We start from the raw sequence: 70,590 nt of genomic DNA, 5'->3' as shown, positions 1-70,590 counted from the left end.
GGTAGGAAGATCTCTGGTGCCGTCCGGGTGCACCCTGGGTGTGAGCACTAACCAGCGAGCCCCCTGGCCTGCAGAGACGGCCTTTCCTCCACCCTCAGGTCACCTGTGAGGAATGTACCTGTGCCCTGAGAAGTCAAGATGGCCCAGAGCGCAGGGCTCTCTCGGGGCAGGTTGTGCTTTTTCACACCTCGGACGCTGCCCTGCTGTTCCCTCCCCTACCACATCCACCCAGGGCTGAACGCACCAGGCTCGTTGCCACCAGGCCCCACCTGGGACCACACAGAGAGTGTCTGCCTGTGCCCCCTCCCCTCACACACACAAATCAGCATGTGCCTATACACATATGCACATGCACATACACACACACACATAGACGCACACATACAGACACACATATACACACATATGCAAATGCTCACATTCACATACACAAATACATACACACAAATGCATACAGACACTAACAGGCATACACACTCATACATATCCATATCTACACACACCCAAATATACACATGCACAAACACATACACACGAATGCATACAGACACCGGCATACACGCGCATACATATCCATATGTACACACACAAAGGCACACATGCACATATGCACAAACATACACACAAATGCATACAGACACTAATATACACGCTCATACATATCCATATATACACACCCAAATATACACATGCACACATTCACACAAATGCATACAGACACTAACAGGCATACACGCTCATCCGTATCCATATCTACACACACAAATGCACACATGTACATATGCACAAATGCATACACAAACAACTGCACACACACTAGCATGCATATACACACACACGCAAACACATACACACCCAAATATACGCATGCAGAAACACGCTCATGTGCAAATACATAATACACTTACACAGACATAAATACACAAATATAAACACACACATTCACATGCATACACAAACAGGCAAACACACACAGACAGCCATACATATACAAACACACATCCACAAAGACACACACATATGTACAGACACAAACATAATCACAAGCAAAGATAACACACAAACACATACACACACAGACACACGCAGAAACACACACGCATACACACATTCCTGAAGCTCTCCACCTCTACCAGCCACACAACCATATGCACACACATACACATTTCTTAGTTAAGAAAAATAGACCGGGCGCGGTGGCTCACGCCTGTCATCCCAGCACTTTGGGAGGCCGAGGTGGGTGGATCACGAGGTCAGGAGATCGAGACCGTCCTGGCTAACACGGTGAAACCCCGTCTCTACTAAAAATACAAAAAATTAGCCAGGCGTAGTGGTGGGCGCCTGTAGTCCCAGCTACTCGGGAGGCTGAGGCAGGAGAATGGCGTGAACCTGGGAGGCGGAGCTTGCAGTGAGCCGAGATCGCGCCCCTGCACTCCAGCCTGGGTGACAGAGTGAGACTCCGTCTCAGAAAACAAAAAAAAAAGAAAGAAAGAAAAATAGAAAAACACATCTTTAGAAACTAAGTATCACCTGCAAACTGCAAAACAAACAAACAAACAAACAAAAAAGTGTGCTGGGGCTTGGATACCACAACTGACAACCTAAATTACTGAGGTAGCAAACTGCCTAGAAGAGGTAGACATTTCCGGCCCTGAAATCAGAACCCGGCCGTGAGAGACACCGCCTGCGTTGTTTTTACAGTTTTATTAGCCACATCCCTCGGGGACTCTCACCGCAGGTCTCAGGAGCTCTGTCTAATCTTGTTAACCTTCTGCGCCTCTCCTCCCGGAGTACAAACTAATCTTTCTTAATGCAAGAGGACAGGGCAGCTTTGGAAAGGCCGTCACCAGACAGCCAGCCTTCCCCATCCTCAGAACTGGACCTTGGAGAGCTTTGGTGTATGGAAACCGGCTCCCCTGAGGTGGGTGAAACATTGAAACCCTGACAGACGCTGTCACTGAGCTGAGAGCTCGTGTTTCTAGAAAAGGCAACAGATGCAGTGTCTGATGATGAAGCTTAATTTGGGATGTGCTGAGCAGGAATTATTTAAACCAATCCCTTGATGAATTTGTCTTTAAGGAATGCGTCCTTTCTCTCGTGACTCACTCAGGCTCCTGGACACCTGCCTGCCAGCCCTCACTGAATCTCCCCAGAGGCTCTTCATGTCTGCTGCCTGACAATTTTCTCCAGAGTGTACAAAAGCAAAGGAGAGAGCTCCCCTCCCAGACTGCTGGAGGGACGTGGGGACTTACCGCATGGCTGATGCTCTCAGGTTCCAGCCAGACTTAATGTCCTAAAATGCACCCAAGACAGGCAGGCCTGGGTCCAGACGGCCAGCGGGGAGGGCTGCCCGCGCTCGTCTGCAGAGCCCGGAAAAGGAGGAGGAGGTGAACAGAGGAAGGAGGAAGGGTGATGGGGCCTGCAGGGTGTGATATGACGTGAGTTATCACCTCCCTTTGTGCTGCTGCTGTTTCTTACTGTGGGAAAATACCCATCACACACAGTTTGCCATTTTAAAAACTGCACAATGAAGAGACGATTTAGTGCACTGAGCATTTTACACAACCACCAGCCCTAGCTAGTTCCAGAACACCTTCGTAACCCAAAAAAACACCCCATACCCATTAAACCGTCACTCCCCAGTCTCCCTGCTCTCAGCCTTAAGCAATCACCCATCTGCTGACTCTGCAAACAGTCTTATTCTAGACACTTCATGCAAATGATATTGTGCCATTTTGCACTTTTGTGCCTGGGTGTTTTTTGTTGTGGTGGTGGTGGTGGTTGTTTTGTTGTTTTTGTTTTCACTCCGTTACTTCTACACCAAACTAATAAATGATGTATTCAGTCAGAGGCTATCAAGGACTCAAAAGAATACAACCTTTTCTTTTTTTTTTTTTTCAGATGGAGTCTCACTCTGTCACCCAGGCTGGAGTGCAGTGGCGTGATCTTGGCTCACTGCAACCTCCGCCACCCGGGTTCAAGCGATTCTCCTGCCTCAGCCTCCCGAGTAGCTGGGATTACAGGTAACTGCCACCATGCCCGGCTAATTTTTTTTGTATTTTTAGTAGAGATGGGGTTTCACCATGTTGGCCAGGCTGGTCTCCAACTCCCGACCTCAGGCGATCCACCCACCTCGGCCTCCCAAACTGCTGGGATGACAGGCGTGAGCCACCACACCTGGCCCCCATTTTTATGGTTATTTCTTGATGACATGCTAAACTAGGAGTGGATTATTCATGTGTACTCTTTTTAGACCACATAGATTGTATTAGTCAGGGTTCCTTAGAGAAATAGAACAAATAGAAGATATATACACACACACGCACACACACACACATATATGTATTGTGTGTGTATATATATGTGTGTATATGTGTGTGTATATACGTGTGTGTGTATACACGTGTATACATGTGTGTATATACACATATCTGTGTATATATACCTATATGTGTATATATGTGTGTGTATACACGTGTATATGTGTGTGTATACACACGTGTATATATGTGTACATACACACGTGTATATGTGTATATGCACGTGTATATATGTGTGTATATATACACGTGTATATATGTGTGTATATGTGTATATATACACGTGTATATGTATATGTGTGTATATATACACGTGTATATGTATATATGTGTGTATATATACACGTGTATATGTATATATGTGTGTATATATACACGTGTATATGTATATATGTGTGTATATATACACGTGTATATGTATATATGTGTGTATATATACACGTGTATATGTATATATGTGTGTATATATACACGTGTATATGTATATATGTGTGTATATATACACGTGTATATGTATATATGTGTGTATATATACACACACATATACATACATATATGTGTGTGTGTGTGTGTGTGTATCTTCTATTTGTTCTATTCCTCTAAGGAACCCTGACTAATACAATCTATATGGTCTAGAAAGAGTACACATGAATTATATACATACGAAGGGGAGTTTATTAAGGAGAATTAACTGACACAGTCACAAGGTGAGGTCCCACCATAGGTCATCTACAAGCTGAGGAGGCAGGAAGCCAGTCTGAGTCCCAAGGCTTAAGAACTTGGAGTCCAGTGGTCCAGGGCAGGAAGCATCCAGCAAGGGAGGAAGATGGAGGCTGGGAGGCTAAGCCAGTCTAGCCTTTTCACACTCCTCTGCCTGCTTTTATTCTGGCCAAACTGGCAGCTGATGAGACGGTGCCCACCCAGATTGAGGGGGGTTCTGCCTCTCGGAGTCCACTGACTCTAGTATTATTCTCCTTTGGCAACACCCTCACAGACACACCCAGGAACAACGCTTTGATTGGATCTTTCAATCCAATCAAGCTGACATTCAGTATTAACCATTACGCCCAGGAAACTCACTCACGGGTCACGATATGTGAAGGTCACTCTAAAATCACTCTGGCTATAAGAGATATTACCCGGGCCTGGCGTGGTGGTTCACGCCTGTCATCCCAGCACTTTGGGAGGCCGAGGCGGGTGGATCACTTGAGGTCAGGAGTACAAGACCAGCCTAACCAACATGCTGAAACCCCATCTCTACTAAAAATACAAAAATTAGCCTGGCATGGTGGTGCGCGCCTGTAGTCCCAGCTACTCGGGAGGCTGAGGCAGGGGAATCACTTGAACCTGGGAGGCGGAGGTTGCAGTGAGGCGAGATCGCGCCATTGCACTCCAGCCTGGGTGACAGAGAAAGACTCTGTCAAAAACAAACAAACAAACAACCAACCATCAGCTGGTCTGCCTTATTCCAGGAGGTCCACAGAAAGTCTTGGGCAAAATGAAACAGCAGACTCTGGTCCCAGCTCTCTGGCTTTACACATCTACAGACCCTGGGTACCCCTAGCAGGCAGCACCCAGCAGGCCTGAATTATCCTGTCTCCCCCTCCTCCCCAGACGCGGTCTTGAGCCATGTCCTGTTTTGGAACTGCGGCTAAGGGGAGCTTGTGGGTATCAAATCTCCAGGTATCAGCCGCTCCTCTCATAAACCAAACATAGGCCGGGCGTGGTGGCTCATGCCTGTAATACCAGCACTTTGGGAGGCCGAGGCGGACGGATCATGAGGTCAGGAGTTCAAGACCAGTCTGACCAACATGGTGAAGCCCCATCTCTACTAAAAATTAGAAAATTAGCCAGGCATGGTGGCGGGCGCCTGTAGTCCCAGCTACTTGGGAGGCTAAGGCAGGGGAATCGCTTGAACCCAGCAGGCGGAGGTTGCAGTGAGCCGAGTTTGGGCCACTGCACTCCAGCCTGGGCAACAGAGCGAGACTCCTTCTCAAAAAAATAAAAAATAAATAAATAAAGCAAAAATAAAAATCTGAATGGACTCCCTCCTTGGCCAGGACACTCTAAAATTTAACATGAAATTATTTCAATTTCAATTTAAAGTTCATGCCGTGTTGGGAAGTGGAGGTTGGCCAGGCCTCGCCACACCCCTCTGTTACCAGAAAGGGGTCCTCATCCAGATCCCAAGAAAGGGTTCTAGGATCTCATGCAAGAAAGAATTGAGGGCAAGTCCATAGACCAAAGGGAAAGCGAGTTTATTGGGAAAGTAAAGGAATAAAAGAATGGCTACTCCGTAGACAGAGCAGTCCCCCAAGGTTGCTGGTTACCCATTTTTATGGTTCGTTCTTTCTTTTCTTTCTTTTCTTTTCTTTTTTTTTTTGGATTTTGAGATGGAGTCTTGCTCTGTCACCCAGGCTGGAGTGCAGTGGCACGATCTCGGCTTATCACAACCTCTGCCTCCCGGGTTCAAACGATTCTTCTGCCTCAACCTCCCAAGTAGCTGGGACTACAAGCATGCACCACCACGCTGGGCTGATTTTTGTATTTTTAGTACAGATGGGGTTTTGCCATGTTGGTCAGGCTGGTGTCAAACTCCTGACCTCGTGATGCGCCTGCCTTGGCCTCCCAAAGTACTGGGATGACAGGCGTGAGCCACTGCGCCCGTCCTGATTTTGTATTTTTAGTAGAGACAGGGTGTCACCATGTTGGCCAGGATGGTCTCGAACTCCTGACCTCAGGTGACCCACCCACCTCGGCCTCCCAAAGTGCTAGGACGACAGGTGTGAGCCACCGCGCCCGGCCCTGAATATGTTTAAGTGTAACCCCGCTTTGAGTCACCCCGCCCTTCGAGATAGAACCAACGTACATCTTACATGTATTGATTGATGCTTCCAGTCTTCCTAAAATGTATAAAAGCAAGCTACACCCCAACCACCTTGGGCCCACGTCATCAAGACCTACTGAGGTTATGTCATGGTGTCCTCAACCCTAGCAAAGTCAACTTCCTCAATTATGGACACCTGCCTCAGAGCCTTCTCGCGTTACAATTCGAAGAGAGAAAAGGATGCTTGCTCCTCCTAGTGGCCATCAGGACAATTGCTTCCATTCAAGGCAAAGTTCTTCCAGAGAAATCTCTTCTGGATGTGGCTTACCAGGATCCATACTAGAAAAAAAATGCAGAAACAGCGCCTCGGTAATTTCTGACATTAGAGTTCATGGTGACCGGGCGTGGTGGCTCACACCTGTCATCGCAGCACTTTGGGAGGCCGAGGCGGGCGGATCATGAGGTCAGGAGTTCGAGACCAGCCTGGGCAACATGGAGAAACCCTGTCTCTATTAAAAATACAAAAATTAGCTGGGTATGGTGGCACATGCCTGTAGTCCCAGCACTTTGGGAGGCCGAGGCAGGCGGATCATGAGGTCAGGAGTTCGAGACCAGCCTGGGCAACATGGTGAAACCATGTCTCTATTAAAAATACAAAAATTAGCCGGGTGTGGTGGCACATGCCTGTAGTCCCAGCACTTCGGGAGGCCGAGGCAGGCGGATCATGAGGTCAGGAGTTCGAGACCAGCCTGGGCAACATGGTGAAACCCTGTCTCTATTAAAAATACAAAAATTAGCCGGGCATGGTGGTGTGTGCCTGTAATCCCAGCTCTTCGGCAGGCTGAGGCAGGAGAATCGCTTGAAACCGGAAGGCAGAGGTTGCAGTGAGCTGAGATCACACCATTGCACTCCAGCCTGGGCAACAAGAGCAAAACTCTATCTCAAAAATAACAATAATAATAGAGTTCATGGTCCAACAGTGAAATGTGATAAAAAAGGAAATGGTACAGTCCCATCTTGAAGTCCACTTTTAAATAATAAGGTGCTCATTGGAAGGCAATCGAATCAAAACATAAGGCTGAGATGAGGAACAGCCCAAGCCATACATGTTCAAGGTGTTAAGGAAATAGAATTAAAAAGCAAAATCTCTACCAGGAGCGGTGGCTCATGCCTGTCACGCCAGCACTTTGGGAGGCCGAGGCGGGCGGACCACTTGAGGTCAGTAGTTCGAGACCAGCCTGAGCAACATGGTCAAACCCCATCTCTACTAAAAAATACAAAATTAGCCAGGCGTGGTGGCAGGCGCCTGTAATCTCAGCTACTCAGGAGGCTGAGGCAGGAGAATCGCTTGAATCCTGGAGGCAGAGGTTGCAGTGAGCCGAGATCAGCCACGACACCCCAGACTGAGTGACAGGGACTCTGTCTCAAAAAAAAAAAAAAAAAAAAAAAACCAAAGGCCAGGTGCAGTGGCTTACACCCCTCATCCCAGCACATTGGGAGGCCAAGGCGGGCAGATCACTTCAGGTCAGGAGTTTGAGACCAGCCTGACCAACATGGAGAAACCCTGTCTCTACCAAAAAAATACAAAAATTGGCCGGGTACGGTGGTTCACGCCTGTAATCGCAGCACTTTGGGAGGCTAAGGCAGGTGGATCACCTGAGGTCCGGAGTTCGAGACCAGCCTGGCCAACATGGTGAAACCCCATCTCTACTAAAAATACAAAAATTAGCTGGGCGTGGTGGCACATGCCTGTAATCCCAGCTATTAGGGAAGCTGAGGCAGGAGAATCGCTTGAACCTGAGAGGCGGAGGTTGTGGTGAGCTGAGATCACGCCATTGCACTCCAGTCTGGGCAACAAGAGAGAAATTCTATCTCAAAAAAAAAAAAAAAAACAAAAATTAGCCAGAGATGATGGTGCACAACTGTAATTCCAGCTACTCGAGAGGCTGAGGCAGGAGAATCGCTTGAACCGTGGAGGTGGAGGTTGCAGTGAGCCAAGATCTTCCAGGGCACTCCAGACTGAGTCACAGGGACTCTGTCTCAAAAAAAAAAAAAAAAAAAAAAAAGCAAAAAAATCTCCTCCCAATCCAGAAACTCCTTCCTTAACCCCTCTCCTCAAGGGTAGAAGAAAAAGAAAGCCATTTTTCTACAGAACAAGCATTAAATTCAAATGTGATATACATCCCAGGCCATCCGTGAAAGGGATCAGAAACACAGAAAGAAATCTCACCCTTTTATGGGCCGGGTGTGGTGGCTCACGCCTGTCATCCCAGCACTTTGGGAGGCCGAGGCAGGTGGATCACCTGAGGTCGGGAGTTCGAAACCAGCCTGACCAACATGGAGAAACTTTGTGTCCACTAAAAATACAAAAAATTAGCCGGGTATGGTGGTGCGTGCCTGCAATCCCAGCTACTCGGGAGGCTGAGGCAGGAGAATCGCTTGAACCCGGGAGGCAGAGGTATCGGTGAGCCAAGATCGCACCACTGCACTCCAGCCTGGGTAACAAGAGCAGAACTCCATCTCAAAAAAAAAAAAGAAAAGGAAAAAAAGAAAGAAATCTCATCCTTTTACACAGCAAAGTTGAGACAGCCCTTTCCTTTCACTTTCTGAAACTAAACAAGGACTCATTTTGACTGGAGGTGTAGGCTTTGCAATTTGGAGTCAGGTGACAGCTTAAATTAAGCTCTTCTCCTCTGTGGACCCTGGGGGATGAGGCTTTTTTTCCCTCCCCCTTGGGGATCACATTTCAAAGAGACTCCTCCCAGACACTGCAGGAAACATTCTTGAGCTGTGGTGCGGCTTTCTTTAAAAGATTTACACACATTTGAAAAAGGCAGACAAAGAACTTGCAGCTACCAGTTTGCTGGGGAGGGGGGCGGGGCGGAAAGTGGGAAAATATCCCTCTCCTCATTTTTCAACAAGAGAAAATGTAAGCCTCTGATTTTTTTTTTTTTTTTGAGACCGAGTTTTGCTCCTGTTGCCCAGGCTGGAGGGCAGTGGCACGATCTCGGCTCACTGCAACCTCCACCTCCCGGGTTCAAACGATTCTCCTGCCTCAGTCTCCCGAGTAGCTGGAATTACAGGCGCCCACCACCACGCCCAGCTAATTTTGTGCTTTTTAGTAGAGATAGGGTTTCACCATGTTGCCCAGGGTGGTCTCGAACTCCTGACCTCAACTGATACACCCCCTTCGGCCTCCCAAAGTGCTGGGATTACAGGCATGAGCCACTGCGCCAGGCCAGCCTCTGAAGTTTTAGTGTATCTGCCCTTGATGGGGGAAAATAATGAAAAAATCCTTTTGGATGTGGGATTGTTTTTAGTGAAACCTAACATTTAAAACAGCAAAGCAGACTGGGCACGGTGGCTCACGCCTGTAATCCCAACACTTTGGGAGGCTGAGGCGGGCAGGTCACGAGGTCAGGAGTTCGAGACCAGCCTGGCCAACATGGTGAAACCCTGTCTCTACTAAAAATACAAAAAAAAATTACCCAGGTGTGGTGGCAGGTGCCTATAACCCTAGCTACTCGGGAGGCTGAGGAAGGAGAATCACTTGAACCCAGGAGGTGGAGGTTGCAGTGAGCCGAGATCTTGCCTTTGCACTCCAGCCCAGGCGACAGTGCGAGACTCCATCTCAAAAAAAAAAAAAAAGCGGCAAAGCAATAAATTTGGGGCGGGGGGTTGCTTTTTCCCCATTCACGGTCACCCCAGCCCTGACTGCCTCTGACAGGTGCAATCTTGGAGCGAAGGAAGCCGGGTTACATCAGCTGCCCCATGCTGCCACCTGCTGGCAGGCACCGGTTCTCGCTCTTCCGGAATGGTCCACATGTTGCCATGGCCACAAGAGGGTTTCCCTGAAGAACTGGGCTGTCCAGACCTAACGTATGTTTGCAAAGAGCATTCAAGCCCAGGCGGGCTGCATGCATGAGCCTGAGCCACTTTAGGGGTGGTCACAGTGCTAATAATTTTTTTTAGGGGGTGGAGAATCTATCTACAAACAGAGGGATGCCCCTTGACTTACAGTGGGGTTACCTCCCCACAAGTCTATCATGGATCCACATACCTTAACTTAAAAATGCATTTAGTATCTTGATACACTGATCGTAACGCTGAAAAGTTGTAAATCCAACCACTGTAAGCTGGAAACCGTCTGTATATATGAACGTATACACACGCTTTTATTTTATTTATTTATTTATTTATTTTGAGACGGACTCTCGCTCTGTCGCCCAGGCTGGAGTGCAGTGGCGCGATCTTGGCTCACTGCAACCTCTGCCTCCCGGGTTCACGCCATTCTCCTGCCTCAGCCTCCCTAGTAGCTGGGACTACAGGTGCCTGCCACCACGCCCAGCCAATTTTTTATATTTTTAGTAGAGATGGGGTTTCACCATGTTAGCAAGGATGGTCTCGATCTCCTGACCTTGTGATCCACCCGCCTCGGCCTCCCAAAGTGCTGGGATTACAGGTGTGAGCCACTGCGCCCGGCCAGATGTCCACATTCTAATCCCTGTGTGGTAGAGAGAATAATGGCCTCAAAAATGTCCACATCTTAATCTCAAGTGGGAGACAGAATAATGGCCCCAAAGATGTCCACATCCTAATGCCATACGGGAGACAGAATAATGGCCCCAAAGATGTCCACGTCCCAATCACATGTGGGAGACAGAATAATGGCCCCAAAGATGTCCACATCCTAATCCCATGTGGTAGACAGAATAATGGCCCCAAAGATGTCCACGTCCCAATCCCATGTGGGAGACAGAATAATGGCCCCAAAGATGTCCACATCCTAATCCCATGTGGGAGACAGAATAATGGCCCCAAAGATGTCCACGTCCCAATCCCATGTGGGAGACAGAATAATGGCCCCAAAGATGTCCACATCCTAATCCCATGTGGTAGACAGAATAATGGCCCCAAACATGTCCACATCCTAATCCCATGTGGGAGACAATATAATGGCCCCAAAGATGTCCACGTCCTAATCCCATGTGGGAGACAGAATAATGGCCCCAAACATGTCCACATCCCAATCCCATGTGGGAGACAGAATAATGGCCCCAAAGATGTCCACGTCCCAATCCCATGTGGGAGACAGAATAATGGCCCCAAAGATGTCCACGTCCCAATCCCATGTGGTAGACAGAATAATGGCCCCAAAGATGTCCACGTCCCAATCCCATGTGGGAGACAGAATAATGGCCCCAAAGATGTCCACATCCCAATCCCATGTGGTAGACAGAATAATGGCCCCAAAGATGTCCACATCCTAATCCCATGTGGGAGACAGAATAATGGCCCCAAGATGTCTACATTGCAATCCCATGTGGTAGAAGGAGTAATGGCCCCCAAAGATGTCCACATCCTAATCCCCACATGGTGGACAGAACAATGACCCTAAAAACGTTATCAACACCCAAATCCCCACGTGATAGACAGAATAATGGCCCCAAAGATTTATACATCCCACTGCCCCTATGGTAGAGGAATAATATCCCCCAAAGCTGTCCACATCCCAGTCTCTAGAACCTGTGAGTATGTGACCTCACCTGGAAAAACACACTTGGCAACTGTGGTTTAATTAGTGATCCTAAGAGGGGGGCTGTCCTGGATTCTCTGGGCCGGCCGTCTGTCATCAGAAGGCTCCTTATGAGAGGGAGGCAAGAGGATCAAAGTTATAGAAGGGGTGACAATGGAAGCAGAGCCTGGAGTGATGTGGGTGTAGGTTTTGCAAGTGGAGGAAGGGACCATGAGCCAAGGAAAGCAGGCAGCTTCTGGAAGCCGGCAAGGCAAGAAAATGCATTCACCTCCAAAGCCTCTAGAATAAACCAGTCCTGCCAACACTTTTATGTTAGCCTAGGGAAACTGACTTCAGCCTTCTGTTCTTCATAACTGTAAGACAGTTAACTTGTGTTGTTTTCAGCTACCACATTTGTGATAACTTGCTACAGCAGCTACAGGTCACTAATAGCTACAGGTCACTACCCAGACAAATACAACCACCCACTGAAACTGTCTGCAAGAAGAAAAAGCAGTGGCAAATGCTCACGTTTTTTCTTCGTTTTATGACTTAGAGCATTAGATAGATAGAAAATCAGAAAGGGGAAAGAAAGAAAGAAAGAAAGAAAGAAAGAAAGAAAGAAAGAAAGAAAGAAAGAAAGAAAGAAAGGAAGAAAGAAAGAAGGAAGGAAGGAAAGAAAGAAAGAAGAAAGAAAGAGAGAAAGAGAGAAAGAGAGAGAGAAAGAGAGAGAGAAAGAGAGAAAGAAAGGAAAAGAAAGAAAAAAAGGAAAGAAAAGAAAGAAAAGAAAGGGAAGAAAAAGAAGAAAGAGGTAAAGGGGGAAAGAGAAACAAGGAAACAAGAGAGAAAGAAAGAAAGAAAAAAGAAAGGAAGAGAAAGAAAGAGTGAGTCCAGGCGTTGTGGCTCACGCGTGTAATCCCAGCACTTTGGGAGGCTAAGGCAGGTGGATCACGAGGTCAGGAGATCAAGACCATCCTGGCTAACACAGTGAAATGCTGTCTCTACTAAAAATGCAAAAAAGTAGCCGGGCATGGTGGCGGGTGCCTATAGTCCCAGTTACTCAGGAGGCTGAGGCAGGAGAATGGCATGAACCCGGGAGGTGGAGCTCGCAGTGAGCTGAGATCACACCACTGCACTCCAGCCTGGGAGACAGCAAGATTCCATCTCAAAAAAAAAAAAAAAAGAAAGAAAGAAAGAAAGAAAGAGAGAGAGAGAGAGAAAGAAAGGGAAGGAAGGAAGGAAGGAGAGGAAGAAATAGGAGGAAAAAATAGATTTTGGTACACTATGTCCTCAATTAACTCACCAGGACTTGGGATTTAAGGACAAAATGGAAAAAAATCCCAAATAAATACACCTTCCCACTCACAGGAACCCCAGGCCAGTGGTATAAGTGACAACTAACTTTGGGTGTGTGGGAAGGAATTAACATCTGTCTGATGCTCTGCCTTGGGAGAGAGAAGCTGGGGTCTCCTCCCAGCCAAGAGAAAGGAGTCCCAGAAAACCACTCATAAAGATTGAGGGGAGCCTGCAAGAAGACAAGAGGAGCTGTCTTTCTCTGCTAAGTTTCTGGTTAGGAAGAAAACTCCCTGTGCCTACTTGACCTGGGGCAAAGAAGGTCCAATGGGGAGAGATGGTATAATGGGCACCTTCTAGAACCACCTGGCTCCTGAACTTGGAAGAGGAGCCCATGAGGTTCTCATGGTGAATGGAGAGGCAGGACAGTGGTGCTGATGAGGTGGCTCCCAGCCAAGCACAAGGGATGCCCACTCCAGAAATACTAATGGAGACTCCTTGGCTATCTCTAAGAGGATCTCTGAATACAAAGGAAGACAGGATGGCAATGAACAATGCCCACCATAGCCATGTCTACCACATGGATGGGGACTTGGAAAACCAGCTAGGCTCCAGCATCAAAAGGGTCAGCCTGGACAGAGACCATTGCCCACCTCCAACCCCTTCAGTAGGGATGGAAGACCCTGCCTGCTCTGGTCCTCCTCTCTGCCCAAAAGGGGAGGCAGTTCTCAAGTCAGACCCTAGCCCTTGCTCCATGGAGCAGCCATGAGGGAGGAATGTCTCAGCACTCACCATGCAGGAAAGTCAGGATCTTAGTTTTAAAAACTGAAGTTTTCTTTAAAGCTGATAGGGGCTTGGGGCCGGGTGCAGTGGCTCACGCCTGTAATCCCAGCATTTTGGGAGGCTGAGGTGGGCAGATCATGAGGTCAGGAGATCGAGACCACAGTGAAACCCTGTCTCTACTAAAAATACAAAAAAAAATTAGCCAGGCGTGGTGGTGGGCACCTGTAGTCCTAGCTACTTGGAAGGCTGAGGCAGGAGAATGGCATGAACCCGGAGGTGGAGCTTGCAGTGACCCGAGATCATGCCGCTGCACTCCAGCCTGGGTGACAGAGCAAGACTCTGTCTCAAAAAAAAAAAAAAAAAAAAAAAAAAAGCTGATGGGGCTTGGGAACTCCATTAGATCAGATAATTATGGTAATTAATCAAGTTCTGTTACTTGGGGTGAAGAAAATTTGACAGGGCATTGATGGGGCAAGAATCAGAAAGATCAAATAGGCCAGGTGCAGTGACTCGTGCCTATAATTCCAGCATTTTGGGAGGCTGAGGCAGGAGACTCACTTGAGGCCAGGAGTTTGAGAACAGCCTGGGCAACATAGCAAGATCCTGTCTCTAAAAAAAAGAAAAAAATTGATTAGTTGAGCCTATAGTCCCAGCTACTAGGGAGGCTGAGGCAGGAGAATCGCTTGAGCCCATGAGTTGGAGGCTGCAGTGAGCTATCACTGTACCACTGTACTCCAGCCTGGGAAACAGAGCAAGACTTCATCTCTGAAAAATAAATAAGAAGATAAAATCTTCATTCCTTATTAAATAAGCGTTCCCCTATAATTAGTTGCCTGTGCATCACTGAATATCCAGGAAAAGGTCCTATTTGCAGCAGGGCACACAGAGCACTCTGAGGGACTGGACTCCACCACTCTTGGCATGAATAAGGCCTCCATGGACTTGTGGTGAATGCATTTTCTCGGGGATGACCACCAGCTGCAACTCCCAGCAACTGACATAAGCATGTTTTTCGAAAGAGTTCATTTCCAAACTTCAGCTTGAACATTTTGAAATTAGACCATTTAGTTTATGAGAACTCCTCAACAGAGAATTAAGATGTCCCTGAGTCTCTTTTCTTCCTGTTTAATCTAATTTTAAAAGGTGTCGTGCAACTCTGCAAATATTCCCGAATCACTCTCTCTCTTCTGTGAAAGATGCCTTTTAAACAGATTAGACATTGCAAAAAGAAGCAGATTCTCTTGTGCTTTTTCAAACTTAAAATTTGAAATGTGCACACCATTCCTTACCTTTCTTGTAGATGAGTTTGTTAGGACCACCTAACATGGTGAAACCGTGTCTTTACTAAAAATACAAAAAATTAGCTGGGTGTGGTGGCAGGCACCTGTAGTCCCAGCTACTCAGGAGGCTGAGGCAGAATGGCGTGAACCTGGGAGGTGGCGCTTGCAGCGAGCCGAGATCATGCCACTGCACTCCAGCCTGGGCAATAGAGCAAGACTCCATCTCAAAATAATAATAATAATAATAATAATAATAATAATAATAATAATAAACTTGCCCAGTGCTGCAAACTAGAATTCTGAGATCAAGATGTCGCAGAGCTACATTCCCTCCAGAGGCTCTAGGGGAGGACTCTTCCTGCCTCTCCCAGTTCCTGAGGGCTCCAGGTGTCCCTGGGCTTGTGGCCGTATCACTCTAGTCTCTGCCTCTGTCTCCATGTGGCCTTCTCACCTGTGTCTGTGTCCTCATGTGACATTCTCCCCTCTCTTCTGTGCGTTTCTGTGTCTCTTGTTTTCTTATAAGCACATCAGTCATATTGGATTTAGAGCTCATCCTAATGACCTCATCTTAACTTGATTTCATCAGCAAAGATCTTACTTCTAAAAAAGATACCATTCACAGGTTCCGGGGCCACAGCCTGGACATATCTTTTGGGGAACAGAATTCAACCCACAACAACTTGCTTTGACGATTATTCCATTTTGTTTTGTTTTCTCATCTTTTTAGTTGAAAAAAAAATGTTTAGACTGAGAGTAAAGAAAGTACCAAAATAATCTAAAATGTACACTAGAGGAAAACAAGAAGTAGAAAACCTTGTTGACATCGCGGAAGAGGCCCAGGGAGAAATGGGTATGAGATTGGTAGGAGGGAAATATTTCCCTCTTCTGTAGCATCTTCTGCTGATTTCTCTGTATCCACAGATGGGGCGTGATCTAATCTGGTGGCAAATGCCTGCATTCTCATGGTGGCTACATGAAAAGATTTGAGTACAGATGCATACAGGAGAGACAGACGGGACTGTCTGAGGCAGAAACAGAGAGAGACAGAAAGCCTCACCTTTCTCACTGTTGAAATGGCATCACTAATAAGTCACAGAGCTGTGCAAGGCAGCCTGAAAGGAGAACCTCATATTTCATAGACACCTATAGTTGCTACATCCATCACTGGTGCCAAAGTTCTGTTCAGGGTGAAGCTTCTAACAGATACCCCTCAAGGTGAACACTGGAGTCCCACTTTACAGCATGAAGAGGACCAAAACTTTGCTTACAGTCAATATCAAAGCTGAGCTCACACCCCCATCAGCGTGGTCCTCAGTAAAGCCTGGGAAATAATCTACAAATTAGAAGCAGTCCAACCCTGTCCACAGAAGCCTCCAGTCACTTATCATGTGAACACCAAGAACAAGAAGCCACTGGAGATACATCTCTTTATTATTATGTCTTGTGTGCTTTGACATTAGTACCAGATCACAAGAAAAAGTTATTTCCTGGCTAAAATGGCATCATAAATGGCTCCTGTTTTCTTAAACTGGAAGTCTCTGAAGCCAGCAGAAGAGAGGAGCATGTGGTAGTGGGTGGGGGTCCTCTCCTGCCCTTCCGTCTGCACAAGCATGTTCAGAGAGTAGAGCTGCGTGAGCAGAGGACCTCGCCTGTCTTCATCCAGGAGGCTTTCAATTACCAGAATGCCACCACCTAGAAAGGGAGGGGCACAGTCCACATCACACACAAACACACAGACAGACTGTGCCAAAGTCCCAGTGAACCATAAGGACAGCCAGACCTCAGAGGACAGTCAGGGCACTGTCCCCATCACACACTCAGAGGCTGTGCCCACGTCCTCATGGATCATCAGGATGGATGAACCTCACAGGATGCTGGGACACTGTCCCCATCACACACATAGAGGCTGTGCCCATGTCCTCATGAACCATCAGGATGGGTGGACCTCACAGGAGAACTGGGACACCATCCCCATCACACACACACAGAGGCTGTGCCCACATCCTCATGGGCCATCAGGATGGATGGACCTCACAGGACACTGGGACACTGTCCCCATTACACACAGAGGCTGCGCCCACGTCCTCATGAACCATCAGGATGGGTGGACCTCACAGGACACTAGGACACTGTCCCCATTATACACACAGAGGTTGTGCCCATGTCCTCATGGACCATCAGGATGCATGGACCTCACAGGACACTGGGACACTGTCCCCATTACACACAGAGGCTGTGCCCACGTCCTCATGAACCATCAGGATGGGTGGGCCTCACAGGACACTGGGACACTGTCCCCATTACACACAGAGGCTGCGCCCACGTCCTCATGAACCATCAGGATGGGTGGACCTCACAGGATACTGGAACACTGTCCTTATCACACACACAGAGGCTGTGCCCATGTCCTCATGGACCATCAGGATGCATAGACCTCACAGGACACTGGGACACTGTCCCTATCACACACACAGAGGCCATGCCCAAGTCCTCATGAACCATCAAGATGGGTGGACCTCACAGGAGAGCTGGAACACTGTCCTTATCACACACAGAGAGGCTGTGCCCACGTCCTCATGGACCATGAGGATGGGTGGACCTCACAGGAGAACTGGGACACCGTCCCCATCACACACACACACAGAGGCTGTGCCCACATCCTCATGGGCTATCAGGATGGATGGACCTCACAGGACACTGGGACGCTATCCCCATTACACAAAGAGGCTGTGCCCACGTCCTCATGAACCATCAGGATGGGTGGACCTCACAGGACACTGGGACACTGTCCCCATCACACACACAGAGGCCATGCCCAAGTCCTCATGAACCATCAAGATGGGTGGACCTCACAGGAGAGCTGGAACACTGTCCTTATCACACACAGAGAGGCTGTGTCCATGTACTCATGGACCACCAGGATGGGTGGACCTCACAGGAGAACTGGGACACTGTCCCCATCTCACACAGAGAGGCTGTGTCCATGTACTCATGGACCACCAGGATGGGTGGACCTCACAGGACACTGGGACACTGTCCCCATCACACACACAGAGGCTGTGCCCACATCCTCATGAAGCATCAGGATAGGTGGACCTCACAGGAGAAGTGGGACACTGTCCCCAACACACACACAGAGGCTGTGCTCACGTCCTCATGAACCATCAGGATGGATGGACCTCACAGGACACTGGGACGCTATCCCCATTACACAAAGAGGCTGTGCCCACGTCCTCATGAGCCATCAGGATGGGTGGACCTCACAGGACACTGGGACACTGTCCCCATCACACACACAGAGGCCATGCCCAAGTCCTCATGAACCATCAAGATGGGTGGACCTCACAGGAGAGCTGGAACACTGTCCTTATCACACACAGAGAGGCTGTGTCCATGTACTCATGGACCACCAGGAGGGGTGGACCTCACAGGAGAACTGGGACACTGTCCCCATCTCACACAGAGAGGCTGTGTCCATGTACTCATGGACCACCAGGATGGGTGGACCTCACAGGACACTGGGACACTGTCCCCATCACACACACAGAGGCTGTGCCCACATCCTCATGAAGCATCAGGATAGGTGGACCTCACAGGAGAAGTGGGACACTGTCCCCAACACACACACAGAGGCTGTGCTCACGTCCTCATGAACCATCAGGATGGATGGACCTCACAGGAGAGCTGGGACACTGTCCCCATCACACACAGAGTGGCTGTGTCCACATCCTCATGGACCATCAGGATGGGTGGACCTCACAGGACACTGGGACACTGTCCCCATCACACAACAGAGGCTGTGCCCATGTCCTCATGGACCACCAGGGTGGGTGGACCTCAAAGGAGAACTGAGACACTGTCCCCATCACACACACAGAGGCTGTGTCCACGTCCTCATGGACCACCAGGATGGGTGGACCTCAAAGGAGAACTGGGACACTGTCCCCATCACACACACAGAGGCTGTATCCACATCCTCATGGACCATCAGGATGGGTGGACATCACAGGACACTGGGACACTGTCCCCATCACACAACAGAGGCTGTGTCCACATCCTCATGGACCACCAGGATGGGTGGACCTCACAGGAGAACTGGGACACTGTCCCCATCACACAACAGAGGCTGTGTCCACATCCTCATGGACCACCAGGATGGGTGGACCTCACAGGAGAACTGAGACACTGTCCCCATCATACACAGAGGCTGTGCCCACGTCCTCATGAAGCATCAGGATGGGTGGACCTCACAGGAGAGCTGGGACATGGTCCCTATCTCACACACAGAGGCTGTGCCCACGTCCTCATGGACCATCAGGATGGATGGACCTCACAGGACACTGGGACACTGTCCCCATTACACACAGAGGCTGTGCCCACCTCCTCATGTGCCATCAGGATGGATGGACCTCACAGGAGAGCTGGGACGCTGTCCCCATCACACACAGAGGCTGTGCCCACGTCCTCATGAACCATCAGGATGGGTGGACCTCACAGGACACTGGGACACTGTCCCCATCACACACACAGAGGCTGTGTCCACATCCTCATGGATCATCAGGATGGGTGGACCTCACAGGAGAGCTGGGACATGGTCCCTATCTCACACACAGAGGCTGTGTCCACATCTTCATGGATCATCAGGATGGGTGGACCTCACAGGAGATCTGGGACATGGTCCCTATCTCACACACAGAGGCTGTGCCCACATCCTCATGAACCATCAGGAGGGATGGACCTCACAGGACACTGGGACACTGTCCCCATCACACATACAGAGGCTGTGTCCACATCCTCATGGATCATCAGGATGGATGGACCTCACAGGAGAGCTGGGACACTGTCCCCATCACACACAGAGGCTGTGCGCACATCCTCATGAACCATCAGGATGAGTGGACCTCACAGGAGAACTGGGACACTGTCCCCATGACACACAGAGACTGTGCCCACGTCCTCATGAACCATCAGGATGGGTGGACCTCACAGGAGAGCTGGGACACTGTCCCCATGACACACAGAGACTGTGCCCACATCCTCATGAACCATCAGGATGAGTGGACCTCACAGGAGAACTGGGACACTGTCCCCATGACACACAGAGACTGTGCCCACGTCCTCATGGACCACCAGGGTGGGTGGACCTCAAAGGAGAACTGGGACACTGTCCCCATCACACACACAGAGGCTGTGTCCACGTTCTCATGGACCACCAGGATGGGTGGACCTCAAAGGAGAACTGGGACACTGTCCCCATCACACACACAGAGGCTGTATCCACATCCTCATGGACCATCAGGATGGGTGGACCTCACACGACACTGGGACACTGTCCCCATCACACAACAGAGGCTGTGTCCACATCCTCATGGACCACCAGGATGGGTGGACCTCACAGGAGAACTGGGACACTGTCCCCATCACACAACAGAGGCTGTGTCCACGTCCTCATGGACCACCAGGATGGATGGACCTCACAGGAGAACTGAGACACTGTCCCCATCATACACAGAGGCTGTGCCCACGTCCTCATGAACCATCAGGATGGGTGGACCTCAGAAGTCAGTGGGGCACTGTCCCCATCATACACAGAGGCTGTGCCCACATCCTCATGAACCATCAGGATGGGTGGACCTCACAGGAGAGCTGGGACACTGTCCCCATCACACACAGAGGCTGTGCGCACATCCTCATGAACCATCAGGAGGGATGGACCTCACAGGAGAACTGGGACACTGTCCCCATGACACACAGAGGCTGTGCGCACATCCTCATGGATCATCAGGATGGATGGACCTCACAGGAGAGCTGGGACACTGTCCTCATCACACACAGAGGCTGTGCGCACATCCTCATGAACCATCAGGATGGGTGGACCTCAGAAGTCAGTGGGGCACGGTCCTCATCACACACAGAGGCTGTGTCCACATCCTCATGAACCATCAGGATGGGTGGACCTCACAGGAGAGCTGGGACACTGTCCCCATCACACACAGAGGCTGTGCGCACATCCTCATGAACCATCAGGAGGGATGGACCTCACAGGAGAGCTGGGACACTGTCCCCATGACACACAGAGGCTGTGCGCACATCCTCATGGATCATCAGGATGGGTGGACCTCACAGGAGAGCTGGGACACTGTCCCCATGACACACAGAGGCTGTGCGCACATCCTCATGAACCATCAGGATGGGTGGACCTCAGAAGTCAGTGGGGCACGGTCCTCATCACACACAGAGGCTGTGCGCACATCCTCATGAACCATCAGGATGGGTGGACCTCACAGGAGAGCTGGGACACTGTCCCCATCATACACAGAGGCTGTGCCCACGTCCTCATGAACCATCAGGATGAGTGGACCTCACAGGAGAGCTGGGACACTGTCCCCATCACACACAGAGGCTGTGCGCACATCCTCATGAACCATCAGGATGGGTGGACCTCAGAAGTCAGTGGGGCACGGTCCTCATCACACACACAGACACTAGCCTAATTCTGAAAGAATTTCACCAAAGTGAGGCCACTGAAGTTTCAGAGGACCTTTCACTTTTTCCATCTTTATGTGGTTTTATCAATAGAATAGAAATTAGGAGCCTATTTATTGCAGGTGGTTATCTAAAAGGAAAGCCATATTGGGCAGGATGTCTACCCTTACTTGTGGGATGATTTCAGTGCCTGCCTTCTAAATGCGACTCGTACAATTCTGCCCCGTGTCACAAGCACACGCTGAAATGCAAACCCCACAACTTACCTGGCTTGCAAGTGTGGTAGATCCTCTCCAGCAGGTGTGAGCACTTTCCATCTGCCCAGTCATGGAGGACCCTGGCCAGGATGTACAGATCTGCTTCCGGAAGAGGGTCTTTAAAGAAATCCCCTGGAACACAGGGCAGGCACCCCGAGGTCAGCCTGCAATCCAATCCCATTTGACTAAACCTATTCTGGGCACAAAAGGTCACCTGGATGGGTCATGCCTTTCCCAGGTCTTCCAGGCTAGTCACCTGCAGACCTAGCCTCGGAAAACAAAAAGGCTTAGGAGAAAGATAAGAAAATACTGAGACCGGGCGCGGTGGCTCACGCCTGTAATCCTAGCACTTTGGGAGGCGGAGGTGGGCAGATCACGAGGTCAGGAGATCAAGACCATCCTGGCTAACACGGTGAAACCCTGTCTCTACTAAAAATACAAAAAAATTAGCCGGGCGTGATGGCGGGTGCCTGTGGTCCCAGCTACTCGGGAGGCTGAGGCAGGAGAATGGCTTGAACCCGGGAGGCGGAGCTTGCAGTGAGCCCAGATCGTGCCACTGCACTCCAGCCTGGGCGACAGCGAGACTGTCTCCAAAAAAAAAAAAAGAAAGAAAATACTGAATGATACGTGTGGCCTCTTTCTCTCCTCCTCCTTTAAAAAAAATCATAATATGGTTTCTTTTTGTTTTTTTGTTTGTTTGTTTGAGATGGAGTTTTGCTCTTGTTGCCCAGGCTGGAGTGCAAGGGCCTGATCTCGGCTCACCACAACCTCCACCTCCTGGTTTCAAGAGATTCTCCTGCCTCAGCCTCCTGAATAGCTGGGACTACAGGCACACGCCACCACGCCCGGCTAATTTTTGTATTTTTAGTAGAGACGGGATTTCTCCATGTTGCTGAGGCTGGTCTCGAACTCCCAACCTGAGGTGATCCGCCTGCCTCGGCCTCCCAAAGTGCTGGGATTACAGGCATGAGCCGCTGTGCCCAGCCCATGTTCTTTCTTTCTTTCTGATGTCCCCTGCAAAAGCCCAGCTGCTGATATCACCCAAAGCCGTGGATTCCAGGAGTCCCTGGGAATTCGGTCAGCAGCTCCCAACTGATGAGTTGAACTGAACCTACAGTCAAGACCTGTTCTCCAGATTTAAAGTAAATACACAAGACTGACCCTTTATGTGTGTGCGATGTGAAACGCTCAAGTCTTGTCATAGTTTTCCTGCAAAATGATAAGGTGCCAATCTTGGGAGAGATCTTGGTGAGCTCTGTGCAGTGAAGAGTTAACTCAGGCCAGGCGCGGTGGCTCATTCCTGTAATCCCAGCACTTTGGGAGTCTGAGGGGGGGCAGATCACGAGATCAGGAGATTGAGACCATCCTGGCTAACACGGTGAAACCCCATCTCTACTAAAAATACAAAAAAAAAAAAAATTAGCTGGGTGTGGTGGTGGGCGCCTGTAGTCCCAGCTACTCGGGAGGCTGAGGCAGGAGAATGGCATGAACCCAGGAGGTGGAGCTTGCAGTGAGCCGAGATCGCACCACTGCACTCCAGCCTTGGTGACAGAGCGAGACTCTGTCTCAAAAAAAAAAAAAAAAAAAAAAAGCGTTAACTCACTCCTGTTAGCTCACTCCTGTAATCCCCAGCACTTTCGGAGGCCGAGGCAGGTGGATCACGAGGTCAGGAATTCAAGACCAGCCTGGCCGAGATAGTGAAACCCTGTCTCTACTAAAAATACAAAAAATTAGCCAGGCATGGTGATGGGCGCCTGTAATCTCAGCTACTTAGGAGGCTGAAGCAAAAAATTGCTTGAACCTGGGAGGCAGAGGTTGCAGTGAGCTTAGATCACGCCACTGCACTCCAGCCTGGGTGACAGAGCAAGACTCCATCTCAAAAAAAAAAAAAAAAAAGGGGAGGTTAACTCAGCAGGCCTGTGTTGTCCAAACCCTCCACATTCTAAAGAGAGGATTGGCACTTAATTGGCAACTGTAATCTCTAAGAACGTCCTACCTCACAAGGGTATCTTTGTTCAGCTGGATCTCTGGGCCACCCAGGATAGTTTGTACTAACAGTGGGATTTACTATAGGATCACCTTGGGAACTCTGGATGAGGTGAAGATTGGAGTCAGCCATGCAGGGTGTCTGCCAGGTCTATGTAACCAGTCTCCAAGAAAATCCTTGGATGTCAGGGATTGGGGAGGCTCTCCAGGCTGGCAGTGAGTGGTGTGTGTTGTCAAACCTTGTTGTTGGGGGAATTAATTGCTGTCCACAGCTCCACTGAGAGAAGACAACAAGAAGCTCACGTGTGGTTTCTCCCGAACTCTATCCCATGCTCCTTTCTCCTTTGCTGATATGCATCTGTATTCTTTCATTGTTGTAAATATAACTATGTGTATGATGGCTCTTCTGAGCTCCGTGTGTCCTTCTAGTGAATTATTGAACCTGAAGGTAGTCGTGGAGACCCTGGCCACACCCTTCACTGCAGAAATGATATGACTGGCTGGGTGCGGTGGCTCACGCCTGTAATCCCAGCACTTTGGGAGGCCGAGGCGGGTGGATCTCCTGAGGTCAGGAATTTGAGACCAGCCTGGACAACATGGTGAAACTCCATCTGTACTAAAAATACAAATAAAAGCTGGGCGCGATGGCTCACACCTGTAATCCCAGCACTTTGGGTGGCCGAGGCGGGCGGATATCCTGAGGTCAAGAGTTCAAGACCAGCCTGGCCAATATAGTGAAATCCCATCTCTACTAAAAATACAAAAAGGCTGGGCGTGGTGGCTCACACCTGTAATCCCGGCACTTTGGGAGGCCGAGGTGGGCGGATCACGCGGTCAGGAGATCGAGACCATCCTGGCTAACACAGTGAAACTCCGCCTCTACTAAAAATACAAAAAATTAGCCGGGTGTGGTGGTGGGTGACTGTAGTCCCAGCTACTTGGGAGGCTGAGGTAGGAGAATGGTGTGAACCCGGGAGGCGGAGCTTGAAGGGAGCCGAGATCTGTCACCGCACTCCAGCCTGGGCAACAGAGTGAGACTCCATCTCAAAAAAAAAAAAAAAAAAGTTAGCTGGATGTGGTGGCACATGCCTGTAATCCCAGCTACTCGGGAGGCTGAGGCAGGAGAATTGCTTGAACCCAGGAGGTGGAGGTTGCAGTGAGCCGAGATTGCACCACTGCACTCCAGCCTGGGCGACAAAGCAAGACTGTATCAAAAATAATAATAATAATAATTGTAAGAAAACTGTATATCTACACCCAGCTTTCCATCCATCATGAATAACAGACAGTGTTGAGTTGAGGGTGTTTCCGGGAGTGAGAAGAAAACCACATCACGTCTTCTTCATTTCCCAGAAACATCCAGTCCCCCTGGCGGAGCCGTGAGACACATCTCTGCTTCCCCACAGACACAAACACACCTTCCTGGAAGTCAATCTGTTCTTCCTCCTGGAATGAGAAGTGCTGCTTTGCCGTCCACACCACTTCTGGGACGTCAAAAACGGTGATCTTACATCCAGGGTACAGAGACATGCATTCCTTAGCCAGAGCTCCAGCCCCACCTGGAAGGGGACACAGGGTGTTTGACCCTCAGAGATGAACCTGAGAGACATTGCTCACCCTCCACACACCATGGACTCATGAAGGGTCCAACCCAGGAACTTGGGTCCTTCCGCCATGTCTGGTCTTTTTTCTTTTTCTTTTTATTATACTTTAAGTTCTAGGGTACATGTGCAGAACATGCTGTTTTGTTACATAGGTATCCATGTGTCATGGTGGTTTGCTGCACCCATCGACTCGTCATTTACATTAGGTATTTGTCCTAATGCTCTCCCTCCCCCAGCCTCCCAGCCCCCCAGGCCCTGACAGACCCCAGTGTGTGATGTTCCCCTCCCTGGGTCCATGTGATCTCATCATTCATTTCCCATCTATGAGTGAGAACACGCGGTGTTTGGTTTTCTGTCCTTGCGATAGTTTGCTGAGAATGATGGTTTCCAGCTTTATCCATGTCCCTGCAAAGGACATGAACGCATCCTTTTATTTATTTATTTATTTTTGAGACGGAGTCTCACTCTGTCGCCCAGGCTGGAGTGCAGTGGTGCTATCTCGGCTCACTGCAAACTCTGCCTCCCGGGTTCATGCCATTCTCCTGCCTCAGCCTCCCGAGTAGCTGGGACTACAGGCGCGTGCCACCACGCCCGGCTAATTTTTTTTTTTGTATTTTTAGTAGAGACAGGGTTTCTCCGTGTTAGCCAGGATGGTCTCAATCTCCTGACCTCGTGATCCGCCCGCCTCGGCCTCCCAAAGTGCTGGGATTACAGGCGTGAGCCATTGTGCCTGGCCTCTCTCCCCTTTGTTTTTTTTTTTTTTTTTTTTTTTTTTGAGATGGAGTCTGGCTCTGTCACCCAGGCTGGATTGCAGTGGCACGATTTCTGCTCACTGCAAGCTCTGCCTCCCGGGTTCACGCCATTCTCCTGCCTCAGCCTCCCCAGTAGCTGCGACTACAGGCACCCACCACCACGCCCAGCTAATTTTTTTTTTGTATTTTTAGTAGAGACAGGGTTTCTCCGTGTTAGCAGGATGGTCTTGATCTCCTGACCTCGTGATCCGCCTGCCTCGGCCTCCCAAAGTGCTGGGATGACAGGCGTGAGCCACCGCGCCCGGCCGAACTCCTCCTTTTTTATCCACCATGTGTAATCTTGACGGTGACGTGATTGTCTACAGGCCCCTGAGTGCAGGTGGTCTTTCTGGCTGGGCTGACCCAAGCTCCAAGCTTCCATATGTCCACGCACTTAACTGTGTGTTCTTGAAGCCGGCGCACCTGTCCGGCCAAGGGCGGCCAACAGCTAAGAGAAAGACATAGTAACAAGCCCCATTCAGAGGCCCCGGTAAGTCGTGCACACAAAATCCATCGTGGGCCATGGAGACTTCCAGCCCCATGCTCCTTGTCCATTATTTCTGTAGAAAGTCAGTCTTTTTATTTATTTTGAGATGGAGTCTCACTCCGTCACCAGGCTGGAGTGCAGTGGCGCGATCTCAGCTCACTGCAACCTTCGCTTCCCGGGTACAAGCGATTCTCCTGCCTCAGCCTTCTGAGTAGCTGGGATGACAGGCACCTACCATCACGCCTGGCTAAGTTTTGTATTTTTAGTAGAGACCGGGTTTCACCCCGTTGGTCAGGCTGGTCTCGAACTCCTGACCTTGGGATCCGCCAGCCTCCGCCTCCCAAAGTGCTGGGATTACAGGCATGAGCCACCGCGCCCGGCCTTTTTTTGTATTTTTAGTAGAGACGGGGTTTCACCATGTTGACCAGGCTGATCTCGAACTCCTGACCTCAGGAGATCCACCCGCCTCGGCCTCCCAAAGTTCTGGGATTACAGGAGTGAGCCACTGCGCCCTGTCTGCTTGTTCATTATTTTCTTCCCAAGCTGCTCCCCAGGCAGGGGGATCCTGAACTCTTATCTATCCCTGCTCACAGTGACTAAAAGTAATAAACTTGGAGAAGCTCCTCACTCTGCAAAGGGCCTTCTACCAGCCAGGAGCTGTTCTGAGTGATCCACTGAGTCACAGGAGGGAGATAGGGTGGGTGGATCACGGCCCGGAGTGTGACAGCCCTGTGGGGTAGAGGAGGTGCTTAAGGTGTGAGCTCGGGGTTGGGGATTTGTATTCGAAAAGCAAGCTCAGCCTGGGCGCAGTGCCTCATGCCTGTAATCCCATCACTCACTCTGGGAGGCCGAGGCAGGAGGACTGCATGAAACTGGAGTCTGAGACCAGCCAGGGCAACATAGGGAGACTCGTTCTCTACAAAAAAGTTTGAAAATGAGCTCGGCGCGGTGGCTCATGCCTGTAATCCCATCACTCACTCTGGGAGGCCGAGGCAGAAGGACTGCATGAAACTGGAGTCTGAGACCAGCCAGGGCAACATAGGGAGACTTGTTCTCTACAAAAAAGTTTGAAAATGAGCTCGGCGCGGTGGCTCATGCCTGCAATCCTGGCACTTTGGGAGGCGGAGGCGGGTGGATCAGGAGGTCAGGAGATGGAGACCATCCTGGCTAACACGGAGAAACCCCGTCTCTACTAAAAAAAAAACAAAAAATTAGCTGGGCATGGTGGCGGGCGCCTGTAGTCCCAGCTACTCAGGAGGCTGAGGCAGGAGAATGGCATGAACCCAGGAGGCAGAGCTTGCAGTGAGTGGAGATTGCACCACTGCATTCCAGCCTGGGTGACAGAGCAAGACTCCATCTAAAAATAAATAAATAAATAAATAAAAGTAAATAAATAAATAAATAAATAAAACAAGCTCAGCTCAGCCTGGGTGTGGTGGCTCACGCCTGTAATCCCAGCACTTTGGGAGGCCGAGGCGGGTGGATTGCATGAGCCCAGGAGTCTGAGACCAGCCAGGGCAACGTAGAGAGACTCAGGCTCTACAGAAAAGTTTTAAAATGAGCTAGGTGTGGCGGCAGTCATCTGTAGTCCCAGCTACTTGGGAGGCTGAGGTGGGAGGACCACTTGAGCCTGAGAGTCTGAGGCTGCAGTGAGCTATCACACCATTGCACTCGAGCCTGGGTGACAAACAGGACCCTCTCTCAAAAACTAAAAACAAGACTGAGGTGGGTGGATCATGAGGTCAGGAGTTCGAGACCAGCCTGGCCAACATGGCAAAACCCCATCTCTACTAAAAAATACAAAAATTAGCCTGACAGAGTGGTGGGCACCCGTAATCCCACCTACTCAGGAGGCTGAGGCAGGAGAATCGCTTGAACCCGGGAGGCGGAGTTTGCCGTGAGCCGAGATCGCGCCACTGCACTCCAGCCTGGGCGACAGAGCGACACTTCATCTCAAAAAAAAAAAAAAATTAGCCTGGTGTGGTGGCAGGTGCCTGTAATCCCAGCTACTCAGGAGGCTGGGGCAGGAGAATCGCTTGAACCCGGGAGGCAGAGGTTGCCGTGAGCCGAGATCGCGCCACTGCACTCCAGCCTGGGTGACAGAGTGAGACTCCATCTCAAAAAAAAAAAAAAATTAGCCTGGTGTGGTGGCAGGTGCCTGTAATCCCAGCTACTCGGGAGGCTGAGGCAGGAGAATCGCTTGAACCCAGGAGGCAGAGGTTGCAGTGAGCCGAGATCACGCCACTGCACTCCAGCCTGGCCGATAAAGCAAGATTCCATCTTTAAAAAAGAAAAGAAAAAGAAACGTGCGCTCGCAGAGGAGATGTTTGCTGACTCTAGGAAGTGCCCAGTGCTGGGAGGAGTGATTCCTCTAAGATCAGTAAGGCCGCACATGTCAAAGCATCAGAATGCAGAAAATAAAAGACAGGAATAACACATTCCCCATACAGAACAGGAGACACAGCTCCAAGGTTTTGGGGGTAGGGGTTACTTACCAAGCATCGGAATGCAGAAAATAAAAGATATACTGGGCCGGGCATGGTGGCTCATGCCTGTCATCCCAGCACTTTGGGAGGCTGAGGTGGGCGGATCACAAGGTCAAGAGATCGAGACCAGCCTGGCCAAGATGGTGAAACCCCATCCCTACTAAAAATACAAAAAATTAGCCGGGCGTGGCAGCTTGCACCTGTCATCCCAGCTACTCTGGAGGCTGAGGCAGGAGAATTGCTTGAACCCGGGAGGTGGTGGTTGCAGTGAGCTGAGATCGTGCCACTGTACTCCAGCCTGGGCGACAGAGCAAGACTCCATCTCAAAAAAAAAAAAAAAAAAAAAAAAAAAGACATTGCTAACACACTCTCCATAGAGAACAGGAGACACAGCTCTGAGGTTTTGAGGGCGGGGGGTACTTACCAAGCATCAGAATTGAGAAAATAAAAGGCATTTATAGCACATTCCCCATACAGAACAGAAGCCACACCTCCGAGGTATTAGGGGTGAGGGGTACTTACCACCGAGGTCACACATAAGTGGGAACACTGACAGGTCAAAGGCGGTCAGCAAGCTTCTCCCATTGACACTCCAGACCTCCTGCAGAGCTTGCATGAACTGTAGCCGCTCGCCCTCGGACCTGGCATGCAAAACCACGCTTGTCAAGAAGGTGAGGATCCGGGGAAGCGCCCAGAGCAAGGGTGTACATAACCCCCTGTTGAGAATGGAGCTATACCCCACAGGTGCACCTGGGAGGCTTGCATTTGTGAAATAGAACAGGAAGTCATTCAGGATGGGGGAACCATAGGTCAGCCAGCAAAGTGTACCCAGCTCTGGGAAACCTGGAGTTGATTCAGAACGGACGATTGTTCTCTGGATGGGAAGGGATTTCTATCTGAAGAGGAGTTTAGATGTTTTCTAAGAGGAAAGTCAATAATATGTTCCCCCATCCACAGAGCTCAGCTCCAGAGGACAAATCCAGGAAGGGGGTGGGAGGTCCACGCATCCTGGGGAAGAGGCTAGAGAAAAGGCAGGAACTAGGAAGGGAGGCAGGTGAGATGGAGCCAAGAAGGATAGGTGGACACAGAGGCGGACAGGGCTCTGGTGTTGGAAGCATTTCCTGCTTCTCGTCCCCACAGCTCCCTCTCTCCTCCTGTCCTCTCTGCAGAGCCTGCTGTAGGGGTTTGCCTCAGAGTAGCGAGGGCTGAAAAATTGCCTCTTAGGTACCACGGTCACTATTCAGGTGATGGGCACACTAAAAGCCTCGGCTGCAAGGTGCAACATGTAAGCATGGAAGAGACGTGTACTTGTGCCCACTAAACAGATATATATATTCACATATACATACACATTATATATGTGTGTGTGTGTATGTATATATATATATATATATATATATATAAAGAAAGGAAGGAAGGAAGAAGGAAGGAAGAAAGAAAGAAAGAAAGAAAGAAAGAAAGAAAGAAAGAAAGGAGGGAGGGAGGGAGGGAGGGAGGGAGGGAGGGAAGTAAGGAAGGAAAGAAGGAAGGAAGGAAGGGATGGGTGACGTCGGGAGGAAAGGAGAGAGGGTGGGTCAGAGGGATGGAAGGAAGGACCAATGGACAGAGGGACGGAAGGAAGGGAGGGAGGGAAGGAGAGAGGGTGGGAGGGAGGGAAGGAAGGAAGGAGAGAGGGAGGGAGGAAGGAAGAAAGGAAGGAAGGTAGAAAAAAAGAGACAGCAAGCAAGAAAGATAAAAAGAGAGGAAGGAAGGAAGGCAGGCAGGCAGAAGGAAAGAGGAAGGAATGAAGGAAGGAAGCAGAAAGAAGGAAAGAAGGAAAGAAAGAGAGAGAGAGAGAAAGAAAGAGAGAAAAGGGGGAAAGGAAAGCAGACCGAGGAGAAGAGAAGAGGAGAAAAGGAGGGGAAATACAGGGCATGAAAACAGAGAAGACGAGAGAAAGGAGAAGACGGGAGAGGAGGAGAGAGGCAGGTGAAGGGAGGGAAGGGAGACGTGGAAATGAAAAGAGAGGATGGAAGGGAAGAGAAAGAAAGGAGGAAACAGAGGAGAAAGGAAGAAGAAAAGGAGAAAAAGGATGGAAGGGGATGGGAGGGAAAAGGAGAGGAGAGGAAAGGAGAGAGGGAAGAAGAGAGAGGAGACAAGACAGGGAAGATGGGAGAGAGGAGGGGGAAGATGGAGAGGAAAAGAGAGGAGAGAAGAGAAGAGAAGGAAAAGGAGAGAAAGAGAGGAGGATGGAAGAGGAAAAGAGGGAACAGGACAGAAGGAGAAGAGAGGGGAGCGGAGGGGAGAGGAGGGGAGGAGAGGAGAGGAGAGGTTGGGGGGCAGGCGAACCACTCAGGCATCCCCTTGTCCTTCATACCCTTCCCTACTCCATGCCTCAGCCAGCTGGAACACTGGACGGGCCCATCAATTCACCTCCATCTGGGAATTCAAGGTAAGAGCTTCAGGCAAAGGCCAAAGCCGTGTCCACATCACAAAGCAAAGTGAAGAGTTGAGGTCTCACCTGGCCTCACCTTCACCTCTGACCAAATCAAAAACTGGGCCTCTATTTTCTTTTCTTTTCTTTTTTTTTTTTTTTGAGATGGAGTTTCACCCTTGTTGCCCAGGCTGGAGTGCAATGGTGCGATCTCAGATCATCGCAACCTCCGCCTCCCGGGTTCAAGCAGTTCTCCTGCCTCAGCCTCCCGAGTAGCTGGGATTACAGGCGTCCGCCACCACTCCCGGCTAATTTTTGTATTTTTAGTAGAGACGGGGTTTCACCCTGTTGGCCAGGCTGGTCTCGAACTCCTGACCTCAGGTGATCCACCTGCCTCGGCCTCCCAAAGTTCTGGGATGATAGGCGTGAGCCACCGCGCCCGACGCGTGCCTCCATTTTCTACATAAACACTGAGTTTGTGAGTAGTCCTTTGGAAGGAAGGGTCAAGTTGCACCTCCTCAGGAATCTGATCAATTTAAACATCAGACGAGCAAAATCTGGGGTAGTAGTGGGGCTAGGGGATGTTATTTTAAATTAAATGGCAGCTTCCTCCTGGGTTGTGCCATTTGAGTAAATGGACTGGGTCTCCTAAGTCCTTTAAAAATAAACAGAATCTTATGTGAGTTGTTGGTTTCAACGTGATGGGTGTCACCTGTAGATGGCCGTAAAAAGCTCTTCAGCGGGAACGCCAAACGTCTCCAGGTACTGGTTCCTTCCTTCTCTAAGAAAAGACAGAGAAGGCTGATTTTCATTTCATTTCATTTCAGCTCTGTCACCCAGGCTGGAGTGCAATGGCGTGATCTCGGCTCACTGCAACCTCCACCTCCTGGGTTCAAGCGATTCTCCTGCCTCAGCCTCCCGAGTAGCTGGGATTACAGGCGCCTGCCACCATGCCTGGCTAATTTTTGTACTTTTAGTAGAGGCAGGGTTTCGCTATGTTGTTCAGGCTGGTCTCGAACTTGTGACCTCAGGTGATCCACCTGCCTCGGCCTCCCAAAGTGGTGGGATTACAGGCGTGAGCCACCGCACCTGGCCTTATTTTATGAGACGGAGTCTCTCTGTGTCGCCCAGGCTGGAGTGCAATGGCACGATCTCGGCTCACTGCAATCTCCACCTCCTGGGTTCAAGCGATTCTCCTGCCTCAGCCTCCCGAGTAGCTTGGATTACAGGCACCTGCCACCATGCCTGGCTAATTTTTGTATTTTTTAGTAGAGATGGGGTTTCACCATGTTGGTCAGGCTGGTCTCAAAACTCATGACCTCAGGTGATCCCCCTGCCTTGGCCTCCCAAAGTGCTGGGATTACAGGCGTGAGCCACCGCACCTGGCCTTATTTTATTTTATGAGACGGAGTCTCGCTGTGTCGCCCAGGCTGGAGTGCAATGGCACGATCTTGGCTCACTGCAATCTCCACCTCCCGGGTTCAAGCGATTCTCCTGCCTCAACCTCCTGAGTAGCTGGGATTACAGGCACCCGCCACCATGCCTGGCTAATTTTTGTATTTTTTAGTAGAGATGGGGTTTCACCATGTTGGTCAAGCTGGTCTCAAAACTCATGACCTCAGGTGATCCACCTGCCTCGGCTTCCCAAAGTGCTGGGATTATAGGCGTGAGCCACCGTGCCTGGCCAGCTGTTGCTTAATTGTTTAAACCTGAGGACTTAATTGTTAACACCTGACCTTTTTCTTCCTTGCCCAAATTCTTATCTAAGGGGCCTGGGGAGTTATGCTCTATAACTATAAAGTCTCGTGAGATGGGTTTTATTTAACCCTATATTACGTGGCTCACTTTCCAACCTGACTCTGGCATAACAACACATCACAGATAAAGAAGAAAATCAAAGGCTGGGCGTGGTGGCTCACACCTGTAATCCTAACACTCTGGGAGGCCAAGACGGGGGCAGATAGCCTGAGCTCAGGAGTTGGAGACCAGCCTCAAAGACAGGGTGAAACCCCGTCTCTACTAAAACACAAACAATCAGCCAGGTGTGGTGGATGCCTATACTCCCAGCTACTGGGGAGGCTGAGGCAGGTGAATCACTTAAACCCAGGAGGCGGAGGTTGCAGTGAGTCGAGATCATACCACTGCACTCCAGCCTGGGCAACAAAGCAAAACTGTCTCAAAAAAAAAAAAAAAAAAAAAAAGGAAATAAAAATATTTTAGCCCCAAACATATTCTCTTTGCCATAGCTTGAAATACTCCTGTAAAGCTACCTGTTGTGGAGAAAATCTACATTCTGGAGAGAATCACCTTCCTTTTCCTTCCTTTTTTCTGATCCAGGAGAGAACCAAGTCAGATAGGAAACAGTAACAGTCTATTCTTTCTGAAGCCTGCTACCTGGAGATTTCATCTACATAATAAGAATTTGGTCTCCACAACCCCCTCTGTTAATCCAGACACTCCTATTTTTTTTTTTTTTTTTTTTTTTTTTTGAGACAGTCTCGCTCTGTCGCCCAGGCTGGAGTGCAGTGGTGCGATCTTGGCTCACTGCAAGCTCCACCTCCCGGGTTCACACCATTTTCCTGCCTCAGCCTCTCCGAGTAGCTGGGACTACAGGCGTCCGCTACCATGCCCGGCTAATTTTTTGTATTTTTAATAAAGACGGGGTTTCACTGCGTTAACCAGGATGGTCTCGATCTCCTGACCTCGTGATCCATCCACCTTAGCCTCCCAAAGTGCTGGGATTACCGGCATGGGCTACCGCGCCCGGCCACCCAGACACTCCTTTCTATTGAGTCCAGGTCTTCTCTCTCTCTCTCTCTTTCTTTCCTTCCTTCCTTCTCTTTCTTTCTCTTTCTTTCCATTATTTCCCTTCTTTCCCTCCCTCCCTCCCTCCGCCCCCTCCCTTTTCCTCCCTCCCTCCCTCCCTTCCTTCCTTTCTTCCTTCCTTCTCCCCCCTCTCTCTCTTTCTCTTTCCTTCTTTCTGAGACAGAGTTTTTGCTCTGTTACCCAGGCTGCAGTGTAGTGGCAGAATCTCAGCTCATTGCAACCTCTGCCTTCTGGGTTCAAGCAGTTCTCCCACCTTAGCCTCCTGAGTAGCTGGGACTACAGGTGCCTGCCACCATGTAGGCGGGCAGATCACGAGGTCAGGAGATGGAGATCATCCTGGCTAACATGGTGAAACCCCGTCTCTACTAAAAATACAAAAAATTAGCCGGGCTTGGTGGCGGGTTCCTGTAGTCCCAGCTACCTGGGAGGCTGAGGCAGGAGAATGGCATGAACCTGGGAGGCATAGCTTGCAATGAGCCGAGATGGCGCCACTGCACTCCAGCCTGGGCGACAGAGCAAGACTCCATCTCAAAAAAAAAAAAAAAAAAAAATGAAAAGAAAAGAAAAAACAAAGAAAAAGAAACCTTCCCTTTCACCTCCTCCAGTGCCGCTTCACCAGCCCCTGGGGGTAGTCCTGAGACTTGGTCACTGCCTGGATGCAGCCCCCACCTCCCAGCATCTGCCTGGGGGCAGCCCCCACCTCCCAGCATCTGCCTGGGGGCAGCCTCCACCTCCCAGCATCTGCCTGGGTGCAGCCCCCACCTCACGGCGTCTGCCAGGTGGCCCCAGCACCGGTAGCTGGTCCTGCCCATGTACTTCAGCATGCTGCATTGTGACGTCGGGCTGACCGTGGTCAGGTAGTCGCTGGACAGCTCTGTGTTTCGATAGAAAGCTGAAACACACACAAAAAACAGGGAAAAAGCAGTGAGATTCCGAGTTCCTGTGGGCGGACGCTCCCCAGCTCGGCAACGTTGTGATTTCAACATGATTACAACCCCATCTCCTTTTTAGAGATGGGGTCTTCCTCTCGCCTTGTACAGCTGGAGTCTTCTGTGGAAGGCGCAAAGGTGACCTGGGGCGGCTAGCACCCCCGTCAGGTTCGGTTTGTACAAATCCCCATCGGGAGTTTGGGTGCAGCAAGTACAAAGGCAGATGAGCCACAAGCGGAAACGTACGTTACATTCCACAGAATGTCTAAAATAACTTATTGAGGCCGGGCATGGTGGCTCACACCTGTAATCTCAGCGCTTAGGGAGGCCGAGGCGGGTGGATCACCTGAGGTCAGGAGCTCGAGACCAGCCTGGCCAACGTGACGAAATCCTGTCTCTACTAAAAATACGTGGCCCAGGCTGGTCTCGAACTCCTGGGCTCAAGGAATCCCCCAGCCTGGGTCTCACACTCTGGCAGCTTTGACGTCCCCAGGGCAGAGGTCGGTAGCTGCCACAAAAACCACAAGACCCCCAAACCTGCAAATACAGACGGAGTCTCGCTCTGTCGCCCAGGCTGGAGTGCAGTGGCACGATCTCGGCTCACTGCAACCTCTGCCTCCCGGGTTCATGCCATTCTCCTGCCTCAGCCTCCTGAGTAGCTGGGACGTCAGGTGCACGCCACCACACCCGGCTAATTTTTTGTATTTTTTGTATTTTTTTTTAGTAGAGACGGGGTTTCACTGTGAGCCAGGATGGAGACTGTTTCACTTTTTACAGAACACGTGGGCTGCAGAGGGTGTCTATGTAAAATGCCTCCTTCAAAACGCCCGTGTCCTTACCTTTTCCTCCCCTCGTCTCCACTTTCAGCAGCTTCAGGGACACACAGATGTCCAGCAGGAGCTCTGTCCCATGGGCGCTGGCCCCCACACCTGCAGCCACTGCCGCCACGTCCAGGGGCCCTGGGGCCTCGGCGAGAAGGTCAAACACGCCCAGCTCGCAGGCGGTGAAGAGAACCTTGGAGCAGGAGCGGAAATAAAAGGTCAGGGCTCAGCCTCCTGGGAACCACAGTCTTAGAAATACCCCACACCATGGCAGGCTGGGGAGGAAAGCATTGTTTTATTTATATTCTTATTCATTTATTTATTTTTTTTTTTGAGACAGAGTCAAATGAGATTGCACCACTATGGAAAACAGTCATATTTATTTATTTATTTATTTTTATTAATTAATTAATTTATTTATTTTGAGTTGAAGTCTCACTGTATCACCCAGCCTGGAGTGCAGTGGCACGGTCTTGGCTCACTGCAACCTCTGCCTCCCGGCTTCACGCCATTTTCCTGCCTCAGCCTCCCAAGTAGCTGGGATTACAGGCCTGTTCCACCATGCCTGGCTAATGTTTGTATTTTTAGTAAAGATGGGGTTTCACCATGTTGGCCAGGCTGGTCTCGAACTTCTGACCTTTTGATCTGCCAGCCTCGGCCTCCCAAAGTGCTGGGACTACAGGCGTGAGCCATTGTGCCTGGCCCCACCCTGTTTTCCATAGCGGTGCAAACTCATTTAAAAATGCCTCCTGGCTGGGTGCATTAACTCATACCTATAATCCCTGCGCTTTGGGAGGTGGGTGGATCACCTGAGGTCAGGAGTTTGAGACCAGCCTGGCCAACATAGTGAAACCCCATCTCTACTAAAAATACAAAAATTAGCCGGGCGTGGTGGCTCATGCCTGTAATCCCAGCTACTTGGGAGGCTGAGGCAGGAGAATCGCTTGAACCTGCTAAGTGGAGGTTGCAGTGAGCTGAGATCGCACCACTGCACTCCAAGCCTGGGTGACAGAGTAAGACTCTGTCTCAAAAAGAGAGACAGAGGACCGGGCGTGGTGGCTCACGCCTGTAATCCCAGCACTTTGGGAGGCCGAGGAGGGTAGATCACTTGAGGTCAGGAGTTTGAGACCAGCCTGGCCAACATGGTGAAACTCCGTCTCTACTAAAAATACAAAAATTAGCCAGGCATGGTGGTGCGCACCTGTAGTCCCAGCTACTCGGGAGGCTGAGGCAGGAGAATGGCGTAAACCCGGGAGGCAGAGGTTGCAGTGAGCCAAGATCGCACCACTGCACTCCAGCCTGGGCGACAGAGTGAGACTCCGTCTCAAAAAAAATAAATAGGCCGGGCGCGGTGGCTCACGCCTGTCATCCCAGCACTTTGGGAGGCCGAGGCAGGTGGAGAAACTGAGGTTGTGAGTTCGTGACCAGCCTGACCAACGTGGAGAAACCCCGTCTCTACTAAAAATACAAAATTAGCCAGGTGTGATGGTGCATGCCTGTAATCCCAGCTACTCGGGAGGCTGAGGCAGGAGAATCACTTGCACCCGGGAGGCAGAGGTTGTGGTGAGCCAAGATCATGCCATTGCACTCCAGCCTGGGCAACAAGAGCGAAACTCCGTCTCAATAGATAAATAAATAAATAAATATAAAAATAAAATAAAGCAGTAATCAGGTAATGCCTTCAAATAATACACAAACTATAAAAAATGAATAAATCAGCCAGGCGTGGGAGCTCACACCTGTAATCCCAACATTCTGGGAGGCCGAGGTGGGCGGATCACCTGAGGTCAGGAGTTCAGGGCTAACCTGGCCAACATGGTGAAACCCCATCTCTACTAAAAAGTATAAAAATTAGCTGGGCATGGTGGTGTGAGCCTGTAGTCCCAGCTACTGGGGAGGGTGAGGCAGGAGAATTGCTTGAATCCTGGAGGTGGAGATTGCAGTGAGCCAAGATTGCACCACTGCACTCCAGCCTGGGCGACAGAGCAAGACTCCGTATCAAAAGAAATAAATAGGCCAGGCGCTGTGGCTCTCGCCTGTCATCCCAGCACTTTGGGAGGCCGAGGCGGGTGGATCACCTGAGGTCAGGAGTTCAAGGCTAACCTGGCCAACATGGTGAAACCCCATCTCTACTAAAAAGTATAAAAATTAGCTGGGCATGGTGGTGTGAGCCTGTAGTCCCAGCTACTGGGGAGGGTGAGGCAGGAGAATTGCTTGAATCCTGGAAGTGGAGATTGCAGTGAGCCAAGATCGCGCCACTGCACTCCAGCCTGGGCAACAGAGCGAGACTCCATCTCAAAAAAAAATAAAACAAGAATAAATCATCCATGCATTTCTTTTCTTGCACACATCGTTTTGGATGGGTGCCAAGGCTCAGGCAACCTTAGTGATAGGAAGTCATAAACAAACCACAGGGAAAGATGCTTTCTTCAGACCACATGTCTTCCAGGGTACTCACAGTTAGCTTTATTTCAACAGCATGGGGAAAGAAACACAGATTACACCTACCACTATCTTTTTGTTTGTTCTTTTTTTTGAGACGGAGTCTCGCTCTGTCACCCAGGCTGGAGTGCAGCGGTGCAATCTCGGCTCACTGCAACCTATGCCTCCCGCGTTCAAGTGATTCTCTTGCCCCAGCCTCCCGAGTAGCTGTGATTACAGGCACATGCCACCACACCCGGCTAAATTTTTGTATTTTTTTTGGTATCTTTATTTATTTGTTTATTATTATTATCATTATTTTTTTGAGACAGAGTCTCGCTCTGTCACCAGGCTGGAGTGCAGTGGCACAATCGTGCCTCACGGCAACCTCCACCTCCCAGGTTCAAGCCATTCTCCTGCCTCAGCCTCCCGACTAGCTGGGACTACAGGTGCCCACCACCATGCCAGGCTAATTTTTTGTATTTTTAGTAGAGGCGGGGTTTCACCGTGGTCTCGATCTCCTGACCTCGTGATCTGCCTGCCTCGGTCTCCCAAAGTGTATTAGTTGTTTTTCTTATGAAGGTTGTATTAAGATATATTGTATTCAAGTGGTATTAGCTTTTTTATTAAACTGTTATCAATTCCTGTTTGGTTAAGGTTGCATTGACTGTTTGTTTCAGTAAGTCTGCACAAAGTTTACTATTCTAAGCTTGTATTAGCTCCTTTTCTATTAAAGCTATATTAGGCCAGGTGCAGTGGCTCACGCCTGTCATCCCAGCACTTTGGGAGGCCGAGGCAGGCAGATCACTTGAGGTCAAGAGTTCGACACCAGCCTGGCCAACATAGTGAAACCCCGTCTCTACTAAAAATACAAAAAGTAGGCATGGTGGTGCACACCTGTAATCCCACCTGTTCGGGAGGCTGAGGCAGGAGAATCGCCTGAACCTGGGAGGCGGAGGTTGCAGTGAGCTGAGATCACGCCACTGCCCTCCAGCCTGGGCAACAGAGTGAGACTCGGTCTCAAAAAAAAAAAAAAAAAAAGCTATATTAATTCTTGTTCTTTAATGTTGTATTAACCTTTTTCTATTTATTTATTTATTTATTTTGAGACGGAGTCTCGCTCTGTCACCCAGGCTGGAGTGCAGTGGTGCGATCTCAGCTGACTGCAAGCTCCGCCTCCCGGGTTCAAGGGATTCTCCTGCCTCAGCCTCCCAAGTAGCTGGAACTACAGGCTCCCACCACCACGCCCGGCTAATTTTTTAAAATATTTTTAGTAGAGACGGGGTTTCACCATATTAGCCAGGATGGTCTCGATCTCCTGACCTCCTGATCCACCCGCCTCGGCCTCCCAAAGTGCTGAGATTACAGGCAAGAGCCACCTCACCCGGCCCGTATTAACCTTTTTAAATTAGCGTTGTGTTCTGTTTTATTCATTAAAGTTGTATTCATTCCTTTTGGGGTTGTCTCAATTAATTGTTCTTTTAAGGGCCTATATTAAATGTTACCTTCTTATGGCTGAGTTCACCCTTGGTCTATGAAAGGTCATTAACTGTTTCTGTTAAGAGTACGCTAACTTTGATCTTTTTTTTTTTCTGCTCCCAAAGACTTTTTATTATTATTATGCTTTAAGTTCTGGGGTCCGTGTGCAGAACGTGCAGGTTTGTTGCATAGGTATACATGTGCCATGGTGGTTTGCTGTACCTGCCAACCCGTCACCTACATTAGGTATTTGTCCTAATGCTCTCCCTCCCCTAGCCCCCACTTTTTTTTTTTTTTTTTTTTTGAGACAGGGTCCTGCTCTGTCCCCCAGGCTGGAATGCAGTGGCGTGATCTCGGCTCACTGCAACCTCCACCTCCCGGGTTCACGCCATTCTCCTGCCTCAGCCTCCCAAGTAGCTGGTACTACAGGCGCCCGCCACCACGCCCGGCTAATTTTTGTATTTTTAGTAGAGATGGGATTTCACCATATTGGCCAGGCTGGTCTCGAACTCCTGACCTTGTGATCCGCCCGCCTCGGCCTCCCAAAGTGCTGGGATTACAGGCGTGAGCCACTGTGCCTGGCCAAGGGTATACTAAATATTATCTTCTTAAGGCGATATTCACTCTTGGTCTATGAAAGCTGCATTAGCTAATTGTTTCTCTTAAGGGTGTACTAAGTTTGATCCTCTTAAGGTGGTATTAACTCTGCATTAACTCTGGTTCTGTGAAACTTCTGACAACTCCCATGACATGGTATCATGTGCCTTAAAGTAACGGCTCTTCCAAGATTTGGAACCCACCAAACCACCTCCCTGAACACCGCTGTGAACCAGCGACAGTCTTTGAATGAGCAGTCAGTAGCTCCAGCAGGAGGCCTGTGGTCAAAGGAGGCAAAGGTAGCAAGTTACTGTTGTCTGGGACAGTAACAGAAATCCCAGCTCTACTAAAAAATAGAAAAATTAGCCGGACGTGGTGGCGCATACCTGTAATCCCAGCACTTCGGGAGGCCGAGGCAGGCGGATCACCTGAGGTCAGGAGTTCGAGACCAACCTGGCCAACATGATGAAACCCCGTCTCTACCAAAAATACAAAAAATTAGCCGGATGTCAGTGGCTCACGCCTGTAATCCTAGCACTTTGGGAGGCTGAGGCTGCGGTGGCTCACGCCTGTCATCCTAGCACTTTGGGAGGCCAAGGCAGGCAGATCGCCTGAGGTCAGGAGTTCGAGACCAGCCTGGCCAACATGATGAAACCCCGTCTCTGCCAAAAATACAAAAAATTAGCCGGGCGTGGTGGTGGACGCCTGAAATCCCAGCTACTCAGGAGGCTAAGGCAGGAGAATTGCTTGAACCTGGGAGGCAGAGGTTGCAGTGAGCTGAGATCATGCCACTGCACTCCAGCCTGGGCAACAACAGTGAAACTCCATATCAGAAAAATAAATAAAAATAAAAATAAAAATTAGCCAGGCTTGGTGGCAGGCACCTGTAATCCCAGGTACTCAGGAGGCTGAGGCAGGAGAATCGCTTGAACCCGGTAGGCGGAGGCCGCTCTGCGTATCGGTGGCTGGGGAATAGGTATTTGTAACCCTTGGGGGCCTAGGGGTAAAATTCAGGGGCTCTACAAACCAGGAAGGAGAAGAGACTTCACTCTAATTTTCACTACCTCTTCCTAAGATGTGGTATTCCCTTCAACCATGAGTGTACTGGCAAACCACAGCCATGATAGAAGAAAGTGTGGGGGCCAGGCATGGTGGCTCACACTTGTCATCACAGCACTTTGGAGGCCGAGGCGGATCACCTGAGGTTGGGAGTTCGAGACCAGCCTGACCAACATGGAGAAACCCCGTCTCTACTAAAAATACAAAATTATCTGGGCGTGTTGGAACGCGCCTGTACTCCCAGCTACTCGGGAGGCTGAGGCAGGAGAATCGCTTGAACCCGGGAGGCAGAGGTTGCAGTGAGCCGAGATAGCGCCACTGCACTCCAGCCTGGGCGACAAGAGGGAAACTCTGTCTGAAAAAAAAAAAGGAAAAAAACAAACAAAAAAAACCGGTGGCTTGCTGACAGAGAGAAACCACAGATAGTTTCAAGTCACATGAGAGCTGTTGCAGACATCTCAAAATACCGTCAGCACATGAGCCCCTTTCACGATGATGCTGGTTTTTGGTTTTTGTTCTGAGACAGAGTCTCACTGCGACACCCAGGCTGGAGTGCAGTGGCATAATCTTGGCTCACTGCAACCTCTACCTCCTCCGGGTTCAAGCAATTCTCCTGCCTCAGCCTCCCGAGTAAATGGGATGACAGGTGCCCACCATCATGCCTGGCTAATTTTTATACTTCTAGTAGAGACGGGGTTTCACCATGTTGGCCAGGCTGGTCTTGAACTCCTGACCTCGAGTGATCCGCCCACCTTGGCCCCCCAAAAGTGCTGGGATGACAGGCATGAGCCACCGTGCCCTGCCGTTTGTTTTTTAAAGAGACTCAGTATTGCTCTGTCATCCAGGCTGGAGTGCAGTGGTGCAATCATAGCTCACTGCAGCCTTCGTCTCCTAGGCTTAAGCGATCCTCCCGCCTCAGGGACTACAGGTGTGCACCACCCCACCTGGCTAATTTTTAAAATATTTTTGGCGAGGCACAGTGGCTCACGCCTGTCATCCCAGCACTTTGGGAGGCCGAGGCGGGTGGATCACGAGGTCAGGAGATCGAGACCATCCTGGATAACACGGTGAAACCCCGTCTCTACTAAAAGTACAAAAAATTAGCCGGGCGCGGTGGCGGGCGCCTGTAGTCCCAGCTACTGGGGAGGATGAGGCAGGAGAATAGTGTGAACCTGGGAGGTGGAGCTTGCAGTGAGCCGAGATCGTGCCATTGCACTCCAGCCTGGCCGACAGAGCGAGACTCTGTCTCAAAAAGAAAAACAAAATTTGTAGAAATGGGGGGGTCTCACTATGTTGCCCAGACTGGTCTCAAATTCCTGGGCTAAAACAATTCCCTCGTTTTGGACCCCCGAACCGTTGGGATGACAGGTGTCACGGCTGAGCCCGGCCATCACTAACCCTTTTCAAGCATAATTCAGGGGCACTTAGTACATTCGTGATGTTGTATAACCACCACTTCCGCCGGGTTCCAGAACATTTGCATCACCCCAAAAAGGGACAGTGTCTCCGTTAAACACTCCCTCCGCAGTCCTCCCCAGCCTCTGCAAACCGCCAGTCCACTTTCCACCTCGAAGGATTTGCCTGCTCTGGACATGTCATATAAATGAAGTCATACCATATGGGGCCTTTCACGTCAGCTTTCCTTCACTGAGCACAGTGTTATTCTGTGAGAAGAAGAAATGAGGCCTTGGGAGGCCGAGGCAGGTGAATCACTTGAGGTCAGGAGTTCGAGACCAGCCTGGCCAACATGGTGAAACCCCATCTCCACTAAAAATACAAAAATTAGCTGGGTGTGGTGGTGGGTGCCTGTAATCCCAGATAGTCGGGAGGCTGAAGCAGGAGAATAGCCTGAACCCTGGAGGTGGAGCTTGCAGTGAGCCAAGATCGTGCCACTGCACTCCAGCCTGGGTCACAGAGTGAGATTCCATCTCAAAAAAATAAAAAAAAGGAATGAGGTGTTGCTCCTCTACAGGTGAACCCTAAAACTCACCTCTATGATAAACGCACAGTGTAATTATTTACTGGGTTAATAAACAACCACATATACTACTCTATCACGAAATGTTTTAAAAATTTCAACACTTGCAGTTCCATAAACATTGTCTTGTTTCTAATCCTGTGTATTTCATTTTAAGCTTTGTTTCTTTTTTGTTGTCTTTGTTGTTTGTTTGGTTTTTTTTTGACACAGAGTCTTGCTGTGTTGCCCAGGCTGGAGTGCAGTGGTGCGATCTCGGCTCACTGCAACCTCTACCTCCCAGGTTCAAGCAATTCTCCTGCCTCAGCCTCCCGAGTAGCTGGGACTACAGGCACGTGTCACCACGCCCAGCTAATTTTTCTTGTCTGCTTTTTTTATTTGTTTGTTTGTTTTTGAGATGGAGTTTTGCTCTTGTTGCCCAGGCTGGAGTGCGATGGCGCGATCTCGGCTCACTGCAACCTCCACCTCCCAGGTTCAAGCGATTCTCCTGCCTCAGCCTCCCAAGTAGCTGGGATTATAGACGTGTACCACCAAGCCTGGCTAATTTTGTATTTTTAGTAGAGATGGGGGTTTCTCTGTGTGGGTCAGGCTGGTCTCGAACTCCCGACTTCAGGTGATCCGCCCACCTCAGCCTCCCAAAGTGCTGGGATCACAGGTGTGAGCCACCACGCCTGGCCCAATGTACTTACATACATTGATTGATGTCTCATGTCTCTGTAAAATGTATCAAACCAAGCTGTCCCCAGACCACCCTGGGCACATGTCCTCAGGAACTCCTGAGGCTACATCGTGGGTACACGTCTTTCACGGTGGAAAATAAACCTCCTAAAATGATGGAGACTCGTCATTTTTCTCGACTGACACTCCCAACAATGGAACGTGAGTGTGATAAACGGAAGTCTATTCCCCCTTGTCCCACAGAGAGTATCCTACCTGGGACACCATGAAGCCGTTGGCGTAGTCGTTAAGGAGGCGATAGGCGTGGTCCTCTGAGGATCCCATCTTGTCTCCAATCCAGCCGTGGCTTCCGGAGCCTCTGGAACACTTGCTTCAAGGAGCACAGAGCCTGCTGGCAAGGTGGGGAAGGGAGCCACCTGCTCGCGGCTGCTGCCTGACTCTCCCTGCTGCCTGCCCAGTACTCAAACAAAGACGGATCACTCTAGAAATTTTCATTAACCTTATTAGGGGATCACAACGCGTGTGGGAATTCCCTGGCTTTCTGGGCGCCCCTCCGCAGCCCTAAAATAGTCTGCATCAGGCCCCCCCTGAGCCCTTGACTCATCAGCTGTAGAACTGATCCCAAACCAATATGCTCACCCATCATTAGCACTCATTAATCGTCTTATGGATTGAACAGTTTCTGCATTCATTTCTGGGGGTCGTGCGAATTTCTGCAAACTGGGTGGCTCAAAAAACCAGTTCTCTCACACTTCTGGAGGCTGGAAGTTCAACATCAAGATGCCAGCAGGCCAGACTGGGCAACAGGCCAGACTGGGCAACATAGTGAGACCCTTTGCAGCAGGCCAGCCTGGGCAACATAGTGAGACCCTTTGCAGCAGGCCAGCCTGGGCAACATAGTGAGACCCTTTGCAGCAGGCCAGCCTGGGCAACATAGTGAGACCCTTTGCAGCAGGCCAGCCTGGGCAACATAGTGAGACCCTTTGCAGCAGGCCAGCCTGGGCAACATAGTGAGACCCTTTGCAGCAGGCCAGCCTGGGCAACATAGTGAGACCCTTTGCAGCAGGCCAGCCTGGGCAACATAGTGAGACCCTTTGCAGCAGGCCAGCCTGGGCAACATAGTGAGACCCTTTGCAGCAGGCCAGCCTGGGCAACATAGTGAGACCCTTTGCAGCAGGCCAGCCTGGGCAACATAGTGAGACCCTTTTTTTTTTTTTTAGATGGAGTCTCGCTCTGTCGTCAGGCTGGAGTGCGGTGGCACCATCTCAGCTCACTGCAACCTCTGCCTCCTGGGTTCAAGCGATTCTCCTGCCTCAGCCTCTCGAGTGGCTGGGACTATAGGCGCACACCACCACACCTGGCTAATTTTTGTATTTGTAGTAGAGACAGGGTTTCACCATGTTGGCCAGGCTGGTCTCCAACTCCTGACCTCAGGTGATCCACCCACCTCGGCCTCCCAAAGTGCTGGGAAGACAGGCATGAGCCAATGTGCCTGACTAATTTTTTAATTCTTTGTAGAGATGGCAGGGGGGGTCTCACTATGTTGCCCAGGCTGGTCTCGAACTCCTGACTTCAAGAGATCCTCCCACTTCACCCTAGATATCTTGCAACGTTTATTTGGACAATCTAAACGCCTGCACATAATTAAAATGTGACCGTGCCAGGGCTGGGTGTGGTAGCCTGTCATCCCAGCACTTTGGGAAGCTGAGGCAGGCGGATCACAAGGTCAGGAGATCGAGACAATCCTGGCTAACACAGTGAAACCCCGTCTCTACTAAAAAATACAAAAAATTAGCTGGGCGTGGTGGCGGGTGCCTGTAGTCCCAGCTACTTGGGAGGCTGAGGCAAGAGAATGGTGTGAACCCGGGAGGCTGAGGTTGCAGTGAGCCGAGATCGCACCACTGCACTCCAGCCTGGGGGACAGAGCGAGAATCTGTCTCAAAAAAAAAAAAAAAAAAGTGACCGTGCCAGGTCTCTGCCCCATTTCTGAGGATGCATGGCTCGCCGCAACCTCTGCCTCCCAGGTTCAAGTGATTCTTCTGTCTCAGCCTCCCAGTAGTTGAGATTACAGGCACCTGCCACCGCGCCCGGCTAATTTTGTATTTTTAGTAGAGACGGGGTTTCTCCATGTTGGTCAGGCTGGTGTTGAACTCCTGATCTCAGCTGATCTGCCTACCTCGGCCTCCCAAATTGCTGGGATGACAGGCGTAAGCCACCACTCCCAGCCTCCAGAGTGATTTTCTAGGGGAAAAATATAAACACAGCCTGTCATCCCAGCAATGTGGGGCAGATCACATGAGGTCAGGAGATCGAGACCAGCCTGGCTAACATGGTGTAACCCCGACTGTGCTAAAAATATAAAAATTAGCCAGGTGAGGTGGCTCATGTCTGTAATCCCAGCACTTTGGGAGGCTGAGGTGGGTGGATCACTTGAGGTCAGGAGTTCAAGATCAGCCTGGTCAACATGGTGAAACCCCGTCTCTACTAAAAATACAAAAATTAGCCGGGCATGGTGGCAGGTGCCTGTAATCCCAGCAACTTGGGAGGCTGAGGCAGAAGAATCACTTGAACCTGGAAGGGAAAGATTGCAGTGAGCTGAGATTGGGCCATTGCACTCCAGCCTGGGCAACATAGTGAGGTCTGTATCAAAAAGAAAGAAAGAAAGAGAGAAACAGAGAGAGAGAAAGAGGAGAGGAGAGAGAGAGAAAGAAAGAAAGAAAGAAAGAAAGAAGAGAAAAGAAAGAAGAGAGACAGAAATAGAAAGAAAGGAAAGAAAGAAAGGAAAGAGAGAGAGAGACAGATACAGAAAGAAAGACAGAAAGAAGGAAGGGAGGGAGGGAGGAAGGAAGGAAGAAAGAAAAAGAAAGAAAGAAAGAAAAAGAAAGAAAGAAAGAAAGAAAAAGAAAAAGAAAGAAAGAAAGAAAAAGAAATCCTTGAAGTTCAGAGCGATGAAGGGTCCTTGGGGACACCTTACCTGGAGACAGAAGGGGCTGGCCCCCAATCATATTTGCTTAATGGAATCCCAAAGCTACTGTCAGGAGACCAAATCTCTGCCTGCTGTGGGGATTTCTCAGGGATCTGAGTTAAGGCGATTACCTTAGGAATTGAGAAGGGCAGGAACACGGTTACTAGAGAGTGGAGTCTTACAAAGGACACGAACGGACACTTTTCTTTTTCTTTTTTTTTCTTTTTCCTTTTGAGACAGAGTCTCGCTTTGTCACCAGGCTGGAGTGCAGTGGTGTGGTCTCGGCTCACTGTAACCTCCGCCTCCTGGGTTCAAGCGATTCTCCTGCCTCAGCCTCCTGAGTAGCTGGGATTACAGGCACCTGCCACCACCCCCAGCTAATTTTTGTATTTTTAGTAGAGATGGGGTTTCACTATGTTGGTCAGGCTGGTCTCGAACTCCTCACCTCAGGTGATCCGCCTGCCTTAGCCTCCCAAAGTGCTGGGATGACAGGCGTGAGCCACCGCACCCAGCCAACAGACACTTCTCAAAAAGAAGACACAGACGTGGTTGACAAGCATATTGTATTAGTCCATTTTCATGCTGCTGATAAATACATACCTGAGACTGGGTAATTTATAAAGAAAAAAATGTTTAATGGACTCACAGTTCTCCATGTGGTCGGGGAGGCCTCACACTCATGGCAGGAAAGTCAAGGAGACGCAAAGGCATGTCTTACCTGGTGACAGGCCAGAGGGCGTGTGCAGCAGGGGACCTCCCATTTATGAAACCATCAGATCTTGGCCAGGTGCGGTGGCTCACGTGTCATCCGAGCAGTTTGGGAGGCGAAGACAGGTGCATCATTTGAGGTCAGCAGTTTGAGACCAGCCTGCCAACATGGTGAAACCCCATCTCTTCTACAAATACAAAAAATTAGCTGGGCGTGGCAGTGCATGCCTGTAATCCTGGCAACTTGGGAGGCTGAGGCAGGAGAATCGCTTGAACCCGGGAGATGGCGGTTGCAGCGAGCCGAGATCGCGCCGCTGCACTCCAGCCTGGGCGACAGAAGGAGACTCCGTCTCAAAACAAAGAAAAAAAAAAAGATGAAGATGTTAGAAGGTGATTTGGGGGTGTGGACAGAAGGGGAGGGGAGGGAGAGCTGCATTTTGGGGTGAAGGTGGTTTTGGAACTCTTTGAAATCCGAGGCAGGAGGGACCGGGTGGGTGCTCCCAGGAAAGACCGTCTCTGCCAGAGGGAACAGCAGGTGCGGAGGCCGTGGGGTAGCGGCAGTGCGTCCAGGCTGTTCGAAGAAGAGACAACAACCCTGCATGGGTGGAGCATCTGGAAACACAGAGGGAGAGGACGGGAGGGGGCCGATGGACAGGAGACAGGGTGGCTTTAAAAGCCCTCAGGGACATTACACGGACCCCCTCACCCCCTTGAGACAGGGTCTGGCAGGACGGTTTCAGGAGAGGCGTGCATGGTCTGGACACAGTCAGAAGCTGCAATTTTGGGGATGGGATGTTTGGGACACAGAGTTGGCCGGAAAGCCCAGGAGCTTTTGTATAACTTGGGTGAGTGGGACGCCCCGAAGGTTTGGCTGGAGTAGGGTCAGGGGTGGCCTGGAGGCCTGGCTGGAGTCGGGGTGGGGAGAGAGGCCATTTATTTTACTGTCTCCTGTCTCTGAAGAGAAGGAGGAAGTAAAAGTTAAAAAACAACAGGAACCAAGTCAGTGGCAAGACCAGCCGGCACCCCTGACCAGGCCTGAGGTTAAAACATTAACCCCCGACTCTAACCACATGTGCTCTCAATCTATCAGAACCCTTTCACGTGGAACCCCTTAGAGTTGTAAGCCTTTCAAAGGGCCAGGAACTCTGTCTTCCGAGAGCACGGTTCTCGAGACGCGAGTCCGCCAACGCTTCCGGCCGAATAAAGCCAAAACCTTCCTTAACCTGGTGTCTGAGGGGTTTTATCCGCGGCTAGTCCTGCTATAGGGGCAGGAGTGGCCTGGAGGTTTGGCTGGAGTAGGAACGGGGGCGACCTGGACGCTTGGCTGGAGTAGAAGACAGGGGCAGCCTGGAGGCTTGGCTGGAGGACGGGCAGGGGCGGCCTGGAAGCTTGGCTGGAGTAGAGGACAGGGGCGGCCTGGAAGCTTGGCTGGAGTAGAGGACAGGGGCGGCCTGGAGGCTTGGCTGGAGTAGAGGACAGGGGCGGCCTGGAGGCTTGGTTTGAGTAGGGGACAGCGGCGGCCTGGAGGTTTGGTTTGAGTAGGGGACAGTGCGGCCTGGAGGTTTGGCTGCAGTAGGGACAGGGGTGGCCTGGAGGCTTGGCTGGAGTAAAGGAAGGACTGGCCTGGAGGCTTGGCTGGAGTAGGTGACAGGGCCTCCTGGAGGCTTGGGTGGAGTAGGGGACAGGGGTGGCCTGGAGCTTTGGCTGGAGCAGGGGCAGGGGCGGCCTGGAGCTTTGGCTGGAGTAGGAGACAGGGGCAGCCTGGAGGCTTGGCTGGAGTAGAGGACAGGGGTGGCCTGGAGGCTTGGCTGGAGTAGAGGACAGGGGCGGCCTGGAGATTTGGCTGCAGTAGGGACAGGGGTGGCCTGGAGGCTTGGCTGGAGTAGGGGAAGGGCTGTACTGGAGGCTCAGGCACCTGAAGCTTCCTACAGGCCTCGGAGTCTCACCGGGGCAGCGGCAGCAGGAGAGGAGGGGCCCGAGAGAGATTGAGAAGAGCCTGGGACCCTCCCGGCCAGCGTGGTGTCCCCATGTCCCCAGAATGCAGAAGACCCGGGGCTGGGGTTTGGCGGGGATGTGTGGAGTCTGAGATGCCTGTGGGGTGACTGGCCCTGGATGGTCCAGTGTGCAGGTCCTGCCCTGGGGCAACTGTAAACAGCCGCCCCCTCTGTTCTCCCAGGGGAACATACTGTTGCTTTTTTTTTTTTTTTTTTTTTTGAGACGGAGTCTCACTCTGTCACCCAGGCTGGAGTGCAGTGGCGTGATCTTGGCTCACTGCAAGCTCCGCCTCCTGGGTTCACGCCATTCTCCTGCCTCAGCCTCCCCAGTAGCTGGGACTACAGGCACCTGCCACCACACTCGGCTAATTTTGTTTTTGTATTTTTAGTAGAGACGGCATTTCACCGTGTTAGCCAGGATGGTCTCGATCTCCTGACTTCGTGATCCGCCCAACTCGGAGTCCCAAAGTGCTGGGATTTCAGGTGTGAAGCACCACGCTCAGCCCCTGGAGTAGGGACAGGGGTGACCTGGAGGCTTGGCTGGAGTAGGGGCAGGGGTGGCCTGGAGTCTTAGCTGGAGTAGGCGCAGGGGTGGCCTGGAGAGGTAAAGCCTGTTGCCTTTACCTCCCAATGACCCTGGCACAGATGGGCTTCCGGACTGAGTGCCTTGGTGGTCTCTGGCAGCCTGGACAAGAGTCATTTGCTGCAGAGAGGGGACGGGACGGAGTGATGGGAAAAGTTTTTCACCAGGAGAAGAGGCATGAGCTGAGTGAGGTGGGGTGCAGGGAAAAGCCCCTGCCATCTGGGACGGAGGCGGCAGCCCCTGTGCAGGCCGATCCAGCGGCCGGGTGCAAACTCGGGAGGTTTGCTGGGGCAGCGTACAGCGGGGAGGGTAGGGGGTCGAGCTCCCGCTCTGAGTCAGGCTGTGCAGGAGAGCAAGGCGGGAAACACAGGATGCCCCAGCTCCTGGGCGGGTGGACGGGGCTTGAGGACACCACCAGGAGGGTGTGCGTGTCCTCCACCAGGTGGGAAGGAGGATGAGCTAGTGAGGAGGGGCGGGTGCCCAGGAGGGAGGCTTGGGAGGAGGTCCCAGACGGTTCGCCTGGGTGATGCAGCTCCGCTCACCCCTGCCCGAGCTGGCCGGTCCGGCCGCAGCTTCAGCATCCCCTGGGAAGCCGCTGTTGGAGATGCCGGAGGCCTGCGGGGCGGGCCAGGGCAACACATCACCACCTGGACATCCATGGCTACGGCTGAGGGCTGCGACCTCTCCTATACACCCCATGCATGCATGTTTTTCTATACTCTTTTTAAAGTTTTTAACTTTTTTTGAGACGGAGTCTCACTCTGTCGCCCAGGCTGAAGTGCAGTGGTGCAACTGCCACTCACTACAAGCTCCGCCTCCTGGGTTCACACCATTCTCCTGCCTCAGCCTCCCGAGTAGCTGGGACCACAGGTGCCCGCCACCACGCCCAGCTAATTTTTTTTGTATTTTTAGTAGAGACGGGGTTTCACCGTGTTAGCAAGGATGGTCTTGATCTCCTGACCTCGTGACCTGCCCGCCTCGGCCTCCCAAAGTGCTGGGATTACAGGCGTGAGCCACTGCACCTGGCCCATATATTTTTTTTTTACCTTGATATATTATTATAGATTTAGGGCATAGAAGTGCGGTTTTGTTACCCTGGAGGCCGTTATTTAATTGAAATCACAGAGACACAGAAAGTCAAACGCAGCGTGTTCTCACTTCTGAGTGGGAGCTGACTAATGTGTTCACGTGAGCACAGAGAGTGGAATCGTAGACACAGCGCTGCTTTTTTCACACGTACCCGTATCCCCATCCTCCTTCCCTCTGGAATTCCAAGCTGCACTTTCGAACTTGAAAGTTTACCTGGTGAGGCTGGGTGCAGTGGTTGATGCCTATATTCCCAGCACTTTGGGAGGCAGGTGGATCACCTGAGGTCAGGAGCTCGAGACCAGCCTGGTCAACCTGGTGAAACCCCATCTCTACTAAAAATTAAAAAAAAAAAAAAAAAAAGCCAGGTGTGGTGGCAGATACCTGTAATCCCAGCTACTTGGGAGGCTGAGGCAGGAGAATCACTTGAACCCGGGAGGCGGAGGTTGCGGAGAGCCGAGATTGTGCCGAGATTGTGCCACTGCACTCCAGCCTGGGCGACGGAGCGAGACTGTCTTGAAAAAAAAAACAAAAAAACGGAAGGAGGCCCAGGATGGTCACCGTGACACAGGCCATACTCAACAGGGAAGTTTGATTTTTTTGGCTAAAAGAGATCCTGAGATCGCAACTGAACACGTGAGGCAAATCAGTTCAGAACTAAGTGTCATAAAAGGGTATGAATGAGAGAATCACACTTTCTCACTCGTATTTTGGAATAAATCCATTCGTTTTCTGTTCTGCCACGTGGAATTGAAATTCCTTGTGGATTTTATTTTTTATTTTTTGTGAGACAGAGTTTCACTCTTGTCGCCCAGGCTGGAGTGCAATGGTGCAATCTCAGCTCACCGCAATCTCCGCCCCCCAGGTTCAAGTAATTCTCCTGCCTCAGCCTGCTGAGTAGCTGCGACTATAGGCATGTGACAACACGCCTGGCTAATTTTTGTATTTTTAGTAGAGACAGGGTTTCTCCATGTTGGTCAGGCTGGTCTTGAACTCCTGGCCTCAGGAGATCCACCAGCCTCGACCTCCCGACGTGCTGGGATTACAGGGGTGAGCCACTGCACCCGGCCTATTGTGGATATTTTAAGTGGATAATAATCCCAATCACTAGAAAGGGACTGAACACAAAGTGCCCTAAATCACAAGACCGAGAGAGACAAAGAGAGACTAAAATAGAGATAGGGAGAGAGGGCAAGCAGAGGGGAAGCTGGGTGAGAGGAGAGAAGGAAGGATTAAGAGAGGAGGAGGGACAGGCCGGGAGCGATGGCTCACGCCTATAATCCCAGCATTTTGGGAGGCCAAGACAGGTGGATCATGAGGTCAGGAGTTCAAGACCAGCCTGGCCAAGATGGTGAAACCTCGTCTCTACCAAAAATACAAAAAATTAGCCGGGCATGGCAGCAGCTGCCTGTAATCCCAGCTACTTGGGAGGCTGAGGCAGAGAATTGCTTGAACCCAGGAGGCGGAGGTTGCACTGAGCCGAGATCGCGCCACTGCACTCCAGCCTGGGCAACAGTGAGATTCCATCTCAAAAAAAAAAAAAAAAAAAAAAGAGAGGAGGAGAGACAGAGACAAAAACAGAGATTGGGAGAGAAGACAAGCAGAGGGGAAGCTGGGAGAGAGAAGAGACAGCAGGGAGAAACAGGGGAGACTGAGAGGGGTTGAGAGAGGGAGGAGGGCAGGGCACGCACACACCAATCTCCTATGCTCCCCCCAGAAATCTGTGGGGCAACATTCCTCGGGTTGAATGCTTCCATTTCTTCCTTCCAGGCTCAAGTGTAAAGACAAAATCTGATCAGTAACAGCGTTGCTTCAATTAATCTCCATTCTCACCTATCAGCCGCTACTTACTGCTACTGACCCCTACAGCAAAGAAGAGAAATTTTAGCCGGGCGCGGTGGCTCACGCCTGTAACCCCAGCACTTTGAGAGGCCGAGGCTGGTGGATCTCCTGAGGTCAGGAGTTCAAGACCAGCCTGGCCAACATGAAGAAACACTGCCTCTACTTAAAAATTCAAAAATTTTAGAATTTTTGAATTTGTCTCAAAAAATAAAAAAAGAGAAAGAAATAGGAAAGAGGGAAGGAAGGAAAGGAAAAAAGAGAAAAGGAAAGAAAAGGAAAAGAAAGGGAGGGAGGGAAGGAAGGAGAGGAAGGAAAGGGAGGAAAGAGAAAGAAAGGATGGAAGGAAAGAAGGCAGGCAAGGAAGGAAGGGAAGGAGGGAGGAAGGAAGGGGAGAGGGAGAGAGAGAAGGAAGGAAGGGAGGGAAGGAAGGAAGGAGAGAGAGAGAGAGCACGAGCAATAGAGAAAAGAGAAAACAGAGAAAAGGAGTTCAGATTCCTAAATCTCTTCCATAGATACCCAATTCTATAGGCCTGGGGGTGGTGCTCTCTAGCTTTCCTAGACTGCCCACATCTAACATATCACAAGGCAACACGCATTCAATTTCTGCCACCTTCTCTCCCATCAACCCCTAGCCCAGTCCACCAGCACTTCAGGCCGCCACACTCATCACACTCCCAGCTTACAGCCCTCTTGCTTCTCGTCCCAAAAGTCTGGAGTGGGTCAGCCTCATGAGTGCGATCAGCTCCATGTCCACCTTTCCTGCTTCTCTTCTGCCTACTCCTTCCCCCGGCCACATGCACTTCTTGACCTCAGACACACCACGTCCACCCTTCTGTCTTGCGCACACAGCTCGCTCGAGAAGCTATCACTGGGACTTCTCATCCCTGTATCTACACATTCCTCAGTGTTGCAGGGAGTGCTGTCTTTTCCAGCACCATATCCCAGGCGCCCAGAGCAACACCCGGTCCTAGCAACGTTGTTTTTTTTTTTTTTTTTTTTTTTTTTGAGATGGAGTCTCCCCCTGTTGCCCAGGCTGGAGTGCAGTGGCGCAATCTCGGCTCACTGCAACCTCTGCCCCCCAGATTCAAGCGATTCTCCTCCCTCAGCCTCCCGAGTAGCTGGGATTACAGGTGACCATCCCCATGCCCGGCTAATTTTTTGTTTTTAGTAGAGACGGGGTTTCACCATGTTGGCCAGGCTGGTCTTGAACTCCTGACCTCAGGTGATACACCTGCCTCAGCCTCCCAAAGTGCTGGGATAACAGGTGTGAGCCACCACGCCCGGCCCTGGCAACATTCTTATAACTACTCAACAGGCAAAAAGCTCAGTGCTGGGCTGGACAGACTGACACAGATACACAGCTTTTTTTTTTTTGAAGAGTCTCGCTCTGTCGCCCAGGCTGGAGTGCAGTGGCGCGATCTCAGCTCACTGTAAGCTCCACCTCCCCGGTTCACGCCATTCTCCTGCCTCAGCCTCCCGAGTAGCTGGGACTACAGGCGCCTGCCACCACGCCTGGCTAATTTGTGTTTTTAGTAGAGATGGGGCTTCACCGTGTTAGCCAGGATGGTCTCGATCTCCTGATCTCGTGATCTGCCCGCCTCGGCCTCCCAAAGTGCTGGGATGACAGGCTTGAATTGCCGCGCCCAGCCAGATGCAGACTTCTGAGAGGCCCGTGTTTGCAAACACTCTGTGTCTGGACGCATCTTGTCAGTTGGTCTCAGGCCAGACAGAGCCGTTTGAGAGAAAGGTGTGTGTGTAGCGCTCATCTGTCTGCTAGTGATATGAGCTTGGGGGTGCAACAGGCACGTGTCCAGCCCTCCAGTCCCCAAGAACGTTTGTGTTTTAATTAAACAGAGGAACAGACTATTCCACCCTGGGTCAAGCAGGCAGTGCCTACGCTACCTGTGACCACTACTTTAGGCGGGGAAAAGAACCATCTTTGGCTGGGCGTGGTGGCTCACGCCTGTAATCCCAACACTTTGGGAGGCCAAGGCGGGCGGATCACGAGGTCAGGAGATCGAGACCATCCTGGCTAACACCGTGAAACCCCATCTCTACTAAAAAATAAAAAAAAATTGGCTGGGTACGGTGGCAGGTGCCTGCAGTCCCAGCTACTCGGGAGGCCGAGGCAGGAGAATGGTGTGAACCCGGGAGGCGGAGCTTGCAGTGAGCTGAGATCGCGCCACTGCACTCCAGCCTGGGTGACAGAGTGAGACTCCGTCTCAAAAAAAAAAAAAGAACAACCGTCTTTTAAATTTGCTTTAAAAACAGCTCCTTGGCTTTAAAAAAGATTGGTTTTGGGGATTTGGCTAAGTTTATGTTCTCAGCAAACAAATCAGATGCCTCTTAAGAGCCAGGATTCTCCTCAGAAGGTTACTACCGTACAGCTGCGGGAGAGCTGTGTGATATGTCATCGTTGAATCAGCAGTTCTAGGAAAAGCAAACGATTTCTACTGGTTTGACACACACTTGGCTAGCCTCAGCTGAATAATGCAGTCCAAGGAACACAAAAACACAAAAATTGTAAGCGTGAAAAATTTTAGTTCATTGGAAAAGGATTTTATTTCACCATAAAAATGCAAACTGGAATAAACACCATCTTTCCTAACGCGAACGTTACAGCTATTTTTAGGTATTTCTGAGCTTCACTTGGAGAAGCAAATGATTATAAAACAAGTTTGCAGCCTGGAATCTGTTTGAAACATTCCAAGTAAAAATAATTTAGCAAAACAGCTTCTTAAAAAAACCACACACACTAACCTTTACTAGAAACCAAAGCTTTTAACCAATCTTTTTTTATGCTTAATTCCTTGAAGTTGTAAAAAGTGAATGTTTTTGAAGGAGCATCAGACCATTTTGTACCACTCCCCACGTACCGACACCTTAGAAAGAACGGCCCGTTTGAGTTTTGATCTTAAAGGACTTGTACCTTCCTCATCCGTGACTCAATGTCAGCACGACGATTCGGCATCCCACCCAAACTGCATTTCCTGATCAGTTAAAATTACAAACGAGGTGGGAGAAAAATCACCAGGGCAACGCTTTCTTTTCTTTTCAGTGCCAGTGTGACTCTGGTGGCCCGTGCACCTCCTAGGCCGTGCACGCAGGGAGGTCGCCAAGCAGACACAGAAATCCCCGTGTGGGGGAATGCAGCAGCTCTGCCATCCTCACGACTGTCGGTCTGTGCGATTTTCCTGACTGAGAGAGGACCGGCCGCATTAAAGCTATCAGATCAAGTTTTAAAGGACTACGTGTTTGAAACTGAAGTGCCAAGTACGCTGTGGTGAGTGGAGAAAGATGGATCTCTAAAGCATGGTGTCTTCCTTCCTGCCAGCGGGCTCCTTGGACATTCCTGGCTGCAGAAGGGTCTTGGCTTTGCAGGGGTGGACGGAGAGTGGCCAAGGAGCGGCCAGGAGGCTCGAGCAGGTCCTGGTCTTTCCTGGACAGGCCGTGCCCGTCATTACCTGTTCCAGGTACTGCGGTGCCTGCTCGGGGACCGGGAGCGCGACCGCTCGCTTCGGCGGCGGTGGCGGCTGTGCTTCCTGCTGGCGCTGCCCCTCCGCTCCCGGCTCCGCTCCCTCCGGTGCCTGTCTTTGCTGTGGGACCTCCGGGACCGGGTGTGGTCCGGGCTCGTGCTGCGCCGGCGGGGGCTGTCATCCTTGTAGCCGTGCTTCTTGTGGGGCCGCCGCTCCTTGCGTGGCCTCCCGTCCTCCCGGCTGCCAGCCCGCCTGGCCCGGCTCCTCTCCCGCTTGTGCCGGTCATCAAGCCCGTCTCCGGTGGCGCGGCCCCGGCCCTTGCTGGGCTCCCGGTTGCACTTGTCCTGTTCCGACCGGGTGTCCTTTTTGGAGACATTCTGCTCGCAGGCAGGGATGCCCTTGGGCTGTTGGTTGTTGTCAGGAATGCAGGAGAGGACGCCGCCCGGGCACCTCTTCTCTGGAGAGCCATCCTCGGGGGCCACACCACAGGAGCTCTGACCCTCCTTGCACGGGGCCTCCTCGGCCACGCTCCCGTTCACGCTTTTGGGAGCGCCGTCGGCCTCTGGGTGGGCCGGGCTCTCCTTGGGGGCACCGGCCGGGGGCTGGCCCCCGAGGGGGTGCAGCATGGTGGCGCTCACACAGCCGGATGACACGGTCTGCAGGATGTCCAAGACGGGCTGCAGCAGGTCGGCGTGTGCCACGCCCAGCTCGTCGTGTGCGTGGCTGTCGTCCGGCTTCTTGCTCAGCAGGATGCTCAGCAGTCGCTCGCGCAGCTCCCGCTCTTTCCGCTGCAGGCCCAGCGCGCGCTCCTTCTCCTCCTCCACGCGCCGCAGCTCGGCCTCCTGCAGCCGCCGCCGCTCCTCCTGCTGCTGGAGCCTCAGCTTCTCCTCCTTCTGCTCCTGTTCCCGTAGCTTCACAGCCTGCGGGGAAGAGGAAAGTGCAGCTGAGCCCGGTTCCTGAGCCCGGCCGGACACGTGGGACAGGAGCTGGGAAGGTGTCTGGAGGCCCCATGGTCTGGGGATGCAGGATCAGCGGCCTGGCTGGACTCCAGCCCTGGGGTGGGGGGCGTCTCCTACGGCGAGCCAGGTCCAGCCCGTCCATCCCTCGGCTCCCGCGGCCACACCTGGGGCCGTCATGCGTCTGAGTGAGAAGGAAACCCCTTGGCAAAGCGACTCGGCGCAGCCCCAGGGCGGGCCTCTTGGGCAGAGCCGGGCCCTGCCGGGAGCCCCACCACGTTGCACACAGGCGCCTGCGGTTAGGTCACAAGCGGCCGCCAGCAACAGGGAGCTGAGATGACGCCGCAGACACATGCCGCCGCCGTAGCTGCGGGGCGAGCCTGGCCTAGCCTGGGTTAGTGTCTTCAATATTCACCATGAGGTAAGGACTGGGCTGCCACATGTCTCAGCCTCTTGTCATGCTCCTTCCCGGGGACTTATCACAACTGTAATCAGACAACAGGTTATGGGGTCGCCCCGCGTTGGACTCCAGGGGGGCGCAGCCCTCCTGAGGACAAGGAGCGTGCCGGGGACGTCTGTCCTGGGGAGGTCTGTCTGTCTGTGGGCCCTGGCCCCGGGCTCATGGGAGTTACCAGTCGCGCCTGCAGGAGGAGCAGGGAGGCTCTTGGTGCTGAGGGGGTCGTCAGTACCGGCGCTGGTGAGACCTGTCAGGTTCACGCTGCGGAGGAGGGACCCGGGCCCACGGCAGGCCCCCTCTGTGTGCTCAGCCCTCCCCCCAGCCCACCTTGCCCCTCTGCTCTGGGCCACTGGTGAGGTCACAGCCAGGCCAGCTGACCACACACAGAGGCACGGGCCAGAGAGAGCGGCCCCCTGAACTCTCTGCCACTGCCCCGACCCAAAGGAAACAGAGAGCCTCTGCCCTGGACCCCGGGAGGCTGCCAGCCTGCTCGGGGAACCTGAATGCACCAGCTTTGCAAAAGGAAACGGTCACAGCTCTGAAATCATCGGGAACGACAGACGAGCGCTACACCCTCCCGGGCAGGAGCCGTCATCCTCGGCATTAAAGCTGGTTTTGTGGCTACAGCTGCAGCCGGCGGGGAAACGGCGCCGTGACGCCGCCCTCATTTCAGGGGAGGGCACCGAGGGCAGCCCGGGCGCGGCTGGCGGCTGCAGAGGGAGCCCCCGGGTACCTTGGCTCTGCTGAGCAGCTCGGCGATGAGCCGGATGGACTGCAGGTTCCTCTGGGCCAGCAGCAGCTTGCGCTCCTCCAGCTTGATCTTCTCCTGCAGCTGCTTCTGCTCCTCCGCCTGCAGCTTCTCCAGCTTCTTCTGATTCCGGCGCAGCTCACGGTCCCTCTGCTTCTGCTCCCTCTTGCGAAGCTTCTCTTCTCTTTTCCTCTCTCGCTCCAGCTCTTCCAGCTCCTTCTGTTTCCTGTGTGGAACACACCGGGGGCTCGTCACAGAGAGCGCCGCAGCCAACACACCACACACCATACAAGCGGCTTTTCACACACGGCGGAACAGGCCACAGTCCAACGATTAAGCATTTAACTCTTTATCCCAAAGTGGACCTCGGTTGACTCAAAGCAGTCCGAGAGGTGGAAGGAGTGAGCCGGGTGAGGACCTCCGTGACCTTCCAACACACCGTCCTGCTAAGTGCGACCCAACCCTGAAACCACGAAGAAAACGACCACTGGACCGACCACATCAAAAGCCACGCCCCCAGTCGGGAAAGACGGACGGACGGACGGACGGGTGAAAGAGGAACCCCAGCAGGCCCAGCAAGGCCCCGGGATGCACAGCGGCACGGAGGAGGCCGGTTCTGCCCACCAGGAACCACGCTGGGTGACTCCTTGCTGTGCAGGAATCCTGTGAGGGCACCACACAGCACTGGCACGGGGGGACCTCTCTCTAAACAAATCCAACCACAGCCACGCCACTCAGCTCCTTGCACTTTTCCTGTGGAGACGGGTGTCCAGGAAGTGAGGATGAATGCGGCCGGGGAGGGGCACGGTCCCCAGAGAGAGTCCACAAGAGACAGTAGGGAGTTCCCCAGCTCACCCTCCCCTGCCCCGCAGCTCTCAAATGCATTTCAACCAACACCGGACATGGGAACAAGTCGCAGCTGTTCCTATGGAACACGACACGGAGGCGAAGACTTCGGAAGCCCGGGTGGGCGCCGCCAACTGCCTAGTGAGGCCACAAAGCCCGCCGGGGTGACACAGACCCACGCAGACACCAAGGCGAGAGGAGACACGGGGACAAGGAGGAGCAGGCCGGGAGAAAAGGCATCCCACGCTCCGCCACCCCAAGAAGGGGGCCGGGCCAGGTGCCGACGCCCAGGCAGTGATCCACACGGTCTCCGGGCGGGGCATGCAGGTCCTCAGGCAGTTTCATGTGCTGAAGGTTTAACCGCCCTGTGAGCTGTCACCGCCCCACGAGCTTGGGGGGCGGCTCAGAGCAGCCCAGCACACAGCACGCCCTTAGGCGGGACTCACACCGACGCCTTGAGGCTGGGCAGCTTTCAGAGGACAGCTCTCATCAAGCTCAAAGTTACACGTGAGGGCTGAACAAGCAAACACGCCTCATCTCCACCCACCAGAAAGAAATGCAGGAGGCTGCCCTGGGCCTCCCCTCATGCTCAGCCTCTGAGGAAGGACAGTGGGGGGCAGCGGGGGCAAGTACGGCCCTGAGTGTGGAGCCCTCCTGGCCAGCTCCCCCAGACAACAGGCCTGCCCCTCCCCGGGGCTCTGGACACCCCATCCTGCTCTCGAGAACCTCATGGCCCGGCCCCGCTTCCCCCAGTCCCTCTGTGGTCTGGCCAGGCAGACGGGATCCCTTCCCTGCAGAGACACACTCCACTTCTCCAACGTCCATCTCTCCTCAGGGAAAGATCAAGGATGCAGCTTCTTCTCCGCACCCGCAAGCTGCTTTCCGAAATGTTGCGGGGACACTCCTGCAACACTGAGAGGTCCGAGGCTCTGAGTCCCACTCCACACTTCCAGAATGTGGACAGGCACATTCAGCCAGGCCTGGGCTGTGTCTGCAGCCTGGAAGAGTCCCTGTAACATCCCAGGACTGTCTCCCACCCCAGCTGTCCTGGTCGGCCTGACAGCGGCTGACACAGGGGACCCTGACTCAACCCCACATCCGAAGCGCCCCTCCCAGGGGCCGCCTCCCAGGACGGCGACGCAGCAGCACGTCCCTCCCTCCCAGGGCGTCTGCCTCTCTGTGCTGCCTGCCTTAGGTCCTGGGAATCCCGACGGCTGACATGGGCCCCCCCAAGCACATTCACGGCCACTCGCTTACACACTGCACCTGCCTCATCTAAGGAGCCCTCGGGGTTCAGATTCAGAGGCTGACGGCCCGACTCTCCCCTGGGGAGGCAACGGGGGCTACGTAAAGAACACCACGGGCAGGACGGACCTGCTCCCAGGAGTTCAGTGCCGGGACTCTCGTGCAAACATCACCAGCCACACACATCAACACGCTGGCACCAGCGTCACATAAAGCAGTGAGAAATGGAAACAAAACGGACCAACTCGGTCCCACCAGAGGCTGTCCGGGAGCCCCCCAGCCAAGTCCAACACATCCCAGACTTGATATCGGCGACACGAAGTGCAACAGACGTGCAGGACGCACCAAAGTCGTCAGAGGACACGGCGGGAGGGATGGAGGAGGAAGAGGAGTAGGAGGAGGAGGATTCCGCCTCACTAGGAGGGTGGGAGGGATGGAGGAGGAGGAGGAGTAGGAGGAGGAGGATTCCGCCTCACTAGGAGGGTGGGAGGGATGGAGAAGGAGGAGGAGTAGTGGAAGATTCCGCCTCACTAGGAGGGTGGGAGGAGGAGGATTCCGCCTCACTAGGAGGGTGGGAGGGATGGAGGAGGAGGAGGAGTAGCGGAAGATTCCGCCTCACTAGGAGGGTGGGAGGGATGGAGGAGGAGGAGGAGTAGGAGGAGGAGGATTCCGCCTCACTAGGAGGGTGGGAGGGATGGAGAAGGAGGAGGAGTAGTGGAAGATTCCGCCTCACTAGGAGGGTGGGAGGAGGAGGATTCCGCCTCACTAGGAGGGTGGGAGGGATGGAGAAGGAGGAGGAGGATTCCGCCTCACTAGGAGGGTGGGAGGGATGGAGAAGGAGGAGGAGGATTCCGCCTCACTAGGAGGGTGGGAGGGATGGAGGAGGAGGAGGAGGATTCCGCCTCACTAGGAGGGTGGGAGGGATGGAGGAGGAGGAGGAGGATTCCGCCTCACTAGGAGGGTGGGAGGGATGGAGGAGGAGGAGGAGGATTCCGCCTCACTAGAAGGACACGGCAGGAGGGATGGAGGAGGAAGAGGACGAATCCACCTCACTAGGAAGGCACAGCGGGAGGGATGGAGGAGGAAGAGGAGGAGGAGGAGGAATCCGCCTCACGGGATTCACAGAAAGTTGTTGGTTCCCTCCTGCAATGCTAAGAAGATAAAAGGGGCTACAAAGAGTGACCTGAGGTTGTCTCTGGTACCCCAACCACAGTGAACGACCCAGGCAATTGCTTTAAAGGCCTCTTATCTGAAGCTGGGTTTTTGTCCTATCATTGATTTTTTGTTTTTTTTTTTTTTAAATCTGGCCATCACCATCAACCCTCTACTTCATTTTGCAAATGTAGCCTCAACCTAAACGCAAACTTGCAAACAGCCAAGGCATTCTGTTTGTTTCAGCAGGATGTGTGAACAGCATGTGGAGGGAGAAGAGGTGGCTCTTCAGGCAAGGTGCGGTCCTGGGAGCCGGCAGAGATCGTGTCAGACCACGACGTGTGACAAGAAAAAGAGAAACATGCATATTCTGCTGCGTCTCAAACAGCCACTCACGCAGGTCCTCACGTGCACAGCTGAGCACCCACAGGCCTGCACACACACCCATACGTGCACACACAAGTACACACACGGGTTCACAGGCACACACGCATGCACACAGGCACATGTGTGCTATGTGCACACATGCAGAGGCACACACACGTGGGCACACATGCACATACACACACAGGTACACACATAAGCTCAGACACGCATGCACACACACACACAGGCACGTGCGCACAGATGCAGAGGCACACGGGCACACATGCACATACACACACAGGTACACACACGAGCTCACACACATGCACGCACACACAGGCACGTGCGCACAGATGCAGAGGCACACATGGGCACACATGCGCACACACGCACACAGGTACACACATGCACACAGGTACACACGAGCTCACAGGCACACATGCACACACACAGGCACGTGTGCACAGACGCAGAGGCACACGTGGGCACACATGCGTACATACGTACACAGGTACACGAGCTCACAGGCACACAGAGGCACGTGTGCACAAATGCAGAGGCACATACACGTGGGCACACATGCGTACACACGCACACAGGTACACACACGAGCTCACAGGCACGCATGCACACACAAAGGCACGTGTGCACAGACGCAGAGGCACACACACGTGGGCACACATGCGTACATACACACACAGGTACACACATGCACACAGGTACACACGAGCTCACAGGCACGCATGCACACACACAGGCACGTGTACACAGATGCAGAGGCACACACGTGGGCACACATGCGTACACACGCACACAGGTACACACACACAGGTACACACACGAGCTCACAGGCACGCATGCACACACACAGGCACGTGTGCACAGATGCAGAGGCACACACACGTGGGCACACATGCGTACACACGCACACAGGTACACACACGAGCTCACACACATATACGCACACACTCGGGCGCACATACGTACATACAAAGTACACACACCGGTTCACAGGCACACGTGCATCCATGCACACAGGTACACACACAAGCTCACAAGCATGCATGCACACACACACGCACAGGAATACATGCAGACACACGCACACGGGTCTGCGCACACTCCCAGGTGCCGGACACCAGCGCCGAGGGCCCGCTCCCGCAGAAGGTACCTTTCCTCCGCTCGCTGCCTCTCCTCCGCTTCCTTCTCTCTGCGCTTTTGTTCTTCTCTTTGCTGCTCCAGTTCCTGAAGCTTCTGCCTCTCCAGCTGCCGCTTCTTAATTGAGGCATCACTCAGGTGTTTGGTCGAATCAAAAGAAACCTTTAAAAGCAAAAACAGTGTCAGATGGCCTTCCCCCAAAACCCCCCAGACACACGGCCAGGCGCCCTCTCCTGGGCCGTAGGGCCGAGTGGCCTCAGAACCTGAGCGCCCGCTCACCACTCCCGTCTGGTGCAGACCCAGACAGTGGAGCCCAGAAGCCAAACCAATCCCTTCAAGTCACCATCAGTGGCTCAAGACTTAGCTCATCCCACGGAGTTACGACTCAGCAAGGAACACCAACTAGCCCTCGCCACTTACTGAACACAAGTGACACGCCACCGCTGCGAGACACAGCTCCCCTTCTGCTACCCGGCTCCACCATTCCCTGTGGCCACAGTCACTGAGTAGGCCACCCCGGGGCCGCCTGCCCACACCCACAGGGCACATCTTAAGGCCACAAAACCCCCTCCAGGAGGCTGGCTCATTTGTCACTGTGAAGCCAACACGGTCAAAACACATGAGGCTAGGCTGAGCGCAGTGGCTCACGCCTGTAATCCCAGCACTTTGGGAGGGCGAGGCAGGCAGTTCATGAGGTCAGGAGTTCGAAACCAGCCTGGCCAACACGGCAAAACCCTGTTTCTACTAAAAATACAAAAATTAGCCAGGTGTGATGGCACGCGCCTGTAGTCCCAGCTACTCGGAAGGCTGAGGCAGAAGAATCGCTCGAACCCAGGAGGTGGAGGATGCAGTGAGCAAAGATGGCACCACTGCACTCCAGCCCAGGAAACAGATCGAGACTCTGTCTCGAAAAAAAAAATAAAAATTAAAAAATTAAAACAATAAAAAAGCACATGAGGCTAAAGGGAACGTTCAGCCCTGGTTTCAAGGTGCATTCTGGGAAGGCCAGGTTCTCTTGGTTCTGACACGGTTCAAATCCCTGTCAGAGTTCCTGAGGCTCCACCCCTCACCTGCTATATGACCTGTGTCTCCCCCACATCTTCCTTAAGATACCAAATTTCCAAAACCACAGCACGGGACCCCTACTCCACCTCACGCCTGTGCCTCTGAAATCGGACAGGCACAGGACTGTTGCTGCCATTTTACTTAGGAGAGGTCCCCACAGTCTCAGGGGTGTGGCTGGGAGCGTTCTGCTGACCCTGCTGGAAGGAAGTCGCCGGAGGGAGGAAGCGCGTGGCTCTCGGTGCCCAGGACTCACCTTGATGTTGCAGGCCACGGCCTTGCCGTCCTCGCCCTTGTACATGAGTTTCATCCCGCGCAGGGCGCTCATGGCCTGGATGAAGCCCACGTACTCGCGGTACTGCACATAGGCCTCGAAGTTCAAGTGCCCCCCGAAACTGAAGGTGTGGAAGTTGCGGCCCGTCATCTCCTCCCGGTAGGGGTCCAGCATGGGGATGTCCACATTCCGGATCTCCCCGAACTTCTCAAACACCTTGACCAGGACGTCCTCGCTGGGCTTCTCGGAGCCCGACTCCTTCAGGGCGAACCACTTGCAGGGCAGCCCCTCCAGGTGGATGGTGTCCGGCCGCTCCCCCGGCAGGGTCTCGTTCATGTCCTTGGCGTCACGGAAGAAAGAGTCCCAGTCGTGGCGGGTGGGGAAGTCGATCTTGAACTCGGCCGCGCGCACCTTCAGGATGTCGGAGAAGCCGCTGAGCTTGATGGTCTTGCCGTCCAGGCAGGCCAGAAAAGACTTGACCAGGCTCTTGTTCTCCACCTCCCCCTCGAAGCGGATGAAGTCCATGGTGCTCTTGGAAATCCGCAGCGTGGAGAACTGGTGGTTGTGCACCATGCCCTTCAGCCTCTCCATCACCTCCCAGTTGGAGATGGACTTCCCCGGCTGCTTCAGCTGTGGGAGCGCCACGCTGATGGTCATCTTGGTGATGGGCTTCAGGTACAAGCCGTAAGCAGGGCAGAGCTCCACGGCCTCAGACGTGTCGTGCACGATGGTAGCCGCTGCCATAGCCTCCGGGACCTTGGGCCTGAAACGTAAGACGCAGACAGTCAGCACCAGCACCCCCCACCTCCCCCGCCAATGAGGAGGGGCCAAGCCAGCAGGCACTTTCTGGACCCGGAGAGGAGAAACAGCAGCGTCTCTCTGCCGTGTCAGAGGCTGGTTTCCACCTTGTTAACAGCCATCTCAATGGAGGTTTTTACTTTTTGAAATCATTAAGAGTACACCAAAGGGGAAAACGCCGAGCTGATAAAGAACAGGTTAGTGTCAAAGCCTCGGTCAGCACTGCCCGACACCCTACATCCAGCCGCCAGCAGCTCCCAAGGCCTGCAGAATAGGAAGCTGAGCACGACCAGGCCCCTCACACAGGTCAAGTAGGGACGGGGACGCCACAAACGCCTAGCTCCACGGGAAGGGGCAGAAAGACACTGGGGAAGGGAAGGGGCCAGGGAGAGCACAGCTGCAGGCATCTGGAAAGGTTTTGTGTAGGGGGCGGCGGCCCTGTACTTGCCCTGATAAAACAGGAAGTCTCGGGCTACAAAAACAATCCAGAACCATGAACCCTAGTAATCTCCACGAAGGCCAGACGTATCCCAGCTTTAACCCACTCAAAGCCAAAAAGTGCAAGGAACTTTCCACAAGTTAGGGGCCGGAGTCCCCCATCTGCGCCTTCTTTCTCCGCCCACCTTCTTTAACCCACCTCTTCCCTGCTGAGCTGACCGGGCAGCCACTTCCTGACGGCCAAGTCCAAGTAGAGGAAGCTTCACTCACAGAAACCCAAACATCTCAGGTGACCGCCTCTGGCCCGGCCACCCACCCCATCAACCTGGAGGCTTCCTGCCAGGCCCAGGAGACGGCCTCCTCGCCCAAGCCGGAGGTGGGAGGTGCGAAAGGAGGGAGGGAGGGTGGAGAAGCTACCAGAAAAGGTCAGTGGGGCACCAGGGAGGGGCTCCAGCCTGGACAGAGACCAGTGAACCCTCCCCCAGAACCCAAGCGGCCCCAGCAACTTCACCACCGAGGAACCCTCCCCACTCTGGCCTCCAGCGCCCTCCGACCACCCCGGTACACCTGGCTGCCCAATCCCCAGTACGCGGCATGGCCCCTGGTATTCCCACCCACCGCAGCCCCCCAGCATAGCCTCAGGCTGCCGCTGGCACCCCTGGCAGGGCCCCACACATTCTCAGGCCCTTGGCCACTCGGTACCCTCAGGTCCTCAGTTCCCCGCCCCCCACCACCCTCCTGGATGCGCCCCAGTACCCCAACCTACACAGCACTGCCCCAGCCTCCGAAAACCCCGGACAGCCCCTTGCTTCCCACTGTAGACCTAGGAGCGACCGCAGCGCCACGTCCCCTAGTCCCAGGCCTCCTAGTCTCCCGCCCATCCGATCCCCCGAGCTCCCAGCCCTCCGACACCGCTCCAGGCCTCAGCTCCTTCGGTGCAGTCCCAGGAACCGCTCCAGCCCCTACCCCTACTTCCAGGGACCCCCGGACCCCGACCGCAGACCTCCCCAGCCCCCGATTCCCCCGTACAGCCCCAGGCGCTCCCAGCCCCCCGGTGGCACCCCACGCACCCCAACCCCAGCCCCGTCACCTCCGAGACCCCTAGGCGCCGCCTCCCAAGCCCCGGCCCCCCGGCCCGGCCCTAGGAGCGAAGCGTTCGCCGGCTGCAGCCAGGCCTGGGAGGCACGGGGGCTGCACTCACCTGCGCGGGGCTCCGCCTGCGTCCCAGGCCGCCGCCGCCGCTGGCCCAAGCTCCCGCCGTCCCCCGACGATCCCCGGACAGGCGCGGCCTCACCGCCGGGCGCCGCCACCGTCCCCCGGAGGCGCCTCCGACGCCGCCACCGCCGTCGCCGCCCGCCCTCTATGACGCATTTCCACTTCCGGCGCGCGGGCTCGCGGAAGAGGCCGCGCGGCAGCACCCGGTTTCTCCTTCTTGCCCTGGCTCCGCCCCTGGGAGGAGGGACTTCCGGGAGCCCGGCCTTTTGCACTGCGCGCGCGCGAGTGCGCCCCGCCCCCATGTTGCCACCTGCCTGCGGGTAACCAGAGGAGGTACTTGGGCCAGGGTCTGTGATCATAGCCCTTAAGCCAAACAGGAGGGCGGCCGGTGTGGGGTCTAAATTCCAACTGTAGAGTCAAATATATGTAATAAAATTCTAAAATATAATAGGATCCTATAACGGGATTCTATACTATACTTGCAAATTATGGGTAATATACTTGAATAATATAATTTATGTATAAATTAGATATCATATTCTATGACGTAATTATAGAATTACATATACATTGCTAGTTAATTAACTATTAATTGAATGGTTAATAATTATTAATTGTATAGTAATAATTATTAATGCATACCAGTACATAATGTAATTATGAAATAATAAATGATAACTTACAATGGTATTATGAAATTATAATAATTTATATTGCAATTATGAAATAAATGATCATTTCTAATTATAAGATAATTTATAATGTAATTATGAAATAAATATAATGTAATTTAAAAATAAATGATAATCTAATCTAATTATGAAGCAAATGCTATTGTATAATATAACCATAATTTATAATGTAATTGTGGAATAATAAATGATAATCTATAGTGTAATTATGAAATAAATGAAAATATATAATGTAATTCTGAAATGATCATTTATAATGTAATTATGAAATAATAAATGACAATTTATAATGTGATTACAAAATAATAAATGAGGCCAGGTGCGGTGGCTCACGTCTGTAATCCCAGCACTTTGGAGGGCCAAGGCGGGCAGATCACAAGGTCAGGAGTTCAAGACCAGCCTGGGGCCGGGGCCGGTGGCTCATGCCTGTAATCCCAGCACTTTGGGAGGCCGAGATGTGCGGATGATGAGGTCAGGAGATCGAGACCATCCTGGCTAACACGGTGAAACCCCGTCTTTACTAAAAATACAAAAAATAATTAGCCGGGCGTGGTGGTGGGCACCTGTAGTCCCAGCTACTCGGGAGGCTGTGACAGGAGAATGGCGTGAACCTGGGAGGTGGGGCTTGCAGTGAGCCGAGATCGCGCCACTGCACTCCAGCCTGGTTGACAGAGTGAGACTCCATGTCAAAAAAAAAAAAAAAAAAGACCAGCCTGGCCAGCATGGTGAAACCCCGTCTCTACTAAAAAGACAAAAAACTAGCCAGGCGTGGAGGTGGGTGCTTGTAGTCCCAGCTACTTAGGAGGCTGAGGCAGGCCCGAGAATCACTTGAACCCGGGAGGCAGAGGTTGCAGTGAGCCAAGATGGCGCCACTGCGCTCCATCCTGGGCAACAGAGCGAGACTCTGTCTCCGATAAATAAATAAATAAGTAATGATAATTTATAATGCATTATTCATTTTTTATTTATTATAATTTATTGTTTATTAAGTATGTCATGCCCTATGTGAGAGGTACGTGCTTCTGACGTCCCAAATATGTCACAAGTCCCCAAACTGGATATCCAGGGTCAGATAATCAGAATAGAAATCTTGCATTGCTCAACATCAGCTATCAACAAAGGAGAAAGCGAACACACCAGGGGCCTGAGGAAGATGGACCATTCTGTGAACCCAGGCGGGCTTCAGAGGGGCCGGGCTGTGTGAGAGGGTTGCTATGCCTTCCATGTTTCTGTCCTTCCAAAACTCAAGTTCAAACTCAGTTCCCACTGCAAGAGTATTAGAGGTGGTGCTTTTAGGAGGTGGTTAGGTCACGAGTGGGATTTGTGCTCTTAGAAGACAGGCCCCAGAGAGCTCTCTCGCCCCTTCCACCATGTGAGGACACAGCCAGAAGGAACCATCTGTGAACTGGCAAGCGGGTCCTCACCAGACACTGAACCTCCCACTCATTCATCTTGGACTCTCAGCCTCCAGAACCGTGAGACATAAAAGTCTGCGGTTTAGGCCGGGTACGGTGGCTCATGCCTGTAATCCCAGCACTCTGGGAAGCCGAGGCGGGTGGATCACCTGAGCTCAGGAGTTTGAGACCAGTGTGGCCAACATGGTGAAACCCTGTCTTTACTAAAAATACAAAACTTAGCTGGGCGTGGTGGTGCACACCTGTAATCCCAGCTATTCGGGAGGCTGAGGCAGGAGAATTGCTTGAACCCGGGAGGTGGAGGTCGCAGTGAGCCAAGATTGCGCCATTGCACTCCAGCCTGGATGACAAGAGGAAGACTCCATCTCAAAAGAAGGGGAAGGGAGGGGAATGGAGGGGAATGGAGGGGAATGGAGGGGAAGGGAGTGGAAGGGAGAGGAGGGGAGGGGAAGGGAGAGGAGGGGAGGGGAAGGGAAAGGAGGGGAGGGTAGGAGAGGGGAAAGGAGGGGAGAGGAGGGGAGGGGAAGGGAAAGGAGGGGAGGGTAGGAGAGGGGAAAGGAGGGGAGGGGAAGGGAGGGGAGGGGAAGGGAGGGGAGGGGAGGAGGGGATGGGAGGAAAGAAGGGAAGGGGAGGGGAAGGGGGAGGAGAGGGGAGGGGAAGGGAGCAGAGGAAAGGGGAGGGGGGAGGGGAGGGGAAGGGAGGGGAGGGGAGGGGAAGGGAGGGGAGGGGAGGGGAAGGGAGGGGAAGGGAAGGGAGGGGAAGGGAGGGGAAGGGAAGGGAGGGGAAGGGAGGGGAAGGGAG

At 52.1% G+C, this 70,590-nt stretch overlaps 2 protein-coding genes across 3 annotated transcripts; both read right to left on the bottom strand.

The window, feature by feature from the left end:
* Window positions 1–16,431: 16,431 nt before the first annotated feature.
* Window positions 16,432–45,592, bottom strand: LOC129530055 (acetylserotonin O-methyltransferase). Of its 2 annotated transcripts, XM_055377225.2 has the most exons (9): window positions 44,569–45,592; window positions 36,123–36,297; window positions 35,117–35,246; window positions 32,241–32,309; window positions 29,638–29,756; window positions 25,675–25,756; window positions 25,166–25,308; window positions 21,771–21,893; window positions 16,432–16,710 (listed from the first exon to the last, which is right to left on the bottom strand). In XM_055377225.2, exons 1-9 carry the CDS (start codon window positions 44,635–44,637, stop codon window positions 16,499–16,501), a joined length of 1,122 nt encoding a protein of 373 aa, XP_055233200.1. In that variant the 5' UTR covers window positions 44,638–45,592; the 3' UTR covers window positions 16,432–16,498. The 2 variants fall into 2 exon arrangements, with proteins under 2 accessions (XP_055233200.1, XP_055233199.1); XM_055377224.2 differs by lacking the exon at window positions 25,675–25,756 and having other exon boundaries at window positions 25,166–25,306.
* Window positions 45,593–56,012: 10,420 nt separating this feature from the next.
* On the bottom strand, window positions 56,013–67,834 carry LOC129530054 (A-kinase anchor protein 17A). Its single transcript, XM_055377223.2, has 5 exons — window positions 67,669–67,834; window positions 65,214–65,994; window positions 63,909–64,057; window positions 59,114–59,354; window positions 56,013–57,887 (listed from the first exon to the last, which is right to left on the bottom strand). The coding sequence occupies exons 2-5, from the start codon at window positions 65,973–65,975 to the stop codon at window positions 56,952–56,954; spliced, it is 2,088 nt and encodes a 695-aa protein (XP_055233198.1). The 5' UTR covers window positions 65,976–65,994; window positions 67,669–67,834; the 3' UTR covers window positions 56,013–56,951.
* Between the last annotated feature and the right edge of the window lie 2,756 nt (window positions 67,835–70,590).

Source organism: Gorilla gorilla, chromosome Y, assembly GCF_029281585.2.
Source record: "Gorilla gorilla gorilla isolate KB3781 chromosome Y, NHGRI_mGorGor1-v2.1_pri, whole genome shotgun sequence".
Classification (NCBI taxonomy): Eukaryota; Metazoa; Chordata; class Mammalia; order Primates; family Hominidae; genus Gorilla; species Gorilla gorilla.
The sequence above is the reverse complement of the archived record's forward strand: the minus strand, read 5'-3'. Positions and strand labels throughout refer to the sequence as shown.

What these genes read in the sequence shown, in the direction of transcription:
- LOC129530055 (XM_055377225.2), bottom strand. Translation starts at nt 44,637, where the DNA reads ATGGGATCCTCAGAGGACCACGCCTATCGCCTCCTTAACGACTACGCC. An exon ending in CACCTGGCAGACGCCGTGAG is followed by an intron (nt 32,310 to 35,116) that starts GTGGGGGCTGCA and finishes GTCTTTTCTTAG; the next exon opens with AGAAGGAAGGAACCAGTACC. An exon ending in ACTTATGTGTGACCTCGGTG is followed by an intron (nt 25,757 to 29,637) that starts GTAAGTACCCCT and finishes TGTCCTTTGCAG; the next exon opens with GGACATGGATAAAGCTGGAA.
- LOC129530054 (XM_055377223.2), bottom strand. Translation starts at nt 65,975, where the DNA reads ATGGCAGCGGCTACCATCGTGCACGACACGTCTGAGGCCGTGGAGCTC. An exon ending in AGGCAGCGAGCGGAGGAAAG is followed by an intron (nt 59,355 to 63,908) that starts GTACCTTCTGCG and finishes TGTTCCACACAG; the next exon opens with GAAACAGAAGGAGCTGGAAG. An exon ending in AGCTGCTCAGCAGAGCCAAG is followed by an intron (nt 57,888 to 59,113) that starts GTACCCGGGGGC and finishes TCTTCCCCGCAG; the next exon opens with GCTGTGAAGCTACGGGAACA.